Genomic DNA, 72,089 nt, shown 5'->3' with positions numbered 1-72,089 from the left:
AATCAAATGAATTTAATGCATTTTTGACCTCCCATGGAGTATCCCATATTTATACAGCCATATATTCGCCTCAGTCGAATGCTTCTGAGCGCGTAAACCGCTCTATAATAGCAGGCATTCGTACATTTTTGAAGAAAGATCATCGGTTATGGGATGAAAACTTAAGTCTCATAAGTTGTGCCTTGAGAAACTCTGTGCACCAAGCTACCAAATATTCCCCTTATCATGCCCTTTTCGGGTTTAATATGGTTACCCATGGTACGTCTTACAAACTTTTGCGGAAATTAGAACTTTTAGATGAACCATCTGCTATTTTGCAAAGAGATGACAATTTAGCTTTAATTCGCAATAATTTACGTCGACATATATCCGAAGCATATAAAAGGAATCAAAACCAATATAACTTGAGAGCCCGACCAATTTCCTTTGAAATTGGCCAAGAAGTTTTTCGACGAAATTTCGCTCAAAGTTCCGCCGAAAAAGCTTTCAATGCCAAATTGTCTCCACTTTTTATCAAATCTAAGATCAAAGAAAAGCTAGGACAAAACTATTATATCCTGGAAGATAGTGATGGTAAGACAGTGGGCACTTTCCATGCCAAGGACATACGTCCTTAGACCAATAGTTGCCAATTAATGATCTCCAATTAATATTGTTTCCTATGAGGAAAATATTACTTGGTTTGTAATATTCGATTCGACCAAAATTACTCATCGCATTAATCGATTAAAACTAAGTGGCAACGCTAAACACGTACTTTCGTTATTTGCCTTAGATCAAAAGCAACTCTATCGACAATTACAATTCCCTTACTTTACAACTATAATTTTAGTACAGAGCTTTCGTATAGAAAAGAGAATTTGCAACAGGCCTTTTACTACTCGCCTTTCAAGAAGAACAGAACACAAAGACACAAATTGGGAAGTTAAAGTATTTTGAATAAAAGTTGATAAATAATTTTGTTAATTAAAAAAAAAAGAAATTGGCAAATTCCATATTCTGGATAAGGAAATATTTGCAAATAAACCTAAATTTGCCAAGGTAATAAAATATATTATTGAAGTGTTTTAGTGGCGTTTTTATAAAATATCGTGTATTTTTCCTAGGCAAAAGAATACAATTTCTTAAAAAAATTGTATAATCATTGAAATTCAGCCTATTCAGTTGGAAAAATTCAATAAAAGTGGTGTATAGTGAACAAGCAACTATAATTAAGAAAGGAATAACCCCGACATCTTTCTTCACGTGGCTCAAACTGTGAAGACGAATTTTGTTTGGTTATGTCGGGGGCCAACATGTGCGATGTCAAGTATAAGCAGTGAATTTTAATACCATCTTCAACCAATTATCCCCCACATCATGTGTAATGAACAAAATCCAACATTTAGTAACCTAATGTGGAAAATAGCACTACAAATTTGAAGCCCTAACATTAAAATCGTTCATCACAACACCATTGCCACTACGAAATCTTCAGCATCCACTGCAATCGCTTGGTACATCCAACCAAATTCCCAACAAAATACTTCTCCAGCTAGATTGCCAAATAACCACAAAAATTCATCATAAGAAAACCAATACATTATAGAAGGGATCCATTGATTTACAGCCACTGTTGAATCCACCACAACCAACCTCCAGACAATAATAGTGTTCCAGTTAGATAACATCTCGATCTCGCAAAAAATCCATCAAACATAGAATCATCATATTAATCCTCTACCGGACAAACCACCATTTGGTCACTAAAAACCAATCCACCAATAAGACCAATCTAAGACCATTCATTTTCGTTTACAAAAACTTTATAAAAATTAGATAAGTATTATGTAAATTGTTAAATTTACATTCACACTTTTATATATATTTTTTTAGTGTAAGTAATATTTTGTTTCTGAATTTATAGACATGATTTAGGTTCACCCTGTTATAATCAAACATACGCACGTAATGACATATTAATGAATGAAGAAGAACAAACAAATTTGTGAATGAGGTAGAGAAAACATTACTATGATCATTATCATCAATTGAATTTCATATATAATAACAACAACACAACGAATAACACCGCAACGACGAACTTCTTCGAGGCCTCCAACAAGTTCAGCGTAAAACGGAGTTGGTGAGTACTTTGAGTGATTTTTGTTTCTTTATTTTGAGTTTTTTTTTTTTGCATCTACTTATCACACAAGCAATTGTTTGATTCATTCATTGATCTCTTTTTACGTTCTCGAAAAGTAGAACAAAGAAACAACAAATATTACAATTGTAATGTATTGTATTTCATTCATTAAGACTTATTACGTCATTTGTATATTAGGGTGTCACGTATATATTTACTAATATTTTTTTTGAGATTTTCTTTTTTTTATATATTCCTATTTCGAACATAGGTTGTATTATAGATTAAGAATAATGTTTCCTATAATATTTTTAATTATTCACTACATATAATTATAACATAAAAATTTGATTCATAATGTCATATATTTGAGCGTTTATCTAATTAAAGAAATGGATTACTAAGGAAGTTAACGTGTTTTCATGAAGTGGTAAGGCGTAACTAGGTAACATGAGTTATGGGGTTCTGTATCAAAATCCGCCTAACAGGACTATGGTTAGGGAGGGTTAAGAGGCGTATATCTCACACCATCTGAGATATAGTAAAATGGGGAATATCAAATATATAAGCAATAGATAGTACATTTGTGGGGCTTTTCATACACTTCATATCATTCAATTTAACAACATTCAGGGAGTCTATAATATTTTTCTGTACTCCTGCAGATTTGTAATGGAAGGACACGAACCCCCCACCCGACTGAAGTTAGCGTACAAAGGCTCCCGCAGTCCTTCTGAAACAAACTGAGTGGTAATAACATCTTACCCAAAGCAACTAACTTCCTTTGTCTATGTCATCTAGACCAATATACATATTTATACACTAATCTCAGTTGCTTAGCCAATTTAGGCCAGTGTACATTACAAATTTGACGATGTAGATGTCATTATCCCGAATGTATCCATAGTAAACCTCCTCTGGACGGTCTGGCCTTTTATACAGACTGTTCCAAGGTAAGTACTGGGATTTATTGTGCTGGCATCTACTATGAGCACACTTACAGGTTAGTTAGCGACTGTAGTGTATTACAGTCATAAATATTCTCGCTTTTGAAGGAAACGGAATAGAAAAAAGTCTGGATGCAGAGATTTTGGAACCGATAATGTTTTTTGTGGATACTCGATCCTGTAGCATCAAGCCTTGAGTGTAGAAAAGCTTTGGAAACACTGGGTACCAGGAGACTGTGATTTTATGGGATATAAATCTAGTAATCTCTGGCTTTTAATTCGATTTTAAATTTTTATATTTTCAATGGGCTGGAAAATCAATACCAAAGCTTTTTAAGTTCTGCAACTTTGCAGATATATATTTGATAATTTAAAGGAAAAGAAAAATAATTTACAAAATTTGTTTGTTGTTGTTTTATGGGATTAAAGAAAAGTCCTTTTTTTGATGGTAGGCATGATGACTCCTTACTGGAACATCGGAATCCGAAAATTCCTACGGTGTTAGAAAGGTACACGTGTGGCTCTCGTATGGACTAGAGTTATTGACTTCGCTCAAAAATCAACAAAATGGCTGACCCTTGAAAAATATTTTTTGTAAAATCGCCTATTTTTACCACAAACCAAGTTAAAAAATAAGGATGATCTTCATCGATTGGTTTATCCTAGTTCATACGATAGACGTTTCACAGAGAAACGTCCCAATATTTGGAATCGATCGGATTATTAGTAAAAAAGTATGTTTGGTGAAAAAAGTGTTTAAAGTTTGAGAAGCCCTTTTACCGTCACTTGATGCTTACACAATAAATCGGCTATATCCTCAAAATTGTTGAGATTTTCATTTGAAATTGCATAGGGACATTCTTGAATTAGTGTAGATTTGAATTAAATCAAAATACAAAATTAATTTTTTTGAAACCGAGAATGTGAGTTCCCCTTAATCAAACTACCTTCTGCGAAATATTGAGACTTTCTTCGACGAAAAAGCTAGTGATTTATGGCATAACGAACCTAGGTGCAATGTGCCAAGTTCCATCTCTTTGTCAGGAAAAAAAAAACAAACTCATTGTTGAACCCGAGCAAAGCTGAAAAAGGAGTAATGGTGGGAAACTACTGCAAATTCTGTGATGATGAGGAGGCCATCAAGAATCTCCTGTGTTGCTGTACGATTTTGGGCTGAAAAAGGCATAGATTAGAGAGTATTCTATTCTACAGCATCATCAGGAATCTAATGGGGACCTGGGACCTGAACACGTATACCGTTTATCCACAATTTTCCCTACCATCACCACCCAAACTTATTTCTTCTTTATAAATCACTTTTTTCCTTTTATCCTCTTCCGTTTTCTTCTCCCCTCCGTTATCTTATTGGTTTCCTTTACATCACCTTCCATGTGTTTTTCTTGGATGATCGTAATGGATCGGAACGTCTTCGAGTGTCGCAGTCACAGTTAGTGACTGGGGATAACTAACCTGAACATAAAACCCGTGTTCAGGATTCGTCACTTTTTAGGTATTTTGAGGGTGATAGGTGCATATTTCCACTGTGGCATTCCTGGTTCTTGGTGGGCTCAAGATTTCTTTGTCATATATTTGTTTCTGAAATCCTATTATGACAACCTCGTCTGCTTCGAGAAAAAAACCGTATACATTTAACCTTAAAAAAAATCTGCAGCAAATTTGATCATGACTATTCAAATTCCAGCAGTAATATCCCACATTTAAAACACCACATTTTCAACAACCCATTTTCTTGCTAAACAAAACGAAAATAATATGCACAGCTACTATCTACATTTCCATTTCACTGGTTTTAGACAAATGTTTCTACGGCTTTAGACTACTATGCCTTCTGTTGCTGTTGTTGGTGGTGTAATACGAAACACAAAAACCAGAAAACCTAGAATAGCTTCAAAACTTTTTCCATTTAACTTTGTGTGAAAATCCAAAAACAACAAGAAATAAAATATGGGAAAATTTAAACAGAAAGGAAATACAATCACAAGAACATTGCCTGTGGCCAGACATAAACTTCGAATGTTCGTCCAGTAAAATCGAAAGTTAATCTTCACGTGTTAACAGAACTTGAATGTTCCCAGTCAATAGAAAGGATTCAGGGTTGCTGTTGTTTTATTTTTATTTTAAAATATACAAACTTTTTCGATTAAAACTGAAAGCAAATAGTATTATTTAAATCCTAGATTAAATACTTTGTTGGGGTAAGCAAAACACAAGTATTTTTCCAAAAAAAAAAAAAAAAGACGATCAATTTATACTCGGTCTAAGGCTAAGGTAATAATTTTACACCTGTAAAAGACTTTCAATTTAATAACAATCTTTCTGTACAAAAGGAATAATGTGAGGCACTTCGTACTTGTTTCGATACACTTCGATATATTCGGGGAGGACCCCAAAAATTATATATATGTATATATATATTCTTGAACAGACTTATGTCCGTACGTAACTCTTTTAAAATAAAGATGGCGCTCGCAATATTTAACATAGACCATACAAATTAAACCATTAAAATTTTGCACATACAGAGTGAGATGAAAAAACTTCAACCAACTTCAGACTGCTGTAATTTCGCTTGTTGTTGGTAGCGTGGCCCGAGGTCAAGGAAGTGGACGGAAGAAAACAGCGACATCAGCAAAAATGGTTCGAAAAGTAAAGAAGCGACTTGATCAAAACCCACTGCGTAGTGGCCGAAAAATGGCTCGTCACTTGAACATATCGCAATATTCTATTCGGCAAATATTAAAAAATGAGCTCGGGTTAAAGCCATTGAAATTCCAAAAAGTGCAAGAACTTACACCGCAACAGAAAGAAAATAATGTCGAAAGAGCTAAAGGGTTGCTTCGCTTGGCCGAAAGTGGTGAACCGAATTTGGTTTTCTCCGATGAGAAAACATTCGTTGTCCAGCAGTTTGTAAACAAACAAAATTATCGCGTTTACTTGCCAAAGTTGTCAGTTGAAAATGTGCACTTTCGGCGCCGGCAATGGTGATGGTGTGGGCCGCCATAACAGCCGATGGACGCTCTCCGCTCATATTAATCGACCGTGGCTTCAGAAAAAATGCCGAATATTATCGCGATAATATTCTGGAGGGTCTATCAAAGCCTTGGACACGTAAACATTTTGGCCGCAGACCTTGGACATCCCAACAGAACTAGGCACCATCGCACTCAGCACGCGCCACCCAAGAATGATTACAAAATGAGATTCCTGGCTTCATTTCCAGCGCACAATGTACACCAAAATCCGTTGGCAAGGTTGGTATAAAAAAGTACCAAAATGTCGATCACTTCAAGCAAGCACTTTGCCGGGAATGAGCCAAAATACCGCAGAGTAACAAAATTATGGCGTTTGACTTTGTTGCAGTTTTTATACCCTCCACCATAGTATGGAAGGTATATTAATTTTGTCATTCCGTTTGTAACTCATCGAAATATTCATTTCCGACCCTATAAAGTATATATATTCTTGATCAGGGTAAAATTCTAAGACGATCTAGCCGTGTTAGTCCGATTTAATCACGCTATCTTCTGAAGGAATTGAGATATGGTGCTGAAATGTTGGATAGGTTTGTCTTTTGTCTGCAGGCAGGTCAAGTTCGAAGATGGGATATATCACTCCACGTTTTGGCATTGCTCCCATATAACAGTACCTCCCAATTTTCTGTATTTTGGGGTTCTTGGGCGCGTTTTACAACAACGCTGAAATTGGGTACATTGGGTTCTTATTGGGTACTAAATGTCTCCACAAAAAATTATAAATATAGGCCCACTTTTTCTGGTAGCCCCCATTTACGGTACCCCCCAATTTTCGGCATTTTAGGGTTCTTGGGCGTGTTTTTCAACCGAATACGCTGAAATTGGGTACATTGGGTTCTTATTGGGTACAAAATGTCTCCAAAATTATAAATATAGGTCTACTTTTTCTGGTAGCCCCCATATAACGGTACCTCCTAATTTCCAGTATTTTGGGGGTTTTGATCGTATTTTTCCAATAAATTGGCTGTAATTTAGTTTTTTGAGTTCCTAATAGATACCAAATCTCTCCACAAAAAATTATAAATATAGGTCCATTTTTTCGAATAGCCCCCATATAAGGGTAACCCCGATTTTCGGTATTATGTGGTTCTTGAGCGCGTTTTCAACCGAATCCTCTGCAATTTGGTATTTTGTAGTCATATATGGTAACAAATCTCCCTACCAAAAGGTTTTAATATTCGCCCCCTTTTTGGGGTCGTCCCCATATAACCCCCTTTTAATACCCTTCACCACACTGTGGTACAGGATATTATGTCTTTGTGCATATGTTTGTAACAGACAAAAATAATCGAGATATACCCATGGTTCCTTTTGAGAATATGCATAGAATCACTTTCTAAGTCGATTTATGTATGTCCGTCCGTCTGTCTGTCCATGTTAAATTGTAAACAAAGTACAGGTCGCATTTATGATCCGAATTGGATGAAATTTGGCACAGCTCTTTTGTTTGGCCCAAGGACGAACCCTATTGAAACTGGGAAAAATCGGATCAAATTTAGATATAGCTCCCATATATATTTTCGTCCGATTTAAGGTAAATGGTGCACCAAAGTCGCTATATATCTTTCGATTTGCACGAAATTTGGCACAACGTAATGAATAAGGTCACGAATGATGTGTGCAAAGTTTCGCGAAAATCGGTTCAGATTTAGATATAGCTCCCATATATATCTTCGTCCGATTTAAGGTAAAGTCCCTATATATCTTTCGATTTGCACGAATTTTGGCATAGTGTACTGAATTAAGTCTAGAATGATGTGTGAAAAGTTTTGAGAAAATCGGTTCAGATTTAGATATAGCTCCCATATATAGCTTCGCCCGATTTTAGGTAATTAGTCCACTAAAGTTTTTGGAAATTTTTTGACTTGCACGAAATTTGGCGCAGCGTAATGAATAAGGTCTAGAATGATGTTTGCCAAGTTTCGTGAAAATCGGTTCAGATTTAGATATAGGTCCCATATATATCTTCGTCCGATTTAAGGTTAATTGTGTACCAAAGTCCCATATATCTTTCGATCTGCACGAAATTTGGCACAGCGTGCTAAATTAAGTATAGAATAATGTGTGCAAAGTTTCGTGAAAATCGGTTAAGATTTAGATTTTAGGTAAATAGTCCACTAAAGTCAGAAATCTTTTGATGTGCATGAAATTTGGCACAGAGTTATGAGTAAGATCGAGAATGATGTCTGCCAAGTTTCGTGAAAATCGGTTCAGATTTAGATATAGCTCCCATATGTATTTTCATCCGATTTAAGGTAATTGGTGCACCAAAGACCCTATATATCTTTAGATTTTCACGAATTTGGGTGTAGGGTACTGAATTAAGTCTAGAATGATGTTGCTAAGTTTCGTGAAAAGATCAATAGCTAGGCCGATTGACACAACGTACTGATTATAGATTTATAATAACAAAACGCGTCGTATTTTAGGATGCATATGTAAAATATACCCAAAGTGGTGAAGGGTATCATATAGTCGACCGAGTCCGACTTTACTACTTTCCTTACTGGTTTATATTAAAATAGCTATATGATTTGTTTCGTGTTTGGGTTTGGTTCTAAGACTTTGTTGTAATCATTTCATTTGCGGAAGATATGAAAAAAAATCTAGAACATACGGATCGATAATTAACGTTATATATATTGTTACGTTCTTGGATTTTACTTAATCCCGTGTAGACGTTGTTTTATTTCCCGATACAGTTCGTATCAAATAAAACGCGGGTTCTTTCAGATTACGATTATTACAATGACTTTATTCACACAACTTTACTTTGCACTTTACTTTACTTTACACGACGGTTTCAATTCGCGATCTGATTCACAACTGACTAACTGCCTTTCCATTTCCCCTATTTATATGAGCCTTGCTTGTCGCTACAGAAGTTTCTAGACGATCTGGTAACACCTAGATCACGAACAATCTACCAATGCAACACACATACAAACTTACATTGAGTGAACAATAACAACAACACATACAAACTTACATTGAGTGAACAATAACAACAACACATACAAACTAACATTGAGTAAACAATAACAACAACACATATACAGGCGAGGGGGTAACAAAGAAAGAGGAATTAAGCGATCATCAATGATGACGTTTAACAAGAATTGTACGACAATAACAAAATAGAAAATGGAAGAGGAAATGGAAGGATGTAGAAAAATCTATACAGTAGTTGTTGTTGTGAAGTTATTCGAATAAACTGCGTAGTAGAAATTTACGTTACAATTCAAATTCTTAAATTAACGGAATTCATCTAAATTAATCTTAAATCTAAAGTTATTTTCGTAACAATATATATATATATATATATATATAGTTTTTTCACTTGATTTATCTCGCCATGTACATGACTACTAATCCTAGGATGGGTCCTCCTATTTTTTAGTACATATGTAAAAGTTTTAACCAGGAGTAAAACTTGTAAAACATTTCAAGTTTTTAAAGGTGAAATTTAAATATACTTCGATAATGAAAAGATTCTTGCATGTTGTGCAACAGACAAATATGGAATGAGAAAAATAAAAAAATCACAAAGAAAAACTAATATCTATAATATATTCTGTACTTTCGCTGTAGAAAACAATGCAATGTATTCTTGAATTTTTATTTGTCTACATTGAAAACTCTCGTATTTATTTTTTGTTTCTTGAAAAACTGAAACACGTATTTTACTTGTCCCGTTTTAGTTACGTGCTCGTGCGTAATTTAATGCCATAATTTCAATGTCTTTCCCTGCATTCATCTATGCGGAACACTGTATAGGGGAGGAGACCAAAATCATTGAAGTATTTATACTGACGTTGGCATAATTGTCTGCAAGACAAGTAAAACAATGTGGTTTTTTGTGGATGCTTGGTTTTCTGTTGTTGTTCTCCATAGAAATTATCCATAGTGTTGAAACTAATCTATGGAAGTATTGGGTTTCATATTTATGGTTCTCTTAAAATGTGGGAGTTATCAAATTTTGTAGCTAATATTGAGGATACCCTATTTTGAAAATTATCGGCCATATGACAATATTATTTGTTTGTTATTTCATTTAACATGTATCTAATTGTCGATCTTAGACCCCACACTGAGCGGTGAAACAAAATGGGAACAATAGTTTTTTCTCATGTTTATACTCTTGAGAGCATATGATCAGATCTGACTCGATTAGTCCATGCATTAGTTTAGTTAATCATTGGTCTTTTTTATTTCAGTTAATTAGATGATTGGTCTACTTTATCATGTCCTTGATTGTGGGTCTGCCATCTATCGTTGTGTAGAAACAATACCTCCTTGAATTTTGTGCTGTTGTTGGCGTCATTCCTTATTTAGTTTTACCATTTTCCTCTGGATGACGCAATGACAATTTTGTACTATCCTCATGTGTTGATGTTACCGAGGTTGATTATTTGAATACACCATCTGAAGGCAGATTTTATGGCAATATCGAAAGTATGCTAGTGGATTAAATGTTCAAGGATAGCTTTACTACACAATATGTCATATGACGATCTTGGATTTTTTTGGACTATCTTCGCGAAGTTCGTCTTTGAACGAGCATCTGCCACAATTGAATCAGTTTTTCACAATGCTATGGGATGTTTTTTTTCGCCTTACATTTAAGCTCATCGATGCACTCTTGTCGTGATCGAAATGTGTGAATATCGATCGCTCGACAAGAGTTAATTCTACTGTATACCCTTGTCCGTCTTTGAAATAACGATCTAGATCGCAATTATTTAAGATAGAGTTTTCAAAATTTACGCCGGCATTTCTATTACTCCTAGGAGGTTGGGATTGCACATAGGGTACATCGGCCCACGTTTTGGTATATAACGGTATTTTTGCAACGGTACCCTGAAATATTCGGCATTATAGGGATTTCTAACACTTTTTTTCAAACGAATTGGCTGTGATGTCTTAAGTTTGGTTCCCATTGGGTATCAAACGTTCTTACCCAAATATTGGTTCACTTTTTAGGGTAGTCCATATAAAGGTACCCCCCAATTATTCGGTATTCTGGGGGTTGTAGACAGAGTTTTCAACAGAATCAGCTGTAAATTGGTATATTTGATTCACTTTGGATATCAGTTTTGCCTACGAAGAATGATCAATATTGTAACCCATTGAAATATCCATTTCCGACCCTATAAAGTATATATATTCCTGATCAGCGTAAAATTCTATGACTTTGTTATCACTTTAGCCTCTAAACGAATTGCGATAAATCGGCAAAATTTTGCATAGAGTTTTGTCTGCAGGCAGATCAAGTTGGAAGATGGGGTATATCGGTCCAAGTTTGGGTATAGCTACCATATAAGGGGCCCCCCAACTTTCGGTATTTGGGGGGTTTTCAACCGAATTTGCTGAAATTTGGTCATTGGGTTCTTAATGGATACCAAATTTCTCCACTAAAAAATATAAAATATAGGTCCACGTTTTCTGGTAGCCCCCATATAACGCTACCCAAAATTTTCAGTTTTTGTGGGGTTCTGTTCGCATTTTTTGCCCGAATTGACTGTAATGGAGTACTTTGAGTTCCTACTGTGTTGCAAATCTTTATTTTTTTCATTTTTTCGGGTAGCCGCTTATATGGTATTTTGGCCCCAAATATTTTGGGGTACGTGAGCACGTTTTTCAACCTGAACTCGCTGTGGTATTTTGTAGTCATATATGGTAACAATTATTATTAGCTGATTTTTTGCGTGTGTTGGGGTTATCCTCATATTAACGTATTCTACCATAGCATGGATGATAGTCGTTATTCAAAATAGACAGTTTTTAGCTTACAACGTATGGAATTCTTAGGCGATTTAGCCATCTGTTGTAATATTGGGTTCGAAATTGACATATATCGGTCATTAACCTCAAATATTCGCTATTTCCTACACTTCCTAAGATTGCTATTCTGGGGAGCTTTGAAACGTGTGTTCTATATTTTGGATTCTCATTAAGTAGAAAATTTCTCTAAAAAAATTATCAATATCGGCCCAAGTATTGTAGGGGGTTTTGATATGTTTTCCAACCTATATGCTCTATTTGTATTTATCAAATTCTTATGGGGTGTTAAATCTTCCTACCAAAATTTACCAATGTCAGAATAAGGTTTGGTATAGCTCCCATAGAACGGTACCATCCTTTTTTCGGTATTTTGTATATAATTTGACCCAGTTTTGATAAACATAAAAGTTGTCCGGTATTAATTAGCTTTTAATCGAATTTCTCTTGGAGGGTGTTGTAATTTGACATATCGGATTCGTGGTGTATAAGAAGAAAGTTTAAAGAAGTACCGTTTAAGTTTTCCAACTATAGTGTATGTAATTTGGAACACTATTTTTTTTGAAGCATGAACCCCATATTTATGTCCCGATCGACTTAAGGAATTTTGAGTGGACCCCACGTGGTGGATGATTTATTTCAAATTTAATTTATTTTAAACAACACAACGCAGTTCTGAGTATGTTAATGATAAATAATGGCAAACTTTCCATTGGAAATATCATATGGGCTATTATATACATTTCTAAAGTCCTGGACTTGTTCTGAAGCTTCATAGTAAAAAAGTTCAGTACGAATCCACTTCGTAGTGTGTGATAATGGTAAAAACTGGACTAAACCTACGGAGAATTTTCAATATCAAAATGCAGACCTTTTGTGCAGCTATATTTAAATCTGAACCAAATTAAAAAAAAAAACTTAACGAGCATCGTTTTTGCCAGCGTGATAATTTCGTAGACTGTTCAAATATTCGTTACACATCCAGCTGTTTATTAACCGAATATCACTATACCATTGCTGTCATATGCAATCCCTCCAGAGGAGAAAACAAAACTCCTTCAGTGTAGTGGTTTCGTGTGGTTTTCACTATTACGTGTGTTGAATATTAAATTAATTTTGTTATACATAAGCGTTCTTAGCTTCATTGTTTTATGGCAAGGGATACGCGTCACTTTCAGTTAGTCGTCTTCTTGCTAATTTGCAATAGACAAGATGTGACACATAATAATTATTACGGCGGAAATTTAGTGCAACATATATTTTTTTGAAGTAGTAAACACTTCAGATGAAATTAATTGGACAAATGCAATAGCTAACGAGTAAAATTTATGACAACATTATTTGTTTTAGTAAAGAAAATGGGAAATATTACTCGTATCGGGCTATGCAATACCAACCACCCTAGGAATAATGGCAATGCCAATGCAAAATTTCGAAGCTCTATCTCTATCGGTTTTTGTAGCTACGAGGGCGGTTCGGAAACTTCTTAGCCTATCAATGAAAGAAAATAGTTAGTTTTCATACCCTACACAACTATGTTGTCAGGGTATTATAGCTTTGTGCAGTTCCAAAAGTTTGTAACGCCGCGAAATATTGGTCCAGACCCTCCTTTAAGTATACCGATCGTCATATCTCGACTAGCTGAGTCGATCTAGAAATGTGTGTCCGTCCGTCCGTCTGTCCATTATAATTTGTAAATACAGGCCACAGTTATGGACCAATCATCACGAAATTTTGCATGTAGGATGGGTTCTGGCCAATGAAGACCCCTATTGTTTTTGATAAAGATCGGTTAATATTTAGGGGATGAAATGGACCAAAAACTTTATTTTTGTCCAATTTTCTGGTCGCTCCAGAGGCCGCAATTATAGCCCGAACTTCGCAAATTTTCATATGGAGAAGGGGGTCGGGCCATAGAATAAGCATGCCTGTTTTTATAAAGATCGGTCAATATTTAGCGGGTCAAATGGACCCTGATTTTTGTGTTTAAAATTACAAAATTTGTATTCTATGGCGACCCGAGATGTTGGTAGTATATGCAAGATGAGTGGCTGACCTTTAAATTGATACCAATCATACTGTCGTAGGAACTCGGATGCGGGAGTTATATTTTAATATTTACAGGAGCTTACGTATTCATATATTATTTAGTAACCTATTACCACACTTTAGGGCGAATATATAGCCAGATCGCTTTGAAATAATCCATGAGGTTCCACTTATGGCCAAGGACAACGCCTAAAATGTAAGGTGATGATCAGATAATAATTTTTCGGATGAAGTGGAGGGAAAACTTAGTTATATGTACTTTTCGAATCGAAAGCCGAACATCACAACACAACCTACGGTGAAGGGAATCTGGACAAGTAATTAGAGCGGCTGTACTGAGCCAGTCAAAAGTGTGCAATATCGCGAAATATTGTCTAATCTCAGAATATAGAACCACAGAAAGTTAGATTTTCATGGAAGTTGAGTAGGGTATCATATGGTCGGCTCCGTCCGACTATACTGCTCCGCTCACTGGTTTAAAAATATTTTTAATTTTTAATATAATCTCCTGAAACTACAATACACTTAGTCCAACGCTTTTCTAGCAATTCTATCCCTTGATTAAAATAGTTTTCCTCAAGGTCTTCAAAATAGTACTTTACAACTGTAATTGCATCTTCATTTGAAGTAAAACGCTTGCCAGCAAGGAATTTTTTTAAGATTTGGGAACAAGTAAAAGTCACTGGGGGCTAAATCAAGAGAATAAGGTGGGTGGTCAAGCAACTCATACTTTAATTCGTTGATTTTTGCCATTGTTAAAACACTCTTGTGCGCTGGAGCGTCGTCTTGATGAAACATTTTTTTGTTGTAAGCAGGACGTTTTTCTCGAATTTGTACATGTAATTGATCCAAAAGGTTGCAATAGTACTCTGAATTTATTGTTGTACCCTTTTGCAGAATGTCAATCAATAAAATACCTTTGAAGTCACAAAAACCCGTTGCCATATCCCTACCAGCCGATTGAATTTGTTGCATTCTTTGGGGCACTTCCTCCAGCTTCAGTCCATTGTTTGGATTGTTCTTTTGTCTAAAATACCTTTGCCTACCAGCCGACTGAATTTTTATTGCCTTCTTTGGTCCATTTTTGGATTCTTCTTTTGTCTTTGGGGAATAGTGGTGGATCCAAGTCTCATTAACAGTTATAGAAACGACGCTTAAAATCCAATTTACGATACGCTTAAAACGATACAAACAATCTTGAGAAATGTTCTGTTATGCGTTTTTAACCAATTGTTAACAAATGCGGCACCGAGAAAGCATTTTCTTCATTCAAAATTAAGTAGACTCGATCTTGAGATGCAATTTCACGCACTTTTATTCGTCGATATATTTAATACCTCATCATGCACTTTGGCCTTTTTATGTAAATATTCAATAACAGCTCGCATTTCTGATATTTTTGCTGTAAAAAATTGTGAATGCGTCTTTTTGGAATACCAGTTTCTATATGAAGGAGTTTCTAGAACGAAACAAAATTTAACCCGAATAGTGCTGTAATTTTTTCGAATTGTTTCGAATTTTGGGACGAAACTTTCAACGTCTCTAGATTGTGAAGATGATTTATTGATCGTCTTATGAGTGTGAAAATATGGTCGGGCTAGCACAGCTTTTACCGATATATTTTATTTTCAATACCGAATCTCATAGGAGTAATATCAATTTATTTGCAAAATTTTTCAATTTTAAATACTGCGGGAGAACCGTGGTGGTTATTATAATTTTTTGTGAGAGTTCTTATTCTACAAAAGAAGTATTTGAAGAAAAAGTATTCTGACCTGAATCCAAATAAATTGTGGCCAATCCCGATGAGATCCTATTAATTCGGACAACATTTGGTGGCGTATTCCTCCAGACTTTCCAAAGATACAACATTAGCCTTTTTTTCTCTTTTTTTTGTAATATGCTAGTATTTGAATTTAATGCATACACCTAATTAAATACGCCTTCTTTCATACCATCGAATTTCACAGTACAATTTGCTACGTTTTTTTTTTATTTTTAAAAGGGGCAAAACGATTAATTTAAAATTAGTATTTACACAGATATGCATATAAGCCATATCTGTACGTTTACAAAAATAACAAATTAAATTTTATGTTTGACCCCCCCTCTTCCTATTACTCTATGGGAAAATTGTTTGTGAGAAATCTGTCACGTACAGCAAGTTAGGAATAATATAAACAATCGCACCCATCAAATGGCCCTTTTCACAAGAGGCAATAAATTGTTGTGTTATTGATAACAAAATAATTGTTACAAAATGTTTTCAAACTTTTTTTCTCGCGGTCCTTTTCGATCCTTTGGGTGGGTGATACATCTTTGGGTGATACATCTTTGGCTATGGCTTATTGGAATTTTGATATCCATTGTAAAACAAGCTGTCACAAATTTACTAAACAAAGCGTTAAATTTGTTATGTACGTACCCCAAGACCAAAGCTAAGCTACACAAATTTTGTTTTCATACCAAATGACTTTAAGTCTTTCGGCCGAATGGGAAACTCAGATTCGTATGCAAGAGTGTGTGTCTCTTGTTTCAAAAATAAAAATTGCCTTACACAAAGAAATTCTAAAGATAACACGCTTTCCCTCAGGCTAGAACGTCGAATAACCAACAAAAGAAATTTAAACAAACAACACGGCCGTTCTTATCTAATGTTCAGCAGCATTTCACAGGAATAGTGAAATTTGGCTACAACCCCCAAAGGAAATCTGGTGTCTGTTAACCGTCTTCATCCTAGTCAGACTGTATAACGATTTTTCATTCCGTTCCGTGGTAAACCAACCGACAGACATATGGCTGTTACATTCTTATCTCCTAAACGTTTTGGGTAATCTATGTATGTACGTTTGTATGTAGATATGCAAAATAATACATGTGTATTTATATTTTACGCATAATTTGGCAAATTTATAGCCAAATACTTCGAAACGCCCCATTATTTGACTATCATCGATGATAACACAATATTCATATTTTGTGTTGAAAAATTGATTAGAATTGTTGTTGATTTTTTTCCTAAAATCCTTCTGAAATTCATTGATAAGAATTTTAACTTTAAGATTTATTGGCAAGTGATTGTGTGAGCGAATATTTAATGGAGGAAATTTAAAGAGTATTTAGTGGGCATAATGGGGACTACTATTAACTTTTAACGGTGGATATGAGCATGTTAGGAATTATTCTAAATATGGATCGATGTATATATGGTAATACTACATAAATAGTCGAGGCATAAACGACTTGATGCTTTATCTCAGCTAGTATGTAAAAAAAATAAATAAAAAATAATAATAACCAGTGAGCGGAGCAGTATATTCGGACGGGGCCGACCATACGATACCCTACACAACTACCACGGCACTCTGACATTCTGCCGTGGTTACTTTGAGCCTGGGCAATATTTCGTGATATTTGCACCTTCTTGCCCGATTAGAGGTCAACAACGCTTCTTTCTTACACTAACATATTGTCCAGATTCCTTTAGCCGTGGGTTGTGTTGTAATGTTCGGCTTATAACTGTATACATCGAATCGAAAAAATAAGTTTTCGGTCCACTTCATCCCAAAATTTGTATCTGATCATCAACGATAATTATAGGCGTTATCCTTGACCATAACTGGAACCCCATGGAACATTTCAAATCGATCAGCGTTATATTTCCGCCCTCTAGTGTGGTAAGGGTTACTAAATAATATCTGAATACGAAAGCACCTGTAAATATTTAAGTGTAACTCCCACATCCGAGAACATACGACAATATAATTGGTATCAATTTAAAGATCAGCCACTCCTCTTGAATATACTATCAACTTATCGGGTCTATATCCTTTAGTAGTAAATATACACGCCATATAATTCAAATTTTGTCATGTTTCACACAAAAGTCAGGGTCCATTTAACCCGATAAATATTGACCAATCTTTATCAAAACAGGCATGCTTATTCTTTGGCCCGATCCCCTTCTCCATGTAAAATTTCACGATGTTTGAGCCTTAATTGCGGCCTCTGGAGCGACCAGAAAAACCGACAAAAATTTAGTATTTGGTCCATTTCATCCCCTAAATATTAACCGATCTTTACCAAAAACAATAGGGGTCTTCATTGGCCAGAACCCATCCTACATGCAAAATTTCGTGAAGATTGGTTCATAACTGTGGCCTGTATCGTGTTTACAAATTATAATGGACAGACGGACGGACGGACACACATGTCTAGATCGACTCAGCTAGTCGAGATATGACGATCGGTATACTTAAAGGTGGGTCTAGGACCAATATTTCGGCGTTTTGACCCTCAATGAGAACCCAAATTAGAAATGAGGCGGTGCCGTTTTCAATAGAAAAGCCACCCAGTGTGTAATATCAATGTATGTACAAAATTCTAACACACAGCAGACCGGCAGACGCGGTTAAAGCAACATAGAATTATATGCTGGAATTTTTGTGCATATCTTTGATGTGTTGCCAACGAAATGGATGTTCTCAGGATTCTATTTAGGGCCAATATATTAGGTTGAGGAAAAATAAATAAATTATTCTTTCGGCCGATGGCTGTACTGATAGATTTTTCGGAAAGTATCGATCAAAAAATTTCATTTTTACAAATTTCGCAGTAAAAAAAATATTTTGCTGTTTCAGTTGTGAGTTACAGGGTGTTAAAAATGGAAGTGTACGAATAGACAATTCGGTACATTTTACAGTTTTTCTTCGATAAAGACGAAAATGCAAACCAAGTGGCTAAGGAGCGATTGGGGCTTGATCATGTATGAACTATATGGTATAAATCAATCTCGACCTCTGTGGGCTTGCTTCATAAAATGAAATTTGTTCTAATTGTAGCAGCTTATACTACTGTGTATTCTTCCTTTAATCTGGTTCTGATTCTAACTCCAGGTTCAAAAAGGCTGCGATCCGTACAGGTTGTGCCCGAAGTGAAGTTGGAATTATATGTGTGGATTTAGCTGGGAACTTGAAGAAGAGTAGCGTGTCACGTGGACCATTAATTACCACATGCCGGGCATATATTGCCCACCATACCAATATTGTATATCATGCCCAATATGAATTGAGGCGGATACGCCATCCAGATCTCAGTTGTACAAAGACCACTCCGGTTCATGGTGTTAGATGCTGTTCTTCTATTGATATCATAGACGGGTGTTCTATCGAGTATTCAATTTATATTCTTAAATTGCTTCCTCAAAGCCTCCCTTTTGTACCTCTGGACCTCTCTCTAAGGCTAAGGTGATGGTTTGGATAGCTGATATTGCATCGACAACATCCTGTTGTTTTGACCCACAGTAAGGATCTTCGTCACCCCATCTCCGCTGTCCATGTGTAAACAGTGTTGACTTAGTGGAGGATATTTCCTATTCTTCCCCCGAAAATCAGCTATATACACGAAATAGCTGTTCAGCTTCTCTCATATGTCATCAATTTTGGGTCCTGGCGCCATTATTGTACAATCATCCGCGTACGTAACGATATTTATGCCATCCGGTGGACGTGGAATTTCACAAAGGTAGAGCCATATTTCACGGCCCGTTCAGGTGAGTCCTTCCGTTATGTGCGTGTAAATGGCGTTTAAAGCTTTTGTTGTGCGGTGGTGCTACCGGAATCCATGTAGATTATCAGCAATTGAGGCGCATTCACGAACGCTAGGTAGTAGCAAAGAGTCTTACGAGTTGCTACTAACCTAGCTATTGACGATAAAAGTGAGATCGGCTTGTATGATTCACTTTTGCTGGCATCATTGGCTTACGTAACGGGACCACCACACCCATTTACTCACTCCGGTACTGATGTTACTGCAATTCAGATGTTCTAGCCACTTTTTATGATTGTGCTAACCCGTTCACTTCCTTTGTCTAAGTAAATGGAATGGAAGTTGCAATAGTCGGGTGACGTTAGCTTGGTGGAATTGAAGACACACTCATCTAGTGGCTCAGTGTATATACTATGGTGAAGTTAGACATCTGCCCTGGTTTGTCTGAGTATTCAGGATTTAATGCTTTAATTAGAGGCAGGATATATCCGTCGTTGTGTTTGTACGGGAGGTGTTCAGTAGGAGATGCGCTAGATTTATCCTCCTTCTAAAGTTACGCGGTAGATATATAACAACATGGACAAAATTTTATGCGAGCTCTCAAACATCGCCTACGAAGGTGGAATTGATGGAACATCTAATGACTTCTTTATTGGGGAAAATTGCGAATGAATGTGAAATTAACGTCGCCAGAAGGTGCTGTTGAAGTGTTCAATAAACGGAGCGGAAATATTTCTGTATAGCATTGACATTCACATTCTCATTATTAGACCAAAATTGTATACCTTTTAATAATCCATATTTACATCGAACCCGAATTAAGTCCTTGGTATTCAATTATTTTCCCATATTAGAAATCAAAAATTCCGATATCTAATCCAAAAACAATTTTAGACCATTTAATGTTAATACGACTTACCCCATCAAGGACCACAACTTTGGCCAATTCCTGACCCAAAGATGTTTCCCAACACATTGTGGTCAAACTTAATTCGACCCTTTTCAAAGTTTTCATAATTTCCGTATAGTTCTTCTCAAACTCTTCTGTCATTGTTATGGGTCGCGAAATGTTCATGTCCAATGAAGTGTTTTGATTATCGTCATCTGTCACCAGTTCTGGGGTGCACTCCATGTCCCAACAAACATACATGGTGCCATTTGGCATATCTTCCAGATTGTAAATAACAGTCCTATCATCTTCGAAGAATGGTTTGGTCGTCAAGTCATTGATTAATGGATCTTCTTGTGGTCGAATTGTATTTCCACCGGGTCTAGGTGTCGTAGCATTTGTGGTAAAGAAATCTAAAACTTCATTGAGCAGCGTATTTTCTTCCCAAAGTATCTCCTTGGCAGTAGTGGTTTGCGGCGTTGATGCACTGAAATCGGTCGATGTTGTGGTGTCCGCTGCTGTGGTGTCCTTTGTTGTGGGATATGGCGTTGTATTATCTTCGGTTGTTGTGGCCAATGTTGTGCCCTCTGTGGTTGATGTCGTCATTTCATTGGTTTGTGTAGTTGTGCTTATTGTTGTTGTCGTACCACTGGAATCCCTACGACTGTATTTTGATCTAGGCAATAATCTGGATGGCGGAACACTTTGGGCTCGTTTGATTCTAGAAATTTTATTTTTTCCTTTCGATTTTCTCGGTGTTTGTTCGGGACTGACATTGGAATAAGGTTCCACTGTGGTTTTGAATATTTCATTCAAAGGAGTTGTTCCTGTCGTTGCATGGGACTTCTTTTTCTTTTTCCGCCTGTGAGCTCTGGCCGCTCTTTTCTTTTTATCTTCACTTGTAGTGGCTTTGTTCAGCTCATCATCGACCAGTTGGTGTTCCAATGACATCCCCGCGAAATAATCATAATATTCAAAGAGTGTATCATTTCCAGGATATTCGGTTGTTGTCGTTGATGTTATTGCTGGTGTAGAGATGGTAGTTTCTTCGGTCGTTGGTTCAGTTGTAGCCTGAGTTGTTAAGGGACTGTTGGCAGGTGGTGTTGTAGTCGTAATGTCCAATGTGCTGGAATATGTCGTGTCCGATGGTGTTACGGTGGTGCTGGCTTCGGTGGTAGTTGTTATCGCCCATGTCGTTTCTGCTTCGGTACTCATCTCCGTTGTGGTCGTCATAATGGGACTTGTAGCATTTGTTACCAAAGCTGTTGTCGTTGCTGTTGGTGGTATCATGGTGGTTGTGGTGAGATTTAAGAGCAACAAAGTTGTGGTGGCCACTGCGGCCATTGTTCCTGCTGTTGCCGTTGTTGGAAGTCCCTGGATCCCCTGGCATTGTTTGGTGCAGTATTTTGTAACATTACGACAGACGAGTTTTGTTGCCACTTTGGCCGTTGTCAGCATTACCGTTTCTGTTGTCGTGGCCAGCTCCGTAGTGCCATTCAAATTGGCTGTCATATTTTTATAGATTTCCCATCTGCGATTTAAATCCTCCAATTGAGCTGTTGCAGTATCATTTAGCAGTTTCATTTCGACAAGTGGCCCTTCTTTTTTGTCGATTTTATAGATGAACGAAAACATCAACGAATACAGGGTGAGTAAATTCAAAATCATAATTCTGAAAAAAAAAAAAACATTAAACAGTGAATATTATTATGTGTTTCTTTATGGTTTTATATTTTGCTACTGTACCTGGCCAATTGTAAGCGGAGTTGTTGACGAGGATGCCAATTTTCGAATAGCCCCAACGCCTCAAATATCATTGGCAATATAAATGAAAGTAAATTCATGGTAACATTTACAGCATTTTTACTTAACCAATCGTCGCGTTTCGCCAAATCTTCTGATCTGGAATATAAAGAAATTGAAAGTAATCGTTAGACATGCGATTTATTTTTATAAAGAAATCGATAAACGCTATTGTACTTTCAAATGTTACTAGTACGCTATTAACAGATTGTACATCAGAAAAAGTTTACAAGAATTGGTATACCAAACAATTTTAAGAAGGCACCAGATGCTATAGTTACACCTATCAAGAACCGCTATAATATTTAGAATCGTACGATGTCGTTAAGTTTCGTACATTTTTATTAGCAAATAAAAAATTATACAATATTGGCGTTTTATAAGAAGTTTTGTGATGTCGGGGAATAAAAAAACAGTGGTGGCAAGTGGGGTTGCCAGGCTGGAGTTGTCTGGATTGTCCAGATTTGTTGATGCTTGTCCAGTTTCAAGCTAAAATTTAATTTGTCCAGCTAAATAGAGTATAAATATTGCTGATTATGTGGATTGAATAGTCTGCTTTTCACTATCTACGACTTTGAACAGAAAAAGTGGACAGGACAATGAAAACATACTAGAAGCCATCACAGCCAACATAAAGTGTTTGAGACCCTTATCTGAATTATTGTGAACTACATTTTTGTAGAAGTTTTGGATATCAAAAAATCTTGTCTTGTTGTGTTTAAGTGTGGATGTAAGTCAGTATAGGTATATAGTCTTAAGTAGCTGAAGAGCCAGAATTTTATAAATTGACGAGCAGAAGGACTATAAGACATTGGCGTTTATATAGGTCTTCTATATAAAACAGACCCTTTGCAGACTTCTACAAATGGGGTTCCCATAATTTATATTAGATTAACTTTTTAGAAATCCCCTGTAACATATTCCTTAGAAGTCGGCGGTGCAGCCTCTTAGAAGGTCCTGTATAGATTAGAAACATTTGGCATCTCTTTTGTAGAGAGGTGCGCTTGAAGTTCTTCTATGAAGGGTACGATATTCTATATAATAAACATTACTTTGAAAATTTTGAGAAGCACTGAAGTATAGATTTTAGAGGGTATCTTTAAATAAAACCTTCACAAGAATCTTTGGCCCTTCTACAGGCAAACAACTTTTGATTGGGGCCTTCAAGCATTTTTTACAACAATTTTAAGGCAATCTGAAAAAATCCGATTCATTTGGAATATTTTAAATCTATATATATAAAAATGGAGCCATAAAAATGTATACTAACTCATCAATTGAGAACGGCTGGACCGATTTGACTCAAAGTTTCTTTCAGTTGTCGGTAATTACAGTAGGAAGGTTTTTATGAAAGAAAATTTTAAGAAAAATCTGCGAAAATCTTGCAAAAATTATTTAAAAAAATGGCTGGACCGATTTGATCTAAAATTTCTGTTAGTTGTCTGTAATTGAAGTGGAGAGATTTTAATGAAAGAACATTTTGAGAAAAATCCGCGAAAATCTTGCAAAAATTATTTTAAAGAAACGGCTGGACGATTTGACTTACCGTTTCTGTTAGTAGTCTGTAATTGAAGTGGAAAGGTTTTAATGAAAGAACATTTTGAGAAAAATCCGCGAAAATGTTGCAAAATATATTTTGAAAGATATTAGAATGTCCATACATTTTATATCGAACCTTTTTTTGGTCGAAAATCGGCAGCGTATAATATCTTTAAGTAATTGTCATTTATGGAAAATTCTCAAAATATGTTAATTTTCTACAATCAATTGGATTGTCATTCCCTTGAAAAAACTATTGTATATATGTATGTATATAAAAATGAATTGCTGTTCATTAGTCTCGCTAAAACTCGACAACGGCTGAACGGATTTATCAGAACTTAGTCTTGAAAACCGCGGAAAATTTGCAAAAAAAAAAACTATGAAGCATATTTGCATTTCCACGAATTTTGTATCAAGCTATTTGATTGCACCACGTCGTAGTTGCTTTTTGAGATAGTTTGGGCTAGAATTGGTAGCGACCAATCCTATAAGCCTTCATTTGTCAATTATTGAAAATTTTCAATTTCCATTGGATTGACATTGTATCTAAACTTGTTTTTGTGAGAATTCAAAAAATAATTGAGAAGAATATTATTGAATGTACACGCGATCATAGTATGTACACGGTTTTCTATAAAATCCACGTAAATTTTGGGACAAATGCAAGGATGAAAATCAGAAGAAAGTCGGAATAGTGTTCTGATTCTAAGATTCATGCCCTATATTATTTTCTTGAAAATAATAATAATAATAGGGACATGTTGATCCTTATAGTACCTAAAACGTTGCAACGTCACGAGAAATATCAAATCTTCTTCTAATCGTTGGTTAATGTCTTTGAACTTATAAACACAACACTTCGCACTTTGTAGATTCCCTAAATCGGCGGGGACAATGTTTCAGCATTATGTGGTAGTAAGTTGTCCATGCTCTGAAAAAATTATGTCAAAATTACAGACATACCGATAATTAAACGGGAAATATTTATGGCACCTTTTTAATACGTTAGGCCAACCCAATTCCTCAACGTCTTTACAATACGAAATCTTGGTTCTAAATAGAATTGTTTCCGCAAAAATATGTTTTACCATCCCGGAATGATATATTACAGCTACTACAATGTATATATGCAAATTACAGCCGATTATATTTAAAACGTGCACAAATCCCCCATAGCATCGAAAATGTGGAGTACTATTATATAGGCGATATTTGGAGGCTTGGGCGAATATAAAAATACAGCCAAATACCAAATTTTAGGTATATGGGGGATATTCGAATTCTTGGGCCAATATTGATCATCTCAATTAGACAGTATTAGTTGTAGTATACCTATTATTAAATTAGAAGTTGAAATTAGAAGTCTGTTGAACGAAAATGTAACGTTTTCAATACCAAATATTTTATGAGTAGTAGTAGTAGAAATGTGCAAATTTCAAAGTTCTATATTGAATCGTGGAGGGTATAAAAAGCTAATTTAATATTACGCTACCGTTATATGGAAGTCTAATAAATATATTGGGGAAAATGTAATTAAATCCGGAAGTCAAACTTATATGTGCATTTAAATGATTTTAATTTAAATTGATTTTCCACGAATTCAATTATTAATCAACGAAACTTTAGAAGACAAAAATAGAAAATGGCTCATAAACATAAAATTTTAGATATTCAGTACTGTAATGTTATTTTCTGTTTGTTCGGACAAATACCGAGGTATTACAAAAATCTGTGGAGGGTATAAAAACCAACCTAAAATGACGAAAATTTTACATCAACTATATTGCTAGGCAAGACAACGTTTGCCGGGCCCGCTAGTAATGTATAAATATGGGTGGATAACACAGCCAACACAAGGTCTTTGAGAGCCGTATCTGAAATATTGTGAGCTACATCTTTGTAGAATATTTAGATGTCAAAAAATCCCGACTCAGAAGAACTGGAGACAAAACAAGGATATGTTCTTCGAAAGAAATATTCCGAGAAGAAAGGCCAGGATAATATTTACTTTAACATACTTTTGAACAGTGTAATTTTAATAAAAACAAGTAAAAACGATGCTAACTTCGGTCCGTCCGAATTTTTTTATACCCTCCACCATGATAATGGCAATCAAAATATTTTAAATAATGGGCAGAAAGCTCATGATAGAGCCTTGGACATAGCGAAAAGTGAGAAAAATAAAAATATCTAAAATTGTCAAAAATCCCCATATTAGAGAGTAAGATTTATATGGAGACTACTCCTAAACGTGTGCCAATATTAATATATTAATGTATGGGTATGTGTTATTCAATGAGAATCCAAAATATTAAATTACAGCCAATTCGGTTGCAAAATCTGTCTGAAGTCCCCAAATTACCGAATATCGAAGGTTTACCGTTATATGGGACTACCCTAAAACTTGGATCAATATTTATAATTTTTGGTACGGAGATGTGCTATTATGAAAATCCAAAATGCCAAATAAAAGCCAATTCGGTTGGAAAACATATCAGAGCTCTATCTTAAATATTGCGATCTCTATCGGACAGAAAGACGGGCATGCGTAAATCGACATAGATCAAGAATATATATACTTTGTGGATCTACGGTGAATATTTCAAGGTGTTGCAAACGGAATGACAAATTTAATATCCTTCGTCTTTTCCGTATTTTATGTCCATCATTTTTTTGTTTTCTCATGCTTTTCAAAATTTCATGTCCAGATTTTTTGCGAATCGGAATCTGGCAACCCTATTGGCCCATTAAGTTTTGGTTAGTTAAAAAGGCTCTGATTTGAGTCGATATTGTTTGCATTGTCATAGTGCACAATGATTGGACTACTCTTGTTCGCTATTCGAAGTGCTACGAATAGTTGAGATAAATAAATGTTCCCGAATAAAGAAGCATCTTTTGTTTGATTTGGTTTATCTTCGAATATCCCCACAGTCAATTATTGTTTTGTTTCGGGCTCAAACGCATAGGTCCGGCGCCTGTGATAATCTAATAAACCTATATTGAAGTGTAGATTTTGTATGTTTTTACCCTACGTCTACGTAGCATATGAAAATTCCATATTTTGACGAATTCTCCATATAAAGGTCATGTACAAATTCGGTATATTGATGTTTGTAACCCCATTTTCCAATCGAAAAAGAATTTCGGGTTTTTGGAGGTTCACATAAATGAACATAAAGGTCATATCGGTATTTTGAGTGTTTCAGTCATTTTTTTCCAACCGAAAAGGCTAAAATTTGCCATTTATGGATTTTGGACAAATAGGGATCATTTACTTCATAGATCCATATATGTCCATATGTTTACATAGTCCCCATATATAGGACCCCTAATTTTCGGAGCTCATAGCCGCATTTTTTAACCGAAAAAGGATTAAAATATCAATATTTTGGGGTTTTGGAAGCTTAAATAAATCTGTGGAGGAAGTCAATATTATAGGTCCATGTTTGTATACACATACAAAGTTTCCTCGATTTTTGCTGTGCTTAAATTCCCAGCCAAGTTTTCCAACCTTAATTTCTATTTAATTTTCTAAAATTATAAATAAACTGCTAGCTGACAATGACACTGTCCCCCATACAATGATCCCGATTTTGTAAAGAAATATACTATGATTATGTTTTTATTGCAATCTAGTATGTCAGTATTACATTTTGATGAGTTTTAACATAAGTTAAAATTGCATAACCCTGATGTACACCATATGATGAGGGATATAAAATTTCGGGTGAGCTCAACCAAGTTTTTAGTAATTTTCTTTTTTTGCACCAATTCTTTAAAGCACTTTTTTACCTGATATAGAATGGTAAGTTCATCGGTGTACTCTTGTCGGGATAATCCACGTCGAAAATCGTGAAAAATATGGAAGGAGAATTTTGTGGGCAAATTCATTATTGAAGTCAGTGTAAACAACACAACACATGGTGGTACGTCAAACCGTACTAAAAACGTATATGTTAAAAAATGTCAAACTTCCTATTGGAGATGTCAGGTGTCACCACAGGCATATATAATAAACCAAGTATATCGATTTATTTGCAAAGAATAATTTACTCCACACCTTATATGGATACATTTAAGTGACGGCAGATGCATACTCACCTATTTACTAAGTAAACAACAATAGCACCGGATGCGACTAACAGGGCAATTATCAAAATATTAACAACTATACGTTGCAATATAATACGCCAACTGAAAGAAAAAAAAAACACATATATTTATACGTGGCTATAATTTTTAATAAAATTAAATTCTAACAAAATGCCCGAAATAAACTTATAAAAAAAATAATTGCCTCTGGAAAATAATTCCAGCCATAAAATTTAAATGTATTGTGACACAGCTAGCCATTAAAACTTACTTTCGTGTATCCTTCTTCTTTTCAGCTTCCTCCAGTAGAGCTTCCTTGAAACCAACTACCACAGATGCAATGCGATTATGTGCAGTTTCCGCATGACCTGAAAACAGTGTGAACCCGCACAAAAATAACTTTAGAAATTATAAGTAAAAAAGAATTCATTATCCTTGAGCATTGTTTTGTGGCACAAGGCAATGGGGTGTTGGTTCGTATATCTCTGTCTTACTCATTCGTTCATACTTACCAATCATAAAATCCCAACCAGTAAAAAGTTTCCACGAAAATGTGCATTCGTCGTCTTTCGATGATAGTTTTGAATTACGTGAATTCTCGGCCATTCTGTGGGGGAAGACAAAAAAGGATGTCACATTTTTTATTTTAATTAACGGCTTCTATCACTTTAAAGGACTTTTATTCGTTTTGGACTGGAATATCGTAAAACAGAGGCCTTGTGCCGAATGGGAATTGACGCGCATAGAGAAGTGATAAGATTTTTTAATATTACTTAAATAAGTTTTATTCTCTAAATACTTGCTGTCCTCTCACATTTAAAGGCTAATCGAATAGATAGCTGTTTACTGTTAGGCACGTACCTGCATTGGTATTTGTTCTTCGTTAGTTTCATTGTTCTTTGGCTATGACATTAATTAGCCAGGAGATGAGCAATTCTTAGTATTGTCAATTAAAAGGACACGAACTAATTGAATTACGATAATAACTTTAGCGTGACGGTATGATGCTGAACAAAAATTCCCCTACCGCTTTGCTTGCTTTCTGTCAAGAAATTTGAAATTACTTTTGTACAACTTATGAGATTAACTTCAGGTTTGTTGTCTTGATTTTATTGGATTTAGTTACGTTTCTGTGTTAGACTGTTGTTCTTGCTGCTGTTCATGTAATATTAAATCAAATCACTTTTCCCAACATCTTTATTTTTTATTTGGGACAAAGGACAAATATAGGTATGAAACTAATATATCTATGAGGAAAATTTTATCGTATCAATGTGTATATACCATGTTTATATGTGATATATATCCTGACCGACCTGTTGCTGTATAAGAACTCTTGACAGCCAGGTTTTTTGTTAGCGACCAAAATACTGCCAACCAGTGAACTAAGGAACTTTTTATACTCTCCAACATAAGGTGCAGTGTATTATTAATTTGTCATTCCGATTTTTATACCCTACACAACTATGTTGTCAGGGTATTATAGCTTTGTGCAGCCCCAAATGTTTGTAACGCCGCGAAATATTGGTCCTAGACCCACCTTTAAGTATACCGATCGTCATATCTCGACTAGCTGAATCGATCTAGACATGTGTGTCCGTCCGTCCGTCTGTCCATTATAATTTGTAAACACGATACAGGCTACAGTTATGGACCAATCTTCACGAAATTTTGCATGTAGGATGGGTTCTGGCCAATGAAGACCCCTATTGTTTTTGGAAAAGATCAGTTAATATTTAGGGGATGAAATGGACCAAATACTAAATTTTTGTCGGTTTTTCCGGTCGCTCCAGAGGCCGCAATAATGCCCCGAACATCGTGAATAAGCATGCCTGTTTTGATAAAGATTGGTCAATATTTAGCGGGTCAAATGGACCCTGACTTTTGTGTGAAAAATGACAAAATTTGTATTCTATAGCGTATATATTTACCCCTGAATGACATAGACCCGAGAAGTTGATATTATATCCAAGAGGAGTGGTTGACCTTTAAATTAAGACCAATTATATTGTTGTATGTGCTCGGATGTGGGAGTTACACCTAAATATTTACAGGTATCTCCGTATTCGTATATTATTTAGTAACCCATTATCACTCTAGAGAGCAGAACTATAGCGATGATCGCTTTGAAATGTTCCATAAGCTTCCAATTATGGTCAAGGACAACGCCTATAATTTTCGGTGATGATCAGATAATAATTTTGGAATGATGTGGACCGAAAACTTAATTTTTTGTGTTATTTTCGAGTCGATATATAGACCACAAATGAAAGCCGAACATCACAACACAACCCACGGTGAAGGGAATCTGGACGGAATAAACATCCGCAGAAAATTTGAGTTCCGCAGTAGTTGTGTAGGGTATCATATGGTCGGCCCCGTCCTACTATACTGCTCCGCTCACTGGTTTTTAGTTTTTATTGTTTTTTTTTCGGTTTTTAGATAATTTGAGCATATTTTTCAATTGAATTAGCAGAAGGTTAATACTTTGAGAAGTCCTTGTATGGTAAAGATTATTAAAAAAAAAAACAAAATGTCAGTATAACCTTGATTATCGGTATTTCGATCATTTTGAGCATATTTTTGAACTGAATTGTAAGTTAATATTTTGAGTTGTCCTTGGGTGGTATTCCTTCCAAAAAATATCAATATACAAATAAAACATGTAGGACGATGGTCCACTCCTTCTGGTACCTCCCCCACAAATTGTCAAAATTTGTAATATTTACCAGTACGGAAAGTAGTAAAGTCGGACGAGCCGACTATATGATACCCTTCACCACTTTGGGTATATTCAACTGATGAATCCTAATATATGGGGCCTATATCTAACTTCGGACAAACGTTGGGTCTTTAGTGCACAATTTACATAAAATCGGAAGAAAATATATATAGGAGCTATGTCTAAATCTGAACCGAAACTTAGCACACATAATTCTAGACTTAATTCAGTACGCTATGCCAATTTTCGTGCAAATCGAAAGATATATGTGGACTTTGGTGCACCACTTACATTCAATCGGACGAAAAGCTATATCTAAATCTGGACCGATTTTCAGGAAACTTAACACATTTCATTCTAGACCTAATTCATTGCGCTATGCCCACTTTCGTGCAGATCGAAAGATATAGATTGACTTTGGAGCACCATTTACATTAAATCGGAGGAAAATATATATAGGAGATATATCTAAATCTGAGCCGATATTCACGAAACTTAGCACACGTCATTATAGACTAAATTAGGTACCCTATTCCAAATTTCATTCACATTGAAATATATATAGGGACTTTGGTATACCATTTACATTAAATCGGACGAAAATATATATGGGAGCTATATCTAAATCTGAAACGATTTTCACGAAACTTAACACACATCATTTTAGACCTAACTTATTAGGCTGTGCAAAATTTCGTGCAAATCGAAAGATTTAGATAGGGACTTTGGTGCACCATTTACATTAAATCGGACGAAAATATATATGGGAGCTATATCTGAATCTGAACCGATTTTCACGAAACTTAACACACATCATTTTAGACCTAAATTATTTGGCTGTGCAAAATTTCGTGTAAATCGAAAGGTATATAGGGACTTTGGTGCACCATTTACATTAAATCGGACGAAAATATATATGGGTATCTATATCTAAATCTGAACCGATTTTCACCAAACTTAACACACATCATTTTAGACCTAATTCATTACGCTGTGTCAAATCGAAAGATATATAGGGACTTTGGTGCAACATTTACTTTAAATCGGACGAAAATGTGTCTATCTCGTTTCCTTTTGACTGTTACAAACATATGCACAAAGACATAATACCCTGTACCACAGAGTGGTGAAGGGTATGAAAATAAATATGAATAGTGTAAATAAATAATAATATGTTGCTATAATCAATAATAATAATAAATAATATGAATGTTGCTAATGTCCGGATGTTTGCATATTATGGATGCAATTCATACAACTTTAAATGCTGGTTTCTTGTCAACTTCGGAGTTGTGTTTGGTGATGGTGACGGGTTTCCTATGGCACAGAAACTATATGTCGTTTTGATTTAGTTTTTTTCTACTTTCGGTGGAGCTTGTTGCTCGTATCAACCCTTACTTCTTATATTTTATTTGACATTTATATCGAAAAAAAAATTGGAAAATACATATGCGAATTTTTTAACACCAATGCAAACAGTTCTGAAATAAAGAAACAATGGAATGCAAATGCGGTTGTAAATAAGAGAAACGGTTGCAAAACTAACAACCAACAAGTGAGGAGAGATACAGAGGACGATACCAAAACAAAGCACATCCGGACGATGAATACTGGTGGTTTTTTTTCTTGGGCTGAATTCACTTGTCTTTGACAAAAGTGAGAGAAAGAGGCAAAAGTAAGCACAAGTAGTTTTTAAGTAGAAAGAAGTATGTAAATAGTCTTGATATTAATGAAATGTTTACATTTTAAATATTTTGGTTATCTTGGGCGTATTTATAAACCAAAGCGACACTAATTTGGTTTTCTGTGTTCCTGATTATCCATGTTTTGACATATCCTTAATATAAACGTCACGCCCATTTTCGATAGGTACAAGGTCCTAACCCATGGCATAATTATACAAGGTAGTCTCATGCAGACATATGATTCTAATTTTTCCATAATTTTACTTTTGACAACATTCAGTTTTCAAAATTTAAATAAAAACACTTCGTTCTAAATGTACGCACGGCTTGTCTTTAGTGGCTCACATTGCTAGATTATTTATATTTATTAATATTTTCAAGTTCCCTGCCTCTAAAACCTATATATATATATATAAATTGTAAAGCCCATATTCACATCTTGAGAACAATATTGCAGTCGACATAAATAAATGGTCTGTTCCAGAACTGCAAGAATGTAAAATGAAAAAAAATTGCACGTACCGACAATTTTCTGGCAATTCGTTTTGTAAAGTAAGTAAACTCGCCTAATATAACTCAGGATTAACCGATTTTTCAACTTTGAAGTTTTCTGTCCACAATTACCAGAGTATTCTAGTTGATTTTGGGTATTTTGAACGTGAGTCTCATGAGGGACGAAACAATATGTTGGTACGTCCGTATTTAATGTCGTTTTTACTAATTTATTTGTATAACAATTTAACTAAAGAATTGTCCATTTTTAATTCCCATTATTCTGTTAAACCAAAAACCAAAAACATTTATATTTATGTTATTTATTCCATTACACGGTCAGATTAACTTTCAAAGAAATCCATGAAATTGTAAAAGTGAACAAGGAAGCTCTACAAATTGTTATACAAACAACTGGCAATTCTGCTTTGCCACTGTTGTGGCTATTTCAACTTCTCTGTTTTTTTGAGAAAAGTAAATAATTCCTGTTTGGTTTTTGTTGATGTTTTTTCCGGAAATGTTTACCTCTGGCTACAGTGCTATCTTAATGTAACGACAGGACATTTTTTTTTTTTTTTTTTTTTTTGTGACCAAGCTACTTACACACATAAAACATAATGTAGTGACAATCATCGTTACCACATAAGGTTGATAATATCAGTGAGCATTTACTGGCAATCTGACATCCATTATTATCAGGCCTATCAATAAAACCACAACCACCAATCTAAGCTCTCTCCGCAGTTTTTCATTGTAGCATAATGTTCGACATTATTTCATACCTTCAAATGTCCTTTTATTTTCGTTTCGTCTAAAAGTCTGACAAATTCACAGAACTTCAAGTGGAAATCTTATTGATGAACGTGCTTAGCATAATGGCGTGACTATTATTCGATGTTGTTTTTCGTTTTGTTCCTGATTACTTACGCACTGTCGAACGCTATCGACAAAATGTGGTTAGGCCTCATAACAAAAAATATGAGGCCTTTCAACTGAGACAATTGGATTATGTGAAAAGAAGACACATTTTTTTGGGACCTTTACTACCAAGCGAAAGTTCAGAAAATTCGGAAATTTTATGTGGGGGTTATGCAATGTCAAATTTTTATTATTAATAAATATTTGACCTGTACCCGTACTGCAAGAATCTACTATTATTTATTATGATAACGAATTTTCTTGCAGTACGGGAACAGAGCAATTATAAATTCCATGCTAAGGTGGACCAGAACTTACAAAACTATATTAGATAAAGAGGATGTTTATTATATTTGTTGCCTGGTGGTATCTGACATTTCCCTTAGAGAATACCAAACTTCCTAGAAGTTGGCTGTTGACTCCAACAGAGCCCTAACATACTGTGCCAACTTACTTATAGGGAGTTTTTCAATAATTACAAAAGTGAGATTAAGAAACGAAGCGGCAAGATTTCGCAAAATAATATCGAAGGACCCAAAATCCATTGGTAAAATTAAAAGAAATGAACGCACGTGGATTAATTCTGGTATAAAGACTGTGGACCATCTATCGGATACTCATTTTCCAGGGAGCAGAGCAATTGCTGCATGATATTTAACCTCAGTCCATGCCAAATGAAGCTCTGATAGATGGATGGCCTAACAACCTATCCAAAACTGGCATGAACTATTAACACTTTTCAACCCTACAAATCTCCTGGACCAAGTGGTATAATACCTGCAATGTTGCAGATTGCCCCAGAGTAAGTCCTAATAAAACTGAGGGAGATTTTAGGGCCTGCCTAAGGTTATCATTCATAACAAGTCTGTGGAGAGAAGTAAAGGTGACATTCATTCCTAAGACGAAAAATACCTAGTCACACTTTACATTTTTGACGTATTAGTCACAGTTCAATGCCAGTTGTATGAAGGCAATTTAATATCGAAATTCTCTGGAGAAAAAACGTTTTAAAAATATCTTCTAACAGCTATTAAATTTCAATTATATTTTTTACTCTATATTTTTTGTTTGTTTTACACCTTGGGCCCACTTGAATCGAAAATCATTTGCTATTTGTGTTCATACATATTTACATAAATATTCTATACCTCAGTGTTCGTGTCTGTTGACTTAAGCGGTGTATTAAAATATTCCCTTTTTTCATCTATTATTGGTCTTAATCGCCTTAAGGTTTTTTTGTGTGCCTTCGGTTAGCATTAATGTAAATTATGATGTAATACATTCTCTCTTTCAGTCTATCGACATAAAAAATGTCCTCGTTAAGATTTTCTGGTTTCTGGCCATTATTTCCTTTTATGTATTTCTATATGCCCCCGAAAAAAAAAATAACTGAAAGGAATGCCAGTATAAATAATTGTTGTCACGAGTCCTGCTTCCTTCCTTCGCTGTTCTCATGTACTATATTTATGGACCAGAAATGAGCTTAATCCGGTTACAAGTAATATTTCTTTATTCGTGTATAAATATTGTAAACGATGTCAAATACTTCAATGGATAGGAGAGTTGTTTAGGAAATTGATATTTACTGTGGGTAGATACGAATTTGTTGGAGGTGGGTTTTCGAATGGAAGGTTAGGTATTTAGCTAGTTTATGAAGAGTGCTGGAAATTTTACCAATGGTACTAAGGAGTCGGCCTGTTGTATAACCATTTAAGCAAAAATGCCAAAAATAGTGTTTTAGAAGTGTTTCGAGGATTAGAAAAAAACCAGTAAGGAAAGTAGTAAAGTCGGACGGGGCCAACTATATGATACCCTTCATCACTATGGGTATAATAAACAGGACTATTAGCATGAAATTGAATGAAATAAAATATGTGATATTTATCTAAATGTGAATCTACCTTGATCTATCCATAAAGTATGTACGTTATGCCAAATTTCGTGCAAATCGAAAGATATATAGGAACTTTGGGGCACCATTTACATGAAATCGGACGAAACTATATATGGGAGATATATCTAAATCAGGACCGATTTTCATGAAATTTGGCAGACATCATTCTAGGCTTAATTAAGTACGTTATGCCAAATTTCGTGCAAATCGAAGGATATAGGATATATAGGGACTTTGGTGCACCATTTACATGAAATCGGACGAATCTATATATGGGAGCTATATCTAAATCTGGACCGATTTTCTCGAAAGTTGGCAGACATCATTCTAGGCTCAGTTCAGTACGTTATGCCAAATTTCGTGCAAATCGAAAGATATATAGGGACTTTGGGGCACAATTTACATGAAATCGGACGAAACTATATATGGGAGCTATATCTAAATCCGGACCGTTTTTCTCGAAACTTGGCAGACATCACTCTAGGCTTAATTCAGTACGTTATGCCAAATTTCGTGCAAATCAAAAGATATATAGAGTCTTTGGGGCACCATTTACATGAAATCGGACGAAACTATATATGGGAGCTATATCTAAATCTGGACCAATTTTCACGAAACTTGGCAGACTTTATTCTAGACCTAAATGATTAGGCTGTACCAAATTTCGTGCAAATCGAAAGATATATAGGGACCGTTTACATTAAATCGGTTGAATATATATATATATATATATATATATGGGAGCTATATCTAAATCTGAACCGATTTTTCCCAATTTCAATAAGTGACATATGCCAAATTTCATCCAATTCATAATTGCGACCTGTACTTTGTTTACAATTTAACATGGACAGACAGACGGACGGACGGACATGCGTAAATCGACTTAGAAAGTGATTCTTTGCATATTGTCAAAAGGAACCATGGGTCTATCTCTATTATTTTTGCCTGTTACAAACATATGCACAAAGACATAATACCCTGTACCACAGCGTGGTGAAGGGTATAAAAAAACGTTGTTGGAATATGTTGAAGGGGACGAGATAATTATATTTTTTAGAACTCTATAGCGAGTATACTTATAGCGAGTACGCGTATAACGAACACTGGTTATAACGAATTCTCCTTATAGCGAACACATTTCCTGGTCCGTAGTTTTAAGACATATTTTTCATACAAATCTTTACTCTTATAACGAACTACGGATATAGCGAACTTTTCTTATAACGATCTATTTATTCGGTCCCATCTTTCTGTTTTCCTTTCTTTTAATTCGGTTATAACAAACTTTCTACAAAAATAAAAATAATTAACGATGACAATTCACACAAAAATTAATTTATACGCTAACGCTGGCAAACTTTACAAAAAAATGTCAGATTCATTAAAGAAAAAGAGAAGTAGCTTAAATATTGGCAAAAAGGGCAAAAAATGAATATAATTTTTTCTGCTAATCCTAGGATTTTCCTAACATTGGATATAGCGAACTTCTACTATAACGAACTAATTTCCTTGGCCCCTACTTGTTCGCTATAACCGTACTTTCTCAAATTTCGACTTCAAATAGAATTCTAGAGCCAACAAGTAACAACGTCGTTAATATTGGGCGGGCCGAACTATTTATTTATGAATATGTCTTTAATGGTCCTGTCCTTTTATATATATATATATATATATATATTGGGCTGCGACAGGAGGATCTGTTATCCTATGAGAACCCAAAATATCAAATTACTGACAATTCAGTTAAAAATGTTTCTATATTCCCCAACAAAACAGACATTTTGTAGGCATGGGAACTTATGGGAAACTTCTATTAGGAAGATGGGTTACCCAAAGGGAACCCAAAATACCAAATTAAATCCGATTCGGTTGAAAAGTGCCAAGAATCTGCAAAATACCAATATGGGGGCTATCAAAAAAAGTGCATCAATATTCATAATTTTTGGTAGGAGGATGCGTTACCCAATTTGAATTCAAAATACCAAATTACATCCAATTCGATTAAAAATCGTGCCCATACACCTCAAAATACCTAAATTTCGGAGGTACTGTTATATGGGGCCAGCGTAAAACGTGGCCCAATATTGATAATTTTTGATAGTAAGATGTGTAACCCAATGAGGACTCAAAATACGGAAATTTGGGAAGTGAACAAATATTCAACATTTTCAGTAAAAAGATATGATATGAAACCCTAAAATACCAAATTTCAGCTGATTCTGTAGAAAAACGCGCCAAAAATCCCTAAAATATCCAATATTTGTGGGCACGGTTATACCAAAATGAGGACCGATATATCCCATTTTCAAACATTTCAAAGCTTTATCTTAAATATTGAGAACGCTATGGTGATTTCAAAAGACAGACGGACATCAGACAATCGATGTAGAATTTTATTCGGATCCGGTAAATATTTTGATTTACACTATACCTTCTGGTGGATGGTATAACAAATAAATTGTCACATTTTTTGGCTTTTTTTTTGTTGTTGTCATAAAAATATCAACTTACTTTCTTAGTGTGGCCACGAAACTATAAATATATACCACCACCGCTGTTAGAAAATAGGCCAGTGGCAATAGGTATCCATGTGCCGCTGCTCCGGTGGAACTTGAATAATATCTGCAAAGGGAAAATAAATTAGAACGATTCCGAAATATTTCTTAAAATCTTCTCTTTTACCCATAAAACATTGGCGAATATTTCAGATAACCTTCAAATTCCCATATTGTTAGTAGATTACCGGCAACCTTGTATTCACGTTCGGTCATCTTTTTGCGTGGATCAATTTCATCGTTTTTCGTTCCAAAATACTAATATGAACAAAATTTCAAATATTTGTAAAAAATGTTTAAACTGGCGGATTAAATTGTTTAAAATAGCACATAACTACATTACCTCCGGTCCAATAACAAATAATACCAATGGCAGGGCAATCATAACATTCATATACATAAGCCAACGAAGAAATGTAAAATACGAGGCAACGCCCGATCCAAAATGTGATTCGATTTCTTTGATTCGTAGCTCCCAAGGTATGAGAACGGTTAGAAAACTGTAAATTTCTCGTTTCCAGTGGCGCCAACGCTGTAATGAAAACAATAAAACGTTAAATGAAAGTTATTCTCTGGGCCAATAACTTGCGTCAAAATAAATCACAATTGATATCGCGACTATGGTTAAAAGCACCAATTGCGTCGATCCCTTTACCGTCGTTATAAACTATTGCGAATGTAATTTATGCAAAAATATAGAGATTACCGAATGAACGGAAAATTATAAAAAAATTAAGTTTTCGATTCACTTCATCCCAAAATTTTGATGTGATCATGACCGATTATAGGCGTTGTCCTTGACCATAACTGGAATCTCTTTGAAAATTTTAAAGCGATCAGCGCTTTATTTCTGTTCTCTAATGTTAAAGGGTTACTAAATAATATGTGAATACGTAAGCACCAGTAAATATTTAAGTTTAGCTCCCAGAGTACATACGAAAATATAATTGGTATCAATTTAAAGGTCAACCACTCCTATCAACTGTCAACTACTCGGGTCTATGTCCTTCAGGAGTAAACATAAACGCCATAGAATACCAATTATCTAATTTGTTACACAATAATTAGGTTTCATTTGACCCGCTAAATAATGACCGACCTTCTCTGGAGCGACCAGAAAAAAACGACATCTCCGAAATGAAAAATTTATAAAAAAAATCGGACGGAATTTTATATGTGCTCCATATTTTCAACTGGACACGTGAAGTGTCTATTATCCGTGAAACCGGACCAAAATAAATGTGGGAGCAATATGTCAATTTTAACCAAAATATCGTGTTAATCAGACAAAATCGGTTCTCTCCATTTTCAATAGGTGCATTTACCAACCAGCAGTTCCATGTTTTGACATATCTCTCATATAAAAGTCAGGACCTATTTTTGGGGGTTTCTTACCGAAATGGCTCTGAATTAGCATTTCGGGAAGCCTGGCATATATTTGAGCAGATGATGATCTTTATAGGTCCATGCTTGGAAACTCCCACCCATTTTTAGTTATTTTGAGGCTTGCAGTCACATTTTCCAAAAGAAAATGCTGTATATTTCCATTTTGGAGGTTGGAGGTTGGTTGGTTGGTTTTGGAGGTTGGCATAGTATAGTATGGAGCAGTATAGTCGGACGGGGCCGACCATATGATACCCTACACAACTTCCACAAAAATCTAACTTTCTGTGGTTGTATATTCTGAGTTTAGACAATATTTCGCGATATTTGCACCCCCTTGACATACTAGATGTCAACAAATATTTCTTATATTCGGTAGACGAGGGTTTTACTTGTCCAGATTCTCTTTACCTTGGGTTATGTTGTGATGTTGGGCTTTCAATTGTGGCCTATAGATCGACTCGAAACAAAACCACAAAAAAAAGTTTTCGGTCCACTTCATACCGAAATTATTTTCTGATCATCACCGAAAATTATATGCGTTGTCGTTGATCGGGAACTTCATGGAACATTTCAAAGCGATCAGCGCCATATTTCCGTCCTCCAGTGTGGTAATAGGTTACTAAATAATATATGAATACGTAAGCACCTGTGAATATTTAAGTGTAACTCCCACATCCGAGTACATACGACAATGTAATTGGTGTAAATTTAAAGGTCAACCAGTCCTCTTCGACATATTATCAACTTCTCGGGTCTATATCCTTCAGAAGTAAATATATACGCCATACACTACAAGTTTTGTAATTTTTCACACAAAAGTCAGGGTCAATTTTACCCGCTAAATATTGACCAATCTTTATCAAAACAGGCATGCTTATTCTTTGGGCCAATCCCCTTCTTCATGCAAAAATTAGCGGTGTTTGGGCCATAATTGCGGCCTCTGGAGCGACCAGAAATACCGACAAAAATAAAGTTTTTGGTCCATTTCATCCCCTAAATATTACCCGATCTTTTCCAAAAACAATAGGGGTCTTCATTGGCCAGAACCCATCCTACATACAAAATTTCGTGAAGATTGGTCCATAACTGTGGCCTGTAATGTGTTTACAAATTATAATGGACGGATGGATGGACGGACACACATTTCGGGGTGTTACAAACTTTTGGGGCTGCACAAAGCTATAATACCCTGACAACATAGTTGTGTAGGGTATAAAAATACAGGTTTATGTTTTAACATAGCCCTCATGTAAGGGATTTTTTTCAACTGAAAATGCTCTAATTTGACATTTCCGGGTTTTTAAGGTTGGTATAAATTTGCGAAGAAGATCGCAAATAGATATGGATTAGATCTATATTTTGACACATTTCCAATTTCTGTATTCTGAGGGTATAATTTGAAATTTTCAACTGAAGATATTGTAATTTAGCATTTCAGACTTTTAGAGGTTATCATACATCGGAAAGGAAAATGCTGTAATTTGGAATTCCAGGTTCTTGGCATCGAAATATTAGTTTGTTGGACCAAATTCATTTTAGAAAAATTGGAGTCGATTTACACATGTCCGTCCGTCTGACTGGAGCGCACGATTCGATTTCATCCAAACTTTGCACATCTTAATATTTCTTTTTGACTTAGTTTAAGTTCAAAGATGGGGAATATCGGCCCACGCCTTCTGGTCCCATTGATGGGACCCATTGGTCCACTCCTTCTGGTATATTCCCCACAAATGATCGAAAATGTCAATATCATAAACCCAATATCAGGCGATAGAAATGTCCGATTTGATCCAAGCTTTGCACAACATATTAGTTTTATTAAGCCTAGATCAAGTCCGAAGATATTTATGAATCCAATATCAGGTGAATGGAATGTCCGATTTGAACCAAACTATGAACAATCTTTTATCATTGGTTCACTCCATCTGGTACTTCTCAATATTTATAAATCCAATATTAGGCGAATTGAATGCCCGATTTTGCAAAACCTATTATCTTTACCAAGCCTAGATCAAGTCTGAAGGTGGGACTCGTCTGCCCTTCTTCTGGTACGACCTACAAAAAGGGTCAATTTTTATAAGGTATATATAAAACGAATAATAAAACTTGTATATAACTCCGAAGACCTCCTCCGCAAACCGTTGGGTGGGGGTATATATCTGTCGGCAATTCCGACTGACACTTTTTTACTTGTATAAATACATATATATACCCCTTAGCCTAGTTTTCCAACCTTAGTGTCCGTAATTAGCTAAGAGAATAAACCTAGTAGCTTGTTTATATTTCCAATGACATTGTCTCCACATAAAGCATCCGTTTTTATACCCTACACCATAGTATGGAGGGTATATTAGTTTTGTTGTTCCGTTTGTAACGCATCGAAATAATCATAAAGTATATATATTCTTGATCAGCATAAAATTCTATGACGATCTAAGCACGTCCGTCTGTCCGTCGGTCTGTTGTAATCACTCTAGCGTATAAACGAGATAGAGTCTTCATTTGTCTGCAGGCAGGTCAAGTTCGAAGATGGGCTATATTGGTCCACATTTAGGCATAGCTCCCATATAAGGGTACCCCCCAATGTTCGGTATTTTAGGGTTCTTGAGCGCGTTTTTCAACCGAATTCGCTGAAATTTGTTACATTGGGTTCTTTTTGGGTACCAAAATTCCCCACTAAAGATTATAAATATAGGTCCACTTTTTCTGCAGCCCCCATTTAAGGGTACATCCAAATTTTCAGTATTTGGGGGGTTTTGACCGGATTTTTTCACCGAATTGGCTGTAATTTAGTAATTTGAATTCTTATTGGGTAGCAAATCTCTCCACAGAAAATTATAAATATACGTCAATTTTTTCGGGTATCCCCCATATAAAGGTACACCAAATTTTCGGTATTTTGGGGTTCTTGAGAGCGGTTGTAAGCATTCCGCCTTAGGCATAGCCCTCATATAATCATATCCCCAAATATTCACTACTTCCTACACTATGTAATCAATATTGGTCTCCCTTTAGGCATAGCCTCATAAAACTTTGTATTCTAAATTACAGTAGTTTGAGGATTTTATACTCTACCATGCGTTATCAGTATCATTTCACTTTTTGGAGCATACACATTTTAGGAAAAATCCTTATTAAAAATTGCTGAAATTTGTATTTAGTGTACATAATGGTTTACATAAATCGGTTTGTAGAATTATCGGTATATGCTTACTTTTTGGTATGTTCCCTATATTTTCATTACATGTATCTGTCAGTATAACTATGGTGGAGGGTATCAAAAGTTCGGCCCGGCCGAGGGTAAAAAAGGTTCGGACGCTTTTTCATTTGTTTAATTTTTGAATATGTTTCACTCTCCCAAATTCAATTTAAAAATGTGTCACATTTTATTACACAATTATTATCGCTTGTAACTCACCGGAGACTCAATTATGTTTGGCCAATGAGTTTTATAACAGATTTTAATCTGTTGTTTTATTTAACTCTATAATTTTAAACTTTATCTTTAATCGACTAAAAGCTTAGCATGTATTCCAATTAAAACATCATTTAATTTCTATACACACAAACACACATATATACCCTCACCTGGCTCAACGGAACAACACTGATGCCCTCATGAGGACCAGATGACCGAGCAATTTTGAAAATTCCGTTTCTGTGTGTTTGCTTGCTTGCATGTTGGACAACAAAAGTGGCAAGTCCTTTGTCCAGTCCATCTATGCACGTAAATATGTACGGGTGTATAGTATTCTCATGTGACTACAGATAAGAATAAAACATCCCACATAATGCAGTTGAAACGAAGGTAACCTTCATTGTCTTGTTTGAAGTATGGTTAGTTTCCTGCTGGTTCAACAATGAACTCTGCTGCTGATGATGACCTGCTTGCATGCATGCCTGGTGTTTGCCAGAACCAGAACCAGCAACCAAACATCAGAAATATTGTTGTGTTTAACGTGTGTATCCTGTAGACCGGCACTGGCCACATACCGGTTACAGAAAGTGCCAACAAAGCACTACAGGTCCATTAGCAGCAAATTGAAATCCATTTCAAATTGTAAATACCAGCGTATGAGGGAGGATGTTGTAAATTATAATTGTATGTAACACCGAAGAACAACAAGATTAACATTGCGAATATTGTTGGGCATTAATGGAACTTTATAAGCAGTGGCACTGTTTTATGGTATTAAGTTTGTAGGTCGAATGATATTCTTACTCTGACGCACACCCAATCTGCAAGCATGTGTATGTAAGTGGGTTCTGGGTTGAGCTTAAGTGGATTATCACAATCTTATGAAGTAAATTTTGAAATTAATGAACATGTGAGAAAGTAGTAAGGTATTTTCTAAAAATCGGCTTATAGCGTATTTTTAATAGCGGTTAATAGCTTATTTTTAATGATAATACTATTTTAACTTTAATACTATATTATACGACATGAATCAAGGTCAATGTGATTAGAATATCATAATGACACAGGAAGCTTCCTTTAAGCACTTAAAATCGGACTTAAATATAATGCGGTCATATTTACATCTGCAACTTTTCAATAATGAAATTGTATTAAACAAATTAAAATCGTTTTGTAAATTATACATTGAAAAATTTGGCTAACATATCGATTTTTCCGGTAAAATTTTAAGTGGATTTGCCAAAACATTGTCATTGGTTAAAAAATTGGATTGGATTGTTACAGTCTCTTAGGTTTAAAAATATGAACGATGTACCGAAAATGGCATACATCCAGGGAAAAAGAAGTACCAAACTACTGACACTCAAGTTGGAAATTTAGAAGTGATAAATTTTATAGGTCTTAGAATATATAAAATTCATCACTTCGTAACTCAAAAACTTAACCTATGGCGAATTCGTTATTTTTGGTATTATCCTCATAATGAATTTTCCACCCAGTGAGCTACATTTTGTTGTATGGTGTTGTAGATGGTATTCGAACAAGATAAAAATTGTCAGCCGGCGTGACCGACAAATATATAACTATAGTTGACGGAGGTGTACGGAAATACACAAAACTTTTATTATTTTTATTGGAAATTAGCATATGCCCGCTACTTCGTTAGCGAATGTGAAAAATATTTAAACATGTATTAACATATAATTTTATTTTCACTGAAAATTTCATATGTCAGAACAACTTAACAATCCACACATTAACATTGACCATAAATTAAATTTGAGTATTATTTAGTATCAAATTTCATCATTCGAACTCTAACGGTTCACCCAAATCCAAATTTTACCAAATTCAGTTTCATTTAGCACACATTATTTTCATAAGTACCCTCCTCAACAATCCAACAAAACTTCCTGAATACCCTATTATTCCAAATTCAAATTTCAGGATTCCAACTCTGTTGGCTCACCAACAATTTAAATTGTACCAAATTTAGTACACAGTAGTACGAATTTCCAAAACTTCCTACATACTCCAATCCTACACCTCCACAGTGATCCTATATAATTATTTCAACTCTATCGGTTCACCCACAATTCAAATTGTACAAAATTTAGTACACAGCAGTAACAATTTCTAAAACTTCCTACATATCTAAATATTACAACTCCACAGTGATCCTGACTCCAAATTTCATGATCCTAGCTATATTGGTTCACTTAAATTAAAATTGTACCAAATTAGTACCATTTAGTACCCATACGTATTAATTTCTTAAACTAAATCCTGACCCCCAATCCTACACCCCTACAGTGATCCTGACTCCAAATTTCATTGTTCCCGCTCCATCGGTTCACCCAAATCCAAATTGTACCATTTATAGTACGATTTAGTGCCTATAAGTAACAAATTTCCTAAACTACGTACATATCCCAATCGATTTGTATCTCCAAATTAAATTTGTACCAAATATAGTACCATATAGTACTTTTCGTACACATGAGTGCACACTTTCTACTTAAATATACCCTACATCTCAATCCAAATTCGCATTCCAAATTTCAAGTTTTTTGTACCAAATTTAGTACTTTTCGCATACTTATAGTTTGAATGTCCAAAAAACTTGACGGGTCCCATCTTCCAACATAACCTAGGTAAGGTAAATATATTACGATGTGCAAAGTTTCGATGAAATCGGATATTCGTTTCAGTTCATAGGATAGATGTACAAGTTTTAAAAATATTGATCCTTTGTAGGAAGGTACTTGAAGCAGTGGGCTAAAGGGTTAACTTTCAGTCAAATTTTGATAATTTTGTGGAGAAGTACCAGAAGAAGGGAAGCGACGTGTTCCATCTTCGGACCTAATCGTTCGCTTCATATAAGATGTACAAGTTTTCAAAATTTTGACACGTGATATTTTAAAGTAATGTTTTTACGATGTTTCAAGTTGTAATAAAATCGGCTATTCCCTTCGTGCGCTCAAGCCGGCCAGACAGACAGGCGGGCGGACATTATCAATTCAAATTGTCTGAAACGGTTTTGGTGAAAAATTAATATTCCGATGAGGTACAAGGCTGGTAGTATAATATCAGGTCAGTAGGTACCATCGGACTATGAATTCAAATGTCGGTATTTTGGGAAACTTGGGATCACTTTTAACCGAATTGGATTTGGCATTTTAATTCCTATCCAAAAATATTTGGATAGGAATTAACTGAATTGGCTCTGGTGTCTAATCTTTCTACCAAAAAATTTACCATGACATAGACACCAAATATAAAAGTCTCGAACGATTAAAACTTATATAAATGTCCTCACGTTTTTACGAGAGCTCGGGAAAGCTCGAGAGAGACAGAGAGATGTCCATTTAAAATTTGGTTTGGCTGGACAGATCTTTTCAAACCATCAAACATTTGAAGGGCAATGACAACGACTTGTTTTTTTACCAAAATCTGTTTTGCCAAAATCTCCTCTTCTTCGCCTTCCCTAAAACAGTTATGTCACAATTGGACTTGTGCATTCGTATTGAAAATTTCCATTAGAAAATTGTCTCATGATAAAATTTGGCCTATGTTTTATTAATTTATATCATTGGATGGTCTGGTAATATATCATTTGAGGATTAAAGATGATCAAAACTTTCAGGCTTCACTCTTAATTCTGAATGCTACAAAACATTTTTGGTAAAGTCATGAACAAACCTGAAACCAAGTCGATAAAGAGCTAAAAGAAAAACTCTTCAATGGTCGTAATAAATATTCATGGGTATGATGATGCTTTTTGCCATTCATCCATACAAGTTTCATCCACAATGGATGAATGAGAACATACAAACTTTTCAACCTACAATCTTTCCAAATAAAAAGGTAACAAGAAGTGAACGAAATATCTTATAACAATGAAGTAAAACATGCGGGGGAACAAAAGAAAAACTAAACAACTTTAGAAAAAAAAACATCCTCAAATCAAACAATGAAAAGTGGAAAACACAAGTGGAAGGAACACACACACACTAAAAGCAGGAAGTGGCAACCGTCGAGTAGCGAGGGTGGTGGTCTAAAGAAAATGTAAAAATCACTTACAGCAGCCATTACAATTTTAAAACGCGCCCACAAATCTCGAGTGCTGCGTGACATGGCAAAACGTTCCTGTAGTGCTCCCTCATGCCGGGCCACATATGTTTTAGCCTACAATGGAGAAATAAAAAACAAAAGTAAATGAAAACTTTTTTGCAATATATTTTCTTTTCAGAACTTTTAAATATTCCATTCAAACAAAAACAGCAGCAGCTACGGAATTAGTTGCGTCTTAAACTCAACATCAAGTAGAGAAGTGCTGAAGGTTTACCTAAAAGAATGAATACATTTCAGGTATTCGTATGCGTGGTGGTGTGCTGCTGTTGCTACTTCTGTTTCTGCTGGTGTTTAGTTTTAGCCACCACAAATGCTTACCTGTCGTACTAGCTTAAGTTTCTTACGTATTGGCCATGGTTGAAGTTTAACCGATTGTATAACCTCCTTGTGGAGACGTATGTTTTCAAATATTTGCTCTTGTGTTGATTCTTGATTTGTACCTTCATCTGAAATGAAAAAAGGTAAATGTTTTTAATATGTGGTTTTCACGTCAATATTTGTGAGGGAATATATGGTCTGTTCCAGCACTACAAGAATTTACTAGATTTTATTATTTTCTCGATATCATAATGGTAAATTTGTTATCGTAGTAAAAAGAAGTAGATTCTTGAAGTATAGGAATAGACCAATAGAGTTTGCACCTCAACATCAATTTAAATTGCAATTCAAGAATTTACAATTAATTACAAATTCGAGAATTTCATTTGAAATCTGAAATTATTCATTGATAATTCTATGTGGAATTTGAATTATTTCCTGTTGGCCAATTCTGACCGTTTCTGGTCAATTGCTATCTTCAAACGGTCCAGCTTTTGACAGTAGAGATCAGAATTTAGCGTTTGTCCATATGTAAGCAACTCATAATAAACGATCCCCTTCTATTCCCACCAAATGCATAGCAGAACCTTCTTGGTCGTTAGCCCTGGTTTGGACACTGTTTGAAGTGCTTCGCCGCTCTTTGACCATGTTCGTTTTCGCACAGGGTTATTGTATGTTATCCATTTTTATTCTCCATTCGTTTAAGAAATGGGTCTATCTCATTCCGTTTGGCCAAGGCTTCGCAGATGGAAATTCGATCAATTCTATTTTTTTATGTTAATTGGTGTTAAGTTAAGTTCGACCGGGCTGAACTTTGGATACCCTCCACCATATGTATACTGAAAGATACTTGAAAGGAAAATATAGGGAACATACCACAAAGTGAACCTATACCGATAATTCTACATACCGATTTATGTAAACCATTATGTACAGCAAATACAAATTTCAGGAATTTTTAATGAAAACCCCAAACGCATGGTAGAATATATGGTGAACATGCTTAAATGCTGGCCGATATATTTCGTAATCGTATGGTTCAAGTTTTTTTTATCAAGATTTCCTTAGAAAGCGGAATAATTACAACCTATGGCTTAATCGTAGGGAAAACTGACATTTCGAGTAAAGAATATCCCCTAAACTATGGTAGAATACGCCTATTATAATATAAGAAGGGGGTTATATGGTAACTACCCTAAAAGGTGTGCATATTAATAATTTTTGGTAAGAAGATTTGTTACCATATGCGACTACAAAATACCAAATTATAGCAAGTTCGCTCAAGAAGCCTAAAATACCGAAAATTGAGGGTGTCTTATATGGGTGCTACCCGAAACAATGGGCCTATATTTGAAAAACGTCCTCAAGAACCCCAAAATACCAAAAATTGGGGTGCCCTTATATGGGGGCTACCCAAAACAATGGACCTATATTTATAATTTTTAGAGGAGACATTTGGTATCCAAAAATAACCCAATAAGAACCCATTGTACCAAATTTCCGCGAATTTGATTTAAAAACGCGCTCAGGGACGTACGCAGTTTGAAACCGCGATTTTTTTCATTTTGCACTACCGGTGTGTTGCAAACAGAATGAAACGTTTAATAAGCACTAATATATAACGAGGACTACTCCGAAATTTGGGCCCATTTTGGTTAATTTCTGGTAGGGAGTTTTTTTGCTTTTGCATAATTTCTCTTTTTGTGAAAGACTATTAATTTATTTTTCAAGAAATATATTTCGATTAAAGGATGTCATAACTTATTTATTGTTTCAGTTCACTTGAAACAATTGTTCCTTAAAAACCCCATCACATGCATGTGTTATACTAGCAGAACTTTAACTTATTGCAACATAAAACCCAAATACTATTTAGCAGTTTTGTTACCTCGTAAAAGATAGATGGTCAAATTTAATAGCCACTTTAATACAAAATAGTTGAATTTGCTAAATATTTTTTTTTTGTTTTGCTTTAGCGTACATGCTATTGGATTTTATGTTTCCTTTGTATTTTTTTGGTCTTTTACTGGTTATTGTTGTTGTTATTATCATACCTGAACTTGTTGTATAGACGCTGGAGCGTCTACGCTCTGCATTATCCAAAACGTGATCCATTGGACTGGAAGCTCTGCGTGAGTTGCGACTGCTGCTTTTCCTGCGATAGCCACGTACACTGGCACGTCTTTGCATTATAGCTGATACAGACACAGAATAGTCTTCTTCATCGTCGATATTTTCGTCATTGTCTTCATCGTTATTATCCGTATTAGCTGTGTGAATACTAAAGCCAGGACTTTGTAAGGGAAAATCTGCAAAAAAGAAAATACAACAAAAGAGATGCCATAAGAAAAGAATAGCAAATAGTCACACGCACAGTTATAACAAAAAGAGCCAACGGAAATTACTATAATTTCGGTTATGGTTCGGGTCGTCTTCTTTACATTTTTTTGCATCTATTGAAAATGTAACATTTTGAATTTGGGTCTAACTACATTCCATTAAAACATGCAAATCATTGCGATTTTTTGTTGTTGTTTTTTCGTTATATTCCTTGCCTTGAATAGCAATGGGTTTTGTATGATTCCGTAGACTGCTCTGTCTTCTTTCCTCTCAGATTGTTTTTCGTTTTTGTATTTTTGTCTGCCATTAGTGGGGAAGAACATTCAAAATGTTTCATTCATGTGTTACATTTTAATGTCTGGCAAATACGTGACATTTAAGAAAAGCAAATAGGATTTTTATGTTACGTTTGGAATTGACATTTTCCGTCTGTCCGTATCCTCCCCTCTTGGCAACAAATCAAATTTTGTTTATTTTGGCATTGCAGTCAACAGATTTGGATAGTGTGGACAATGTAGGTTGAGTAACATTTGGTTCGGATAAATTTTTAATTATTTCACATTATCCTTAGCATATGTTTTGATATAAGTCATTCATTTGAATTTGCTTGTTTTAATACCCACTACCATATTGTGTAATATGTTATTATATCTTTCGTAATTTTTATACCCTCTCCGGAGATCCCATAAATTATATATATCCCTTTAAAATTGGATATATCGGGCCACGTTTTGGTACAGCCCCCATATGATCGTACCCTTTAATATTCGGAATTTTATTAGGTTTAGGCATGTTATAAAATGCCCCATATAAAGTTTCCCCTATTTTTCGATGATATTGGCATAGCCCTCACAGAAAATATCCGATACCAATATAGGTATTTTGGGAATAATTGTATACCCTTAAAACCATAAGGTGCAATTTATATAACTATGTATTTCCTTTCTTTTACCATTAAATAAATTTTGTAATGCAATAAAGATGATAGTCGCTTGGTGCCAAGTCCGGACTGTATGCCGGATGCATTAAAACTTCCCAAGCAAGCCTCCAAAATTTCTGGCGAGTCACTGTAGATTTGTGTGGCCTAGCGTTGTCCTGGTGGAACACGACATCTTTCCTAATGGCAAATTCTGGCCGTTTCTGGTCAATTGCTATCTCCAAACGGAGATCAGAATTTAGTGTTTGACCATATGGAAGCAACTCATAATAAATAATCCCCTTCCAGTCCCACCGAATGCATAACAGTGGTTTGGCCACCGTTTGAGGTGTTTCATTGCTCTTTGACCACGATCGTTTTCGCACAGGGTTATCGTATGTGATCCATTTCTCATCTCCAGTACCATCCGTTTAATAAATGGGTCTATCTCATTTCGTTTGGCCAAGGCTTCGCAGATAGAAATTCGATCATACTATTTTTTCTGTTAATTGGTGTGGCACCCAAACATCGAGCTTCCTTTTCAATCCAGCTTTATGTAAATGGTTTAAAACAGTTTTATTTTTAGCTCCTGTGCGATGTTACGACTGCTAACATGCCGGTCAACTTCGATAATTTCTCCGATTTTATCGACATTTTCGACGACCGGCCTAATGGATTTCTTTTTTCTAAACCTAATAATATATTAATATATATAGATTACATTATAGATGGCTGAAGCTTGAGGTCAATAATTGTATTTATTTATTATTTTCCGATATTTCGAAATTCATTGAATTTCATCTTCAGGGAAGTTTTCAGATTTTTAAATAACAAACATAAAAAACAATAAGCTTAAAACTAGCGTAGTGTGACTACCTATAATTATATAGATTACAAATTTACAAAGTTGGTTTGGTTTGGACCGGCGGGACCTCAATATGTATTTACAAATATTGGCCTATATTGAACATTTTCTGAGAAGAAAAATTTGGAAATTGTGGCTAAAACCCTTCAAAATACAGAAAATAGGGCGGACTACTTATATAGGGATTATGTCAACACATGCCAGCCCCCAAATTTCTGAAATGCCAAATCACAGAAACTTCGTTTGGAGAATGCGGCTACCGAAAATTGTGTGGATCCTTTATATGGGGATTATCTCAAAGCATATAAAGACCTATGAAGACTATTTTCTGCGCAGATGCGTGACAGCTTTCAAAATCCCGAAATGCCAAATTGAAGAGTTTTCGGACAAAAATGTGGCCGCAAAATACCGAAATTCGTATGGGACCTTTATATAGGAGCTATGCCACAAAATGGACCTATAACGATAATGACACCGAAATGCCGAATTAGCGCCTTTTCGATTAGAAAATGCATCCAAAACCCAAAACATGGACCTCAAATGATATTTTTTTTTAAATACCAAAAACCTTACTCATGTTAGGTTAGGTTGAAAACGGGGGTGGTTTACGCCACCACATATCCAATAATATGATATACATTTAAGAGGACCCCCCATTGTTGGTTTCAAAAACTCAAGCTGTTTATTCAGTTAGAAAGTACAACCTCGCAAGAATGTCTCATTAAAATTTCCAGTCCAAAATCTCAAGAACTCTTGAAGATATAGCTAGCCATTGTGCCATCGTATGAACTATGATAAATCCAATCTGTGAAGATTTTCCCTATTTACCATCTTTGGTTTTGGTCAAAATTAAGTGATTTCCACAAAAAAAAAAAAAAAATAAATAAATAATAATAAATAAATTTCCTAGGTCCGCTATTTTGCTAATATTCCAACGAAATCATTAATCAAATCCTTAAGCCAGTGAACGGCCTCTTGTGCGCTCTAAAAAGGAAGGAGAATTGGAGGAAATACTTTACAAGATTGGACGTCCTATACTTGTAAGCATTCTGTGGTCTTAGCGAAGTCCTTTAGACTTTTCCATTCAAACCCTCTTTGGTCGGTTAGTTCGTGGATAATATAATTTCCCAAGAATTGTGTACAAGTCTTGTAAAGGCTATGTGGGGTCATATGAAATGTTCCAGTCCGTTATATACACATCGTAGTATTTTTACCAAACTCAGATCAATGTCAAAGTTGAGATCTAGGGGTCTACGTCTTCCGGTACCTCCCTCACAAAGGGTCAACATGTTGAAAATTTTTAAATTTCATATTATACGAATGGAGTTTCCGATTTGGTAAAAACATAATGTAAAACGAACTGCTGAGATTTACTTGTACAGCTTCTTGGTTATTAAATTTGTTTCGTAACAGAAAAATATTAAGAAATGCATATCACTCCCTCAACACAGATTGAAATCGTATTTCAAGATCGATTTTATTCTTATTTGAAATAGAACTGTCATATATTATCCACTATTTCTTTAATTTGTCCTTTCAATATTGATTTAATACTGAAAGCACCCTCTTACGTGAAACACCTCGTTTGACGCATGTGCGCTCTATTTTCTTGTTTAAGAATGTAGCATTATACGATTTTATTTGATTAAAAACTGTCGATTGGATTTATAATACCATCACGAATTCCCTCATGACAATATTAGGATGGTGGTACAATTACATAAATATTAATGTGGGTAATAGGGGATAATATATACCAATCAACGGCTCTGATTGATTTTACCAGGGCAAACCCAGGATTACCTTGGTCCCTCTTTCATCTCAAAGGTGGACGTTGACCTCCCCGCGGTGTCACCTGGAGTAGCTATTTTCTTTCTTTTCAGTTGGAATAGTGAGCTGAGTGAGTGAGTTCACCCATAAGAACAAAAAAATAAACACCAAACCAATGAAAACCAAACCAAACCTCCCTAATGTTGACTACCTCCTGGTAATCTGCACTGCACGCAGTTTTCGCTTTGGCGGATATACTCAAGAAGTACAAAACCGATATTATTGCCTTACATAAAATGCGATGGAAAGGTGCAGGCGTAAGTAAATCAGATGACTACACACTGTATTATAGCTGCCATGAAACGAGACATGAATATGGCTGCGGATTTATGGTAAACAGAAGAATAAAAGACCTCGTCTCCAGGTTGACTCCAGTAGATCAGCGAATTACTAAAATTCGTATAAAAGCGAAGTTATTCTGCATCAGTCATATTTGCACTTATGCTTCGACGGAAGACAAAGACTAGCAGACCGAAGACATGTTTTACGAGCACCTGGAACATATGATCGCTGCCTTGGCCATGACATTGAAATTCTGCTAGGAGATTTTGATGCAAAAAATCGGAATGGAAATATTTTTGGCCCCACCGTCGGAAAATTCAGCCTCCATGACGAAACATCCGACAACGGCATGAGGTAGATTGACTTCGCGGCAGCAAAAAATATGGTAGTTAGCAGCACCAGATTTAAGCATCTCGATATACACAAGGCCACCTGGATTTCTCCTGATCAAGCAACGAGAAATCAAATTGATCATATTGTGATAGACGGAAGGCATTCATCCAGTGTATTAGACTTTGGATCGCTCCGAGGAGAGAATATCGATTCGGACCACTACCTTGTAGCAACCAAGTTTCGCCGTCGTCTTAATGTAGCAACAAAGGTATGATCTAACACAACACGGAAACTCGAAGTCGAAAAGCTGCAAACACAACAGATAACAGATGCCAACTCCGCTCAACTTACCCACCTGGTTGACGCAAACACTTCTTGTCCCGATAATAGTATAGAAGGGCAATGACAAAGAATGGTACGCAATGAAAAACGCAGCGTATAGGGCAACACTGTAGACATTAGCAACACGTAACGTGATGGAGAATTATCGGGAGAAAAGGAGAGAGGAGAAACGAGTTTTCGGAAAAAAAGAAGAAAGAACAAGAAAAACGTGAGCGTGATCAAATCGAGACGTACAGGAGTCAGTATGAAGTCCGGAAATTTTACCAACGAGTAAAACACCAAACCGAAGGCTTTGGTGCAGGCACAGATACAGACAGCGTGTTGAGGATCTGGAAGGGGCAGTTTCTGGTATCAAATAGTGCCGGTCAAGAAGACGCCTCAGAACCAATAAGAGATGATGGTATAGAGTGTATACCACCTAGCCAAGATGAGGTCAGAATAGCCATCAATCGGCTGAAGAGTAATAAAGCAGCAGAAGCCGATGGGTTACCAGCAGAACTATTCAAGACTGGTGACCAGCATCTGGGTAGAGGAATACATGCCAACGATTGGAACCTCAGCATCCTGTGTCCTGTGCACAAAAAAGGAGACAATATGGTCAATAACATTATTGGACATCGACATAGTCAGTCGTATCGTGCTGCAGCGACTATGGTGGCTAGGCCATGTTGTGCGAATGAATGAGAATGTCCCAGATCAAAAGTCATATAAAAGCGAGCCTATTGATGTTTCACGCAGAAGGGGAAGGCCAGGAATTATATGAAAAGATCAAGTAGAAGACACCATCTCGGAATATGGCATTTCAAATTGGAGAAGATGCACAAGACCGATGCGAATCGATTTAGACTATATAACGTCTTCAACGAAAATTTCGTGGTGTAAAATGAAGGATTATAAATTAAATTGATTATGACTTTTTATGTTTTCAAAATTCGTCGCTTGATAAGAATTTACAGTTGATCGGAAAAAAGTTGCATCTATGGTTAAGTATTTAAATGAAATTCGCTCAGCTTCCAATTCTATGAGTACTTACTCGAATTAATTGGATTGGAAGCTGTGCGAACATCCAATTTTGATGTTTTGTTTTCATCGCATATTTTCCGAATGCGCTGTAATATTCATAACAAAATATCCTATTTTTCTCTACTACCCATTTTAATATGTGTGGTTTTTCATTCCGCTTAGCTATTGATACTCACCGATAAATTGTTCGGTTACAGGACTTGCGAGATTACTGGCAGCATAACTTAATGTGTAGTCGGTTGGCTTCTCTTCTGGTGACCTGCTTTGTTGTATCCATTGTTAGTGTTGTTGTTACCATTGTGTTGGGATAAATCAATTGTTCGTCGAATCCGGTTTGGTGCGTCCGTTGTTAGGTGGATATGGTGGTGTTACGGTTGTGTTGGTAGTGGCATTGTTGTTGGTGATAATAAAGGAAATGGAAACATAATATACACAGAATTAATCGTGGCGATATTAAATTTCAAAGGAATTGTTGAATAAAAGAAAAAAATTAATTCAAATCGGATTATATTTAGACGTTACAGTTAACAGCAGTTGATTGGTAATAAGCGTTTCAGGTAATAATATACAAGAAAAATGATGCGTAGCATAAAAAGAGAATAAAACATTTTATTGGTTATGTTTATTTTGGATGAATTGGGATTAAAATGAAAAAATGTTTATTAGATATTATTTTTGGCAGGAAAAATGAAACCAAACAAAAGCTTTGTAAGTACAATTTCGCACCACTATGGAAACCCGCAAGAGAAGTACCAATGTTGACTATATACATCACGGTATAGGTGGTAAGAGCACCTCAAATAGAACACACAACTGCGGACTCCATTCGGTCCTCCATGCAAAATGTTGTTGTTATCGGATAGACGTACCATGGCAGAAAGTTTGCAATATAGCTCCGTAGTCCGTCTCTATTTTAAGGGCTTTTGGATACTATGAAGTTTCTGCATTTTGTCTTTTCCGAATTTAAAAAAAATAAAAGGCTTCCTCGGAGAAGAAATAGGTTCAAAATTATTTTAGAAAAGAAGAAGAAAAACAGTACACCATATGGTTTACATTCAAAATTTCTTTAAAAAGTTGAGACTCTTGGAAAATTAAATTTCGAAATACAGCCACTAAATTTTGAAAACTGGGCTGACTTAAACATAACAAATACAAGTCAAAAACTGGTTAAGTTCTGCCGGGACGAACTTTTCAAACAATTCACCACGCGGGGTGCATTAAAAATTCTTTATGTCGATAAGGACATTTATATGGGACTATTTTACGGTGTCATGATATAGTGAGCTCCGAGCTCCGAAAAATAGTGTTCCAAATTACAGACATAGGAATGTCGAACTATAGGACACAGGATATGTCGAATTATAGCCTCACCCATGAGAAAATTCGCTTAAAAATTATTAATATCGGAAAAGAAGCGGAACTTTTGGGCGGGGTTATATCAAACTATGACTTATATATAAACCGCACAAATTTTCTATATACCTAAGCCTTCCAGAACCCTTTACACCGAATTACAGTCGCATCGATTGGAAAATACGGCTACGAGTTTCAATATACCGAACATTGAACGGGACCGTTAAATGGGCCGGTATTGTGTATTAAAAAGCTAATTTGGCCTCGTATCAATTTATAGGCCAACAATCCATGTATCATACATTTGACAATCTAATGAACACCATTTCACACAAAAGTGTTGGCTGATTGAAAGTCGAGTGATCATTATGACAACATCGTTTGCAGAACCCCCTTACACGTGTAAAATTATAAGGAATTTCGACCTTCCTATAAGCATACTTTATGAATATTGTAGTACATTTAAAACGCGAGGCAAATATTCCCACTTAATTATCCCTTGGTCCCACCTGATGTAGTTATTAATTTTGTCATGAATTCCCAAATAGATGGCTTTGCTTAACACTTACAACCTCAACCACTACGAAAATGGGAAACCGTCATTTCACAGATAATTTTCGTAACAGCTGTCATTCATTAAATATTCATATCACTGCAGTACCGTCGTTACGTATGAGTTTGAGAGTCCTTCATAGGCTGTGCCTCAGGGGTCCGTTATTTGTTTGAATGTGTTTCGCTTAAGGTGTGCGATTTTTTTTTTGCGCAATAACTTTCGTCATTTATTCTTTTCGTACATCAACTTGACTATTTTGTATCTCTTTTTCTAATTAAATATTCTCTTTTTTGTGTTACGCTTTTGGCGTTATTTTTTACCTTTTCCGTTGAACTATATCGTTGAACTCAATTCCGACACCTGGTGTTGATGCTGTGGCTGCTGCAATAGCTCCGGGCAAGGGTGTACAAGGTTTTCCTTTGATTTCTTTACTACTTGCAGCACACGGTGGTGTAGCCCATGTAACTGATAGTTGATGTGCTGGTGGTGTTGTCCCAGTGGGTGTTGATGTATTCTGCATGGTAAAAGAGAACGAGAAAAGAAAAATTATGAATAAAAAGCGAACAGTATATCATATCTAGTAGGCGGCCAGAGCAAGAGGTTAACCAAGCCATCCTCTTGCATCGGTATTTAAAGTTTCATTTTGCATTTTATTAAATACTTGATTGGAGAACACCTCAAAAATCAAGAATTGAAAATAAACCTGTAGCTTTGTTTCCTCATTCGAACCTACACTAATACAAGAATGCCCCTATAAAATTTCAAGTGAAACTCTCAACAACTCTTAAATATATTGCCGATTTATTTTGTCAGCATCATGCTAAGGCAGAAATTGCTTCTCAAATTTTAAAATGTGTATGTTTTTACTAATGGCGATAACTGAAGAACTAAGAACCAAATCGGTTCCAAATTTTAACACGTTATTCTGTACATACTTAGATATTGTATAATCTAGGATAAATGAAATCGCGAAGATCTCCCTTGTTTTCTAAAATTACCACCCGAATGCAGTTTGTGCCGAAACGATTGTGGGGTCTCACATTCTTCATAGAGAGAAACATAAGCGATAGGCTGCTGAATATCCCCATCTGTGATCCATATGAGGATATAATGGAAATACAAGCAATATAAGATCTGATGTGGGGATTAAATATCGAAGCAGTCAAACATTCACCATTAACTATAATCAATTCAGGTGAATGATTCATATGCAAAGAATGGAGAGAGGATAGTCAGAGCAATATTGAACGAATCATTCCATCGGGGAAAATGCCCAACCATTACGTACAGCTCGTGAGGATACGTTTTCCACCGAATTGGCTGTCAATTGGTATTTTGTATTGATCTCCGTTTTGTTATAGCCCCATATAACGGTAGCACCACTGTTAGATATTTATACCCTACACAACTATGTTGTCAGGATATTATAGCTTTGTGCAGCCCCAAGAGTTTGTAACGCCGCGAAATATTGGTCCTAGACCCACCTTTAAGTATACCGATCGTTATATCTCGTCCGTCCGTCTGTCCATTATATTTTGTAAACACGATACAGGCCACAGTTATGGAACAATCTTCACGAAATTTTGCATGTAGGGTGGATTCTGGCCAATGAAGACCCCTATTGTTTGGTAAAGATCGGTTAATATCTAGGGGATGAAATGGACAAAATACTTAATTTTTATCGGTTTTTCTGGTCGCTGTAGAGGTCGCAATTATGACCCATAGAAGAGGATCGGACCAAAGAATAAGCATGCCTGTTTTGATAAGGATCGTTCAATATTTAGCGGGTCAAATGGACCCTGACATTTGTGTGAAAAATTACAAAATTTGTATTCTATAGCGAATAGATTTACGCCTGAAGGACATAGACCCGAAAAGTTGTTGGTATATTCAAGGGCAGTGGTTGACCTTTAAATTGATACCAATTATATGGTCGTATGTCTCAGATGTGGGAGTTACACTTAAACATCAGTTGCACAAACACAGTTGCTTATGTATTCGGATATTATTTAGTAACCCTTTACCACACTAGAGGGCGGAAATATAGCGCTGATCGCTTTAAAATATTCCATGAAGTTCCAGTTATGGTCAAGGATAACGCATAAAATTTTCGAAGACGATCAGATAATTATATTGTGATGAAGTGGACCGAAAACTTATTTTTTGTGTTTTTTCGAGTCGATCTATAGACTCCAATGGGAATAATAACATCACAACACAAGGGAAGGGAATATGGACAAGTAATTAGAAGGGGTGTACTGAATATTAGTAATAATTGTCGGCCTCTAGTTGGTCCAGTAGTTCAAATATCGCGAAATATTGCCCAAGCTCAGAATATAGATCCACAGAAAGTTAGTTTTTCGTGGAAGTTGTGTAGGGTATCATATGGTCGGCCCCGTCCGACTATACTGCTCCGCTCACTGGTTTGAGAATTGCAATCATATTTTTCGGTCCATCAATCAGGCCAAATTTGTTGTACCCTACGCCATGTGGCGTGCATTTAGAATCCCTTAAATCTGTCAGGACTTTTATATAGTAGTCGATTTTGCATGTTAATTATACCCTACACAACTATGTTGTCAGGGTATTATAGCTTTGTGCAGCCCAAAATGTTTGTAACGCCGCGAAATATTGGTCCTAGACATACCTTTAAGTATACCGATCGTCATATCTCGACTAGCTGAATCGATCAAGACATGTGTGTCCGTCCGTCCGTCTGTCCATTATAATTTGTAAACACGATACAGGCCACAGTTATGAACCAATCTTCACGAAATTTTGCATGTAGGATGGGTTCTGGCCAATGAAGACCCCTATTGTTTTTGGAAAAGATCGGTTAATATTTAGGGGATGAAATGGACCAAAAACATTATTTTTGTCGTTTTTTCTGGTCGCTCCAGAGGCCGCAATTATGGCCCAAACACTGCGAATTTTTGCATGGAGAAGGGGATCGGGCCAGAGAATAAGCATGCATGTTTTGATAAAGATCGGTCAATTTTTAGCGGGTCAAATGGACCCTGACTTTTGTGTGAAAAATGACAAAATTTGTATTCTATGGCATATATATTTACTCCTAGAGGATGTAGACCCGAGGAGTTGATAGCATATTCAAGAGGAGTGGTTGGCCTTTAAATTGATACCAAATATAGTGATGTATCTACTCAGATGTGGGAGTTACAGTCAAATATTTACAGGTGCTTAAGTATTCAGATATTATTTAGTAACCCATTACCACATTAGAGGGGGAAATATCCCGCTGATGGCTTTGACATTTTTCATGAAGTTCCAGTTATGGTCAAGAACAACGCCTACAATTTTCGGCGATGATCAGATTAACATTTTGGGATGAAATGGACCGAAAACTTAATTTTTTGTGTGTTTTCGAGTCGAGTATAATCCGAAAATCACAGCACAACCCACCGTGAAGGTAATCTGGACAAGTAATTAGAAGGACTGTACTGAATATCCAAAAAAAGTAAGGAAGAGGTGTTGTTGATCTCTAATCGGACAAGAGGGGGCAAATATCACGAAATATTACTCAGACTCGGAATAAACATCCTCAGAAAGTTAGAGGTCGTGGTAGTTGTGTAGGGTATCGTATGGTCGGCCCCGTCCGACTATACTGCTCCGCTCACTGGTTTTTTAATTTAATTTTTATTAATAGGAATCCCATATGCAAAATTATAACCATTTCGAAGAGAACATTCGGTTAAAAACTTATTACTTTCTAAAATAGCGCACCTATATAGGCGATTTCACATAAAAACGTGTGTTTACCCTTCAATATCCCAGAATGACAAATTACAGTCCCTACAATGGGAAAATGCCTTCAAAAACCCGAAAAATATAGACAATGGGGCCATAATGAATTTCATAGCGACATTTTCGCGTTCTAGTGTGGTAATAGTAATACTAACCAAATCACACATCCGCGTAGAAACAACAATATGTAGTTTGGAGAAAAATAAACCCATTATTTGTATATTAACTATAGGACTGTATTTAACATGCTTCGAAATATCCGATTTGGGCCAAATATGCACCGTATTGTTGTATGATTTGTTGCCATTTTAAAGGTAACTTCATAATGTCTCTTTCATAGAAGTCCTGCTCCTTCATTGCAAAAACCTCTAGTAGGTGATATATACCAATTTTTATACCCTACACAACTATGTTGTCAGGGTATTATAGCTTTGTGCAGCCCCAAAAGTTTGTAACGCCGCGAAATATTGGTCCTAGATCGGGCTAAAGAATTAGTATGCCTGTTTTGATAAAGATCGGTCAATATTTAGCGGGTCAAATGGACCCTTACTTTTGTGTGAAAAATTACAAAATTTGTATTCTATGGCGTATATAGATAGTATATCCAAGAGGAGTGGTTGATCTTTTATTTGATACCAATTATATGGTCGTATGTACTCAGATGTGGGAGCTACACTTAAATATTTACAGGTGCTTACGTATTCAGACATTATTTAGTAACCCAAAACCATGCTAGAGGGCGGAAATATAGCGCTGATCGCTTTGAAAATTTCCATGAGATTCCAGTTATGGTCAAGGACAACGCCTATAACTTTCGGTGATGATCAGATAATAATTTTGGGATGAAGTGGACCGAAAACTTAACATTTCGTGTTTTTTTAGTCATCTTTAGGCCACAATTGAAAGCCCAACATCTTAACATAACCCACGGTAAAGAGAATCTGGACAAGTACAGCCCTCGTCTACTGAATATTAGTAATATATGTTGACCTTTAGTCAGGTTTCAAGAGGGTACAAATAACGCAAAGTTAGATTTTCGTGGAAGTTGTGTAGGGTATTATATGGTCGGCCCCGTCCGACTATACTGCTCCGCTCACTGGTTTATCAATAAGAAATTTTGCAATGCAAGAAAAAGACGATAATCGCTTGGTGTCAAGTCCGGACTGTTTGGAGGTTGCATTAAAACTTCTCAACCATGTTCCCGAAGTTTCTGACGAGTCACTGTAGATGTGTGTGTGTGGCCATTATACAAAAAACAGCTAAATAATTTTTTACTGCGAAATGTCACCTTTCCAACGAACATAAATCTTGAATTGTTTGATCGATACTTTACGAGAAATCTATCAGTACAGTCATCTGCCGAAAAAATAATTGTATTCAATTTCTCCAAACTAATATTTGGCATTAACTACTCTTGGATATACTATCAACTTTTCTATGTCCTTCCGGGGAAAATATATATGCGATCTGTAAAATTTCGTGATGTTCGAGTCACAATTGTGACTTGTAGAATGGCCAAAAACAGGTAAAAATAAAGATTTTTGTCCATTTCATCTCCTATATATTAACCGATCATTACCAAGAACCATAGGTGTCTTTTTTGTTAGAACCCGTCCGACGTGCAAAATTTCTGGACGATTAGTTCATAACTGTGGCCATTATCGTGTTTATAAATTATAATGAACAGACAGCCGGACACACATGAGCCGATCGATATGACGATCGGTATACTTAAAGGTGGGTCTCGGACCATTATTTAGCGGGCAACACAAAGCTATAATATCCTTACAACATAGTTGTGTATGGTATAATTACAACCAATTTATCTGAAACTCGTGCCCAAAATGACGAATTTTGGCATGTAGCGGTTACATAGGGATAAAAAGTGGACAGATATTTCCAATTTATTGTAGGAAAATGTACTACTAAGCCAGAACCCAAAATATCAAATACCAGCAGATTCGATTGAAAAATGTGTCCAGCCAAAATAACGGCCAATTTGGTCGAAGCACTTACCCAAACTTCTAAAAATACTGAGGTTTGAGATGTAGCGTTATATATTGGCTACCCTCAAAAGTGGACCAATGATATACCAATGAGAAACCAAAATACCAAATCGCAATTGACTAAATTCAACTTCCCAAAACATCGGATATTGGGGGATACCGTTATATGGGTGCTACCCTAAAACGGACATATCACGGCGATGTATTTGAAATTATATCTATAGAAATTCGATAAAATCGAGGTATTGAGTGGATTTTTCTATGGTAAAACCGTGTAAATTTAGATCGATTATCGAAATAATGATAATGTACATTATTTTGATTTAATTGCTAAATCGAGCTGGATTCACCTCAACTATAGGCCATAAAATAATATCAGTGAAATCAAATGGACCTGCATACATTTGTTCTAACTTTTGTGAATGTTCAATTTTTTAAATTATTATATTTCACATTTAATATTTTTAAAAATTCAGTTTTATATCTTCTGCAAAACAGTCTATGTATTCGAGTTTGTGACAAAAGGTGTGTAAACGATAGGTCCAATTTGGTGATGATATCAATGTCATGTATCATTGCTACACTCCTTGCTGTGACTCAATGGGACCTGCTGTGTTATTTTCGATTTCAATATTCGATTGAAAAATATTTCAACCAAACATTTGAATGGACATTGTATTCTTCAAGAACACACACACACACAAATGAATCGAATGTATAGTGTAGCCATAGTTGACATTTTTTATTGATTATGTTAGTGACCTCTTTATGACCTCTGATGCCCCTGGGATGTTTCGAAATTAGTGACGGTAAAAAAATGTTATCACTTAGCATTTTCTCGAAAATAAATCATACCTTGTGTTTTATTTTTTAATTTTTATCCTGTGATTTTAATTATTTTTTGTCTAATTTTCAGTTATTGCAGCTATTATTTATTATAGGTTTTTTTAAATATCAAAACTTTATTGTGCTTTTCACTTATATCACTATATTTATTGTTACAATATAATAAATCGCTAAAACTTTATAATCCTCCCATTTTTGTTTTGGTAGTATTTTTAATTTAGATATTAATTTTGCTTGTTTAAATTTTAACACAATATCAAATTATTAATTTTCCTTTTTATGTAAAAAATATAAATTTTATTAGTCTAATGTCGATTTCCGTTTCCGCGAAATATTGATTTTGTGGCTGTAAGTTCGAACGCTTTGATTATTATTCTTTAAGATGCTCACCGCTAGAGCTGATTAGAAAGACTGACTTCTTTGGCTAAGGGTTAGCATTAGCCAAAGGACAAAATATTCGAAATATTTTTTATTCGCTGCCACTGCCATTATTCTTAGTGGCGTTTCAGCATTTCATTTAGCGTTTTTTTTTCTTTTATTTTTCTTTGTTAGTTTTCTTTTTTTTTGCTATAACAGTTCGTTTTTGAATTTATTCTAATTTATATTTTCTAATAATGAATGAGAGTGAGCGTGGCGAGCATATATGTATGTGTGTGTGAATGAAGTCAATTCTAGGTATATATCTGTGTGTTATAGAGGTGGCAAACAGCCGCGGACCACACCAAGAAAACGCCACAGAAATAAAGATAGAAAACAGAAATTAATGTTCAAACAAGCCCAAAATACATTACACACATATTTCCATATATATTTTTTAAAGGTATTTCCAATGCCAAACGAGGTAAGGTGTGTCGGGCAAGTTAAGATTTGTCGGCATTGCTTTAATATTTCGTAATATTGTGAATAGGTTAAGTACGATTTGGGGAAACAAAATAAAGTTTTTGGAACATAAAATTGTTCTTTGTATTGATATGGTCTCCAATTTGTAGTTTTGCAAATTTCTGCGGAAATGGATTTTGGGAGAGAAAGTTTCTCACTGAGAGCCCAAATGAAAATATGAAGATATTTAGGTTGTCAAATGGGCTAGAATATTTATAGTACTTCAAATTGGACGTATGAAGGCTATAATGTACAAAATAATTGATTGATTGATTAATATTGATTATTTTAGCCAGATGTATTAAATTGGCTGAGTACTCGTTTTTTTTCAAAGTCCCGCGAAGAATTGACTGTAATACTTTCCTGAATCCGAACAGTAGCTAAATGTCAGTTTCACAGGCCACTATTTTCTGTTTCATACGCGAACAACTTTCGTTAAAATTTCATAAATGTTTGGAATTGTAGGCACATTTTTCAAAACAAAAACATTCCTAATCATACATTTTTAATATTTGTCCAAGATTCGGGTTAGTGCCCATATAACACTTATTTTGACTGGAATTTGAAATGTGGAATTTGAAAGTGTGGCTAATAACTTTAAAATAACAAAAAAGGAACGGTATGTTAGTATGACAGCTCCCAAAACCCCCAAATGTCATAATATAACCTTTTCGTTAGAGTCTTTCAAAATACAGAAAATTGGGAAGTACCGAAATATGCGAACTATACAAATGCGTGGCCCAATATGACCCATTTTCAATACTAAATAATATCCAAGTTAGAGCAAATTTTGTCAAAACTAATATATATATATGCCAAAATTTTTATTGAAAGTATTTAACATTAAAATATGTAATAAAACTTTTGATCCACCATCCCCATTTTATTTCTCTCCGTCATACAATTCTAAAATTCAACCAACTTTGAATAACCATTATCTAGCCAAAAAGGATACACATACAAGTGTAGTGGAAGGAAATCGACTCACATTCCCATTTAACCTAGCGTGTTGCTATCTATGTGGGTGTGTATGTGTAAAGGAAGCACGTTGATTATTGTTTGTTTTTTAGAAAATGAAAAAGAAAAAAAACGGTGAGGGGTAAGAATAAAATTGCTCATTTGGTTATGATAACTGATTCATTCAGAAAAACGTTTCATTCCGCTAACATCGTCCTCATCGTGAAGTTTTACGTGGTTTATATTCGTCTCTTTCATATTCTACTATATAGTTTGAAAATTCATTTATGTTTTCACTCATACTACTGCAGCTTGCTAACGTGTGTATGGGCATGGGTTCTGCCTTCGGTTGTGACATGTATGTGTCAAAAAGCAGAAAATTTTGTTGCTTTCATTTCAACGAATAAAAGTTTGATCGAAATTGCCGGAACTGTATTGAGCGTAGCGTAAAATGAGATCAAGAGCATTTTTTATTTAAATATAATAAATAATTTATCCATACATTTTGTCTTTGAGTATATAAAATCGATGTAATGAGTTTTGGGCATCATTTGAAAGACTCATTGTAGAATGTCAAAAACTAGTTCATCTTTTCGAAATGAAAAATCGTAAGAAATTTCAATTAAAAGACAGATTACACAGTCACACAAAATCGAAGTCATTGTCCTTTGCGAGTACATTAAGAAATAGAAATTCAGCATAGGTGAAGTTTTTTTTTTTAATTATGGCCTAATGATTTCGTTTCGTTGTTGCTGTTATTGTTGATAACTCTAATGTTCATGGAGAAAATGCTGAGATCTGATAGGATTCGAACTTAGCTTCATAGAGCAACATAAGAAATGTTGCCAGACAACTTAGCGTTCTATGAGCATATTTTAGGATCATAAAATCTAGTCTTTTGGTATTCAGATTACATTTCAAGGAAATAAGAACGAAAAAGACACAGAAGGACTAAAAATAGAAAGAGGATAAATTTGTTACTGGGAACTTTACACTTACCAGTAACAAACAAACATTCCATATTTAAATATTTAATACTAGATTTTTATACCCTTCACCACACTGTGGTACAGGGTATAATATCTTTGTGCATATGTTTGTAACAGACAAAAGGAAACGAGATAGACATATGGTTCCTTTTGAGAATATGCATAGAATCACTTTCTGAGTCGATTTACGCATGTCCGTCCGTCTGTCTGTCCATGTTAAATTGTAAACAAAGTACAGGTCGCATTTATGATCCGAATTGGATGAAATTTGGCATAGGTCACTTGCTTGGCCCAAGGACGAACCCTATTGGGAAAAATCGGTTCAGGTTTAGATATAGCTCCCATATATATTTTCGCCCGATTTAATGTAAACGGTCCCAATATATCTTTCGATTTGCACGAAATTTGGCACAGCGTAATGAATTAGGTCTAGTATGATGTGTGTAAAATTTCATAAAAATCGGTTCAGATTTAGATGTAACTCCCATATATATTTTCGTCCGATTTTTTGTATATGGTGCACCAAAGTCCCTATATATCTTTCGATTTGCACGAAATTTGGCATAGCGTAATGAATTAGGTCTGGACTGATGTGTGTCAAGTTTCCTGAAAATCGGTCCAGATTTAGATATAGCTCTCATATATATTTTCGTCCGATTTAATGTAAATGGTGTACCAAAGTCCCTATATATCTTTCGATTTGCATAAAATTTGGCATAGCGTAATGAATTAGGTCTAGAATTATGTGTGTTGAGTTTCCTTAAAATCGGTCCAGATTTAGATATCTATATATATAAAAATGGAGCCATAAAAATGTATACTAACTCATCAATTGAGAACGGCTGGACCGATTTGACTCAAAGTTTCTTTCAGTTGTCGGTAATTACAGTGGGAAGGTTTTTATGAAAGAAAATTTTAAGAAAAATCCGCGAAAATCTTGCAAAAATTATTTTAAAAAAATGGCTGGACGATTTGACTTAAAATTGCTGTTAGTTGTCTGTAATTGAAGTGGAAAGGTTTTAATGAAAGAACATTTTGAGAAAAATCCGCGAAAATGTTGCAAAATATATTTTGAAAGATATTAGAATGTCCACACATTTTATATCGAACCTTTATGATTTCATCTCTTCGTAGTTCTTCTTGGACATATTTTGGGCGAAAGTTGGCAGCGTATAATATCTTTAAGTAATTGTCATTTATGGAAAATTCTCAAAATATGTTAATTTTCTACAATCAATTGGATTGTCATTGTCTTGAAAAAACTTTTGTATATATATAAAATGAATTGCTGTTCATTAGTCTCGCTAAAACTCGAGAACGGCTGAATGGATTTATCTGATCTTAGTCTTGGAAACCGCGGAAAATTTGCAAAAAAATTACTATGAAGCATATTTGCATTTCAACGAATTTTGTATTAAGCTATTTGCACCACGTCGTAGTTGCTTTTTGAGATATTTTGGGCTAGAATTGGTAGCGACCAATCCTATAAGCCTTCATTTGTCAATTATTGAAAACTTTCAATTTCAATTGGATTGACATTGTATTTAAACTTTTTTTGTGAGAATACAAAAAATATATGAGAAATATTTATGGCACCTTTTTAATACGTTAGTCCAACCCAATTCGCTCAACGCATTTACAATACGAAATCTTGGTCCTAAATAGAATTCTTTCCGCAAAAATGTGTTTTACCATCCCGGAATGATATATTACAGCTACTACAATGGGAATGGATGCCAAATTACAGCTGATTATATTTAAAAACGTGCCCAAATCCCCCATAGCATCGAAAATGTGGAGTACTATTATATAGGCGATATTTGGAGGCTTGGGCGAATATAAAATTACAGCCAAATACCGGATTTTAGGTATATGGGAGATATTCGAATTCTTGGGCCAATATTGATCATCTCAATTAGGCAGTATTAGTAGTAGTATCCCTATTATTAAATTAGAAGTAATTCTGTTGAATATTGGGGGCTACCATAAAAAGTGAACAAAAATGTAACATTTTCAATACCAAATATCTTATGAGTAGTAGAAATGTGCAAATTTCAAAGTTCTATATTGAATCGTGGAGGGTATAAAAAGCTAATTTAATATTACGCTACCGTTAAATGGAAGTCTAATAAATATATTGGGGAAAATGTAATTAAATCCGGAAGTCAAACTTATATGTGCATTTAAATGTTTTTAATTTAATTTGATTTTCCACGAATTCAATTATTAATCAACGAAACTTTAGAAGACAAAAATAGCAAATAGCTCATAAACAAAACATTTTAGATATTCAGTACTGTAATGTTATTTTTTATGTGTTCGGACAAATACCAAGGTATTATAAAAATTTGTGGAGAGTATAAAAACCAGCCTAAAATGTCGAAAATTTTATATCAACTATATTGCTAGGCAAGACAACGTTTGCCGGGCCCGCTAGTTTTATATATAATAAGGAACTCAAAATGTTGCCGAATGCACAAAACATACTAAAATAGGTGTAGCCTAACATGTGACAAGTTTCGATGAAATCGGCTTAAATTTAGATATTTTGCTTTAAATTAATAAATAATTACATAAGATTGTCCTATTGTAAGAAGCAATACTATATCTGACCAAAATTTATAGGTTTCAGAAAGGCTTCCATCTGTTGAATATACCCAAAGTGGTGAAGGGTATCATATAGTCGGCCCCGTCCGACTTTACTACTTTCCTTACTGGTTAAATATTGAAAATGTTGACCATTAGTGGGGGAGGAAACAGTAGGAGTGGGCCAATGAGTCGGAATTAATCTAGGCTTGGTAAATAATATGTTTGTCCGTTCGCATGATATTATAATATTAATTTGTTGCACTAGTTTGACTATTTTGTGTGGGATGTACCTGAAGAAATGGACCGCTATTCTCCATCATCGAACTTGATCAAAGTTTGGATGAAATATTTCGATGTGCAAATTTTTCACGAAATCGGTTACTCCACATGAAATTTATCTTCTGCATCAGCCGGTCAAACATTTATAAACCGATTCCAACTTGTCTGAAATGTATTTAATCCAAAAAAACATGGGGTCCAAAACCAAAAATTAGTAAAAACCTCTTTAAAAAAGGCCGAACATTTTATACACTCCTATAAGGATCTTCATAAATGGTGTGCAATTTTTGACATCAAATAATAAATTAAATTATAGACAAATCGGTCAAAAAAGTGAATAAAATCGCCAAGAATGGGGGCACGGTTATAACTCCCTAACTCTTTAAAATACTGAATAATTTGGGGTGTCGTTACATGGGGATAGACCCAAAAAGTAGATCGAAATCAATCATTTGTGTTTGCTACCCAATCAGAATTCGAAATACTAAATTGTAGACAATTCGGTTAAAAACGTGACAAAGATCCTAAATTACTCAATATTTGGGTTACTGTTATATGGGGGCTGTACTAAAAAATTCCGACTATATGATACCCTTCACCACTTTGGTGATATTCTACGTATGTATCTTTACAGATGTCCCAAAACGCGAACAAATCAGATAACTGTTTTAATATAAAAAGGGGTTTATATGAGGACTACAACAAAAAGGGGGCGTATGTTAATAATTTTTGCTAGGGAGATGTGTTACCATATACGACTACAAAATACCGAATTGCTGCGAAATCGGTTGAGAAACGCGCTCAAGAACCCCAAAATACCAAAAATTGGGGGGTAACCTTATATGGGGGCTATCCCAAAAAGGGACCTACATTCCTAATTTTTAGTGGAGAGATATGCTACCCAGTAAGAACTAAAACTTCTAAATTACAGCCAATTCGGTGGAAAAACACGATCAAAACACCCTCAAAATACTGAAAATTGGGGGTACCATTATATTAGAGGGTACCGTTATATGGGTGCTACCAGAAAAAGTGGACCTATATTTATAATTTTTGGTGGAGAGATTTAGTACCCAATAAGAACCCAATGTACTAAACACAAAGCTACGCTTTGTTGGGTCTAAGCTGAGGGGCTCATCCGTTCCGAAAAATTTTGCCATGCGTAGGTCTCGTCTCCATGATCATGAAAATATAGGACTTTCATGCTCATATCATCGTCATTTGAGGGCCGATGGACTAATTGCTTTGTTAAAAAAATAGAAGCTTTCATAGAGGTTTTTTTTGTCTAAAACAAGTCCAATTGGCTGACTATTGGCTTCGATTATTAAAAAAATTTTAAAAGCTTTCTTGAATTCTTAAAATGTGTTTTAACCTTCCAATATAGGGGCGGATATTAAAAAAAAATTTACTTACTTAGCTGGCTTGTGACAGACCTTTTCTTTTCATAGGCCGAGCTTAGAAAAGATATCCAGGCGCGTCGGTTTTTTGCGCAGTTTTTCCAATTTGAAATACTATGTTCGGCAATGTTATCTTCCACTTGATATTTCCATCTTATTCGAGGCCTCCCCCTTCTGCGTGAACCATCAGGTGGTTCGCTTTTATATGCCTTTGGGCATCTTCATCCAATCTCACAACATGACCTAGCCAACGTAGTCGCTGCAGCTCAATACGTCTAACAATGTCGATGTCCGGTACAACTCATGGTTCATTCGACGGCGATACTCACCGTCAACGCAGATCGGTCCATAGATCTTTCGGAGACAATTTCTTTTCGAAGGAACATTGACATGAAATTGAACGAACTTAAAAATGCGATCTTTATCTATAAGTAAACCGACTAACATCAATCCTTACACACTAATTACATGCAAATCGAAAGATATATAGGGTCTTTGGAGACCCATTTACCATAAATCGGGCGAAAATATATATGGCTATATCTAAATCTGTATCGATTTTTGCGAAACTAGGCACACATCATTCTGCACCTAGTTCAGTACTCTATGCCAAATTTCGTGCAAATCGAATGATATATAGGGACTTTGGCGCACCAGTTACCTTAAATCGGACGAAACTATATATGGGAGCTATAGCTAAATCTGAACCGATTTTCTCGAAACTTGGCACACATCATTCTGCACCTAATTTAGCACTCTAAGTCAAATTTCATGCAAATCGAATGATATGTAGGGACTTTGTGTGAACCACTTACCTTAAATAGGGCGAAACTATGTATGGGAGCCATATCTAAATCTGAACCGATTTTCCACACATCATTCTGGACCTAATTTAGCGCTCTGTGTTAAATTTCGTGCAAATCGAAAGATATAGAGGGGGTGCCCCATTTACCTTAAATCGGACGAAAATATATATGGGAGATATATCTAAATCTGAACCGATTTTTCCAATTTCAATAGGCTTTGTTCTTGGGCCAACTAAGTGACTTGTGCTAAATTTCATCCAAATCGCATCATAAATGCTAACTGTAATTTGTTTACAATTTAACATCTGCAGACGGACGGACGGACATGCATAAATCGACTCAGAAAGTGGTTTTATGCATATTCTGAAAAGGAACAATGTGTCTATCTC

The 72,089-nt window shown here is 35.4% G+C and overlaps 1 protein-coding gene across 1 annotated transcript; it reads right to left on the bottom strand.

Moving 5' to 3' along the window:
- Positions 1-20,421: 20,421 nt before the first annotated feature.
- LOC133335993 (transmembrane channel-like protein) lies at positions 20,422-59,632 on the bottom strand (the record flags this gene model as incomplete). Its single annotated transcript, XM_061544284.1, has 13 exons — positions 59,612-59,632; positions 57,551-57,704; positions 49,408-49,662; positions 47,354-47,481; positions 46,985-47,089; positions 38,441-38,629; positions 38,225-38,355; positions 38,054-38,164; positions 28,341-28,435; positions 28,100-28,196; positions 27,838-27,930; positions 22,138-22,293; positions 20,422-22,063 (listed from the first exon to the last, which is right to left on the bottom strand). Coding segments are annotated over exons 1-13 (3,177 nt in total), but the record flags the coding sequence as incomplete, so codon positions are not given.
- Between the last annotated feature and the right edge of the window lie 12,457 nt (positions 59,633-72,089).

Source organism: Musca vetustissima, unplaced genomic scaffold (assembly GCF_032173495.1).
Source record: "Musca vetustissima isolate MV318-11 ecotype Yass unplaced genomic scaffold, APGP_CSIRO_Mvet_v1 utg5493, whole genome shotgun sequence".
Classification (NCBI taxonomy): domain Eukaryota; kingdom Metazoa; phylum Arthropoda; class Insecta; order Diptera; family Muscidae; genus Musca; species Musca vetustissima.
Note: the sequence above shows the minus strand (reverse complement) of the source record. Positions and strands in the feature narration are given on the sequence as shown.